At 34.6% G+C, this 72,089-nt stretch overlaps 4 protein-coding genes and 1 non-coding gene across 9 annotated transcripts in view; 3 read left to right on the forward strand and 2 right to left on the reverse strand.

Annotated features, from left to right (window-relative positions):
- Positions 1-1,205: 1,205 nt before the first annotated feature.
- Positions 1,206-31,493, forward strand: LOC142351923 (paired box protein Pax-3-like). The gene is made up of 3 exons (XM_075404179.1): positions 1,206-1,450; positions 27,969-28,110; positions 31,063-31,493. Exons 1-3 carry the CDS (start codon positions 1,274-1,276, stop codon positions 31,239-31,241), a joined length of 498 nt encoding a protein of 165 aa, XP_075260294.1. The 5' UTR covers positions 1,206-1,273; the 3' UTR covers positions 31,242-31,493.
- Positions 24,467-24,538, forward strand: Trnai-gau (transfer RNA isoleucine (anticodon GAU)). The gene has a single exon. It is a non-coding gene; the product is annotated as a tRNA-Ile (tRNA).
- A 6,291-nt stretch (positions 31,494-37,784) lies between the features above and the next one.
- On the reverse strand, positions 37,785-45,634 carry LOC142352252 (uncharacterized). The gene is made up of 4 exons (XM_075404728.1): positions 45,494-45,634; positions 44,046-45,271; positions 38,844-40,655; positions 37,785-38,078 (listed from the first exon to the last, which is right to left on the reverse strand). The coding sequence occupies exons 2-4, from the start codon at positions 45,152-45,154 to the stop codon at positions 38,021-38,023; spliced, it is 2,979 nt and encodes a 992-aa protein (XP_075260843.1). The 5' UTR covers positions 45,155-45,271; positions 45,494-45,634; the 3' UTR covers positions 37,785-38,020.
- Positions 45,635-56,758: 11,124 nt separating this feature from the next.
- LOC142351570 (transcription initiation factor TFIID subunit 10b-like) lies at positions 56,759-58,218 on the reverse strand. The gene is made up of 2 exons (XM_075403662.1): positions 57,875-58,218; positions 56,759-57,007 (listed from the first exon to the last, which is right to left on the reverse strand). Exons 1-2 carry the CDS (start codon positions 58,212-58,214, stop codon positions 56,826-56,828), a joined length of 522 nt encoding a protein of 173 aa, XP_075259777.1. The 5' UTR covers positions 58,215-58,218; the 3' UTR covers positions 56,759-56,825.
- A 5,200-nt stretch (positions 58,219-63,418) lies between these two features.
- The window catches only part of LOC142352151 (uncharacterized), an 11,223-nt gene continuing 2,552 nt past the window's right edge, over positions 63,419-72,089 (forward strand). Inside the window, exons 1-10 of one of the 5 annotated variants that reach the window (XM_075404545.1) lie at positions 63,419-63,725; positions 64,301-64,440; positions 67,086-67,335; positions 67,797-67,969; positions 68,397-68,504; positions 68,860-69,003; positions 69,296-69,463; positions 70,876-71,070; positions 71,552-71,647; positions 71,968-72,089. The exon at positions 71,968-72,089 is cut by the window's right edge and continues 130 nt beyond it. In XM_075404545.1, coding sequence (XP_075260660.1) covers positions 64,327-64,440; positions 67,086-67,335; positions 67,797-67,969; positions 68,397-68,504; positions 68,860-69,003; positions 69,296-69,463; positions 70,876-71,070; positions 71,552-71,647; positions 71,968-72,089 — 1,370 coding nt within the window. In that variant the 5' untranslated portion in view covers positions 63,419-63,725; positions 64,301-64,326. The remainder of the gene's footprint in view (positions 63,726-64,300; positions 64,441-67,085; positions 67,336-67,796; positions 67,970-68,396; positions 68,505-68,859; positions 69,004-69,295; positions 69,464-70,875; positions 71,071-71,551; positions 71,648-71,967) is intronic. The other 4 variants (XM_075404548.1, XM_075404549.1, XM_075404543.1 and 1 more) reach the window with 4 other exon arrangements.

Consider the following 72,089-nt stretch of genomic DNA (forward strand, 5'->3'; position numbering starts at 1 on the left):
AATTCAAAGCGCATAGTTGAAACTGTTTTAATAGATGCTGTTTTAACATTTGCGGTTTCCAATTTTTTCAAAACTCTCCGATGTAAAAATTAATTGATCTCTATTCCATTTTTGAGCGAAATTTTTTATTGATTTGGCTTGCATATGTTGTAGAAGCTCGTGCACTCTATCTACTGGTCAGAATTGTGTAAAAGTCATGAGGATGTTGTGCATTTTCAAATTCTAAAAAATCAATGAAACTGGGGGAAGACGGTGATCACACAACATTGCGTTAATTTTTTGACTCGGGAAGAATCTATTTCACCAAGAAAAACTTTGGCAACCAATTACATGAGCTCCTCAAGTGCGTCAGTTGTGTCCTCTTTAATCCAATATGATCGAGGAAATATTCTTAACTGCAACCTCCAAAAAAGGGCATTTGGTTTTTGTTCTACCCGTTATATAAACCATTATCCGATCACTATAAAACACTGAATAACATGTAAGAGTGGGTGGTTAATACACCTGTAAAATTAAAATACGCTGCCAGGAACTTTACACAAGTCTGTAAATACTCAGGTTTCTTTTTTTAAATTATCTTTTACCCCATCACTCTTACATCATTTTACCCCCCTCGGTAGCCCATTGCAGCCCAAAAAGATGTAAGAGTTTCTTTTAGGTTGTTTTCCTAAAAATCCTCCCATAATTTCTTTGATTTAATTCACCTAAGCTAGATGTGTTCTTTTTACGCGTTAAGTATGAAATAATTCGAGTAGTTCCAAAAAGAGTTATAGCTGCTGGCTATCTTTCTGTCAATCAAGAGTCATTTGATAGACCTAAATCAATTGAATGTCGCCAGCAGGGTAACTTAAAGCCGGTGATATAACAACTTCTGTTCATTTTGCGTCACTTTTAGCAGTAATTGTAAACCACTATGGTATTACGGATGTCATTATATTTATAACGACCTTATTGGAAGCAGGAAATAGTTATATCAATTTATATCAATTAGTAGAAATGGGCTTTCTTCGGAATTATTCTTTGTAAATTATGCTTTTTATTTGGGATATTTTGACGTAACTTTATAAATGTCATCAATTGAAGAAAAAAATTAAACCGGCAAATAAATTTTATTTTTGTGCAAAATTTTAGTTCAGCTATAATTTTTCAAAAATTTTATTTGAGAAAACAACTAAACTTTCGAGTGTTTTTTTTCAACTAAACAACTAAATTTTCAAGTTTTTAACAGTTAAAACAGCTCTAAATTAATCTTCAATTGTCTCCCAAAAAAACAATGGATTCTTCTCCAAAGCGGAAGCGAACACAATTTAGTCTGGGTCAGATCCAGATGCTAGAGGAATTGTTTGAGGAGAGCCACTACCCGGACTCTTTCGCCCGGAGAGAGGTGGGCCAGAGGGTACACTTGACTGAGGCCAAAATACAAGTCTGGTTCCAGAACAGACGAGCCAAGGTTTGTTCCAAAATCCAGTTTAGGTAAAATTGTAAAACCTGCTTTGGCTGAGATTATTCACCGTGTTAAATCAGAAATCAGATACCATTTGAGAGCAACTTTTCGAAGCTAAATGCAACAGAAATCGTTTTGAACTCAATTCTGTTTAAACCAGCAACTATTATTAAAACAGATTTGAACGAAAAACATTTTCAGTAGGCACAAAACTTTGACGAATAAAAAATTTGATTATATTTCAATCAGAATTCTCAATTGCAGCTCACGGAATAATAGCGATAACTTATCAATATGTTTACCCTCCCAGTAAGGAATTACTGCACATTTATTGAGTTTCATTGTTTACTTTGTGTTCACATTGACCTTAAATGAAATGTTCTCCGGAAAATTGAATTTCTCGTTTATTATTCAAAAGCTGTATCTTTGGTTTAATCACCTTTAACCCATAATTCCAGAAAAAAGTTTTCCCGTCCAGAACATAAATCGAGCTCCGAGCAGTGAAAATCGATATCATACGATGACGTTTTAGCCGATGTCAAAGAACCTAAGACAATTAAAAAAGACATAGCAAGACAAGTCCTGACGAACAATTTAAAGAATTTTCATTGACTAAACAAAAACTAGACCTAAAACCGACTATGAGTGAATTGGGAAAACCATTTCCAAAAAAATTCAGATGAAAAAAATTTAATAAAAAAACTAAAAATCAATGTCAAAATGCCTCATTTGGACAAAAAAACCACTAGCGAGAAGAGAAATTTGGAACCTTTTAGAAAAAAATCCGATCCAAAAAACCGGAAAAACAGAAAAAAAAACAAAGTGAAATTGCCGCATGTGAACAACAAACCAATAGCGAGAAAGCAAATTTTAGTTCAAACTCCGTTTTCTCACTCTACTTTGAAACTAGGGTGAAAAAATTTCAAGCCGAAAAACCACTCGCTTTTTCGCTCCAATTCTGTTTCGGTCTGACCAAAATCACTACTCGAATTTGGTTTCAAAAATCATGAAAATGTGTGAACAGATCTGAAGAAAGACAGCGCCCCAATACAATTCAAATTCTTTGAATTGTAAAAAAAATAGCTCTATATTCAATAGTAGTAATATAGTGAGCTACACTCCCCGGGGGGGTGAGGTCCCCCATGTATTAAGATAGGGTATAGCGTATTTTTCGGGATTTGGGTCCTCCCTAACTTATTAAGATAGGGAATGAATTAGCATGTATTAAGATTAGGCATAGCGGTCTTAATGTATTAAGATTAGGTATAGGTTGCATGTATTAAGATTAGGGTCCATGTATTAGGATTGGGTATAGCCGCCATGTATTAAGATTAGTTATAGCCGCCGACATGTATTAAGATTATGCGCCGACATGTATTAAGATTAGTAATAGCCGCCGACATGTATTGAGATTAGTTATAGCCGCGGACATGTATTGATTAGGTGCCGCCATGTATTAAGATAGGGTATAGGTTTTGTGTATGTATTTGTGCATGTACATTTTCTAGTAGTATAGTCGGTGCAAATGTGGGGGGTAGGTTCGGAGACGCTCCTGATAGGCTGAAATTTTGAGGGGAAAATATCAATGTTTGTGTAGTTATTACGTGTTTACTTGAGAACAATAGAATTGGCGTGGGTAATTAATTGCTGTAATTATGTGAGGGGTAATTATGTGACAGGTTGAATTTTGTTTACAAATTTTATGTTATTAAATTGTGAAATTAATTGGTGGGGGTTTTCAATTACCCTAGTTATCTGAGGGATATTTATGTGACATGTTGAATTTTTGTTTACAAATTTTAGGTCAATTGCAAAGATTGTTCCCCTAATTGTTTGAATCAATTGTGTAACAAATGTCTTTTGCGCGCTCATTAATTGGAAAAAAATCAATGATAGAAAAAAAATGAATTAAAATTGTATAAAATTACAGACACAGTATAAATGTAATAGAGAATACTAAAGAATTGTGCTATAGTAAAAGCATTTAAGTTATATGTTGAGTGGTGCTGTATGAATACCGTCAGACTGAACAATGCGCTTAGGGTAGAAATAGGACAGTCCCTTCTTTGTCTGCTCATACGTAGCAACACAATGGTTTATTGTTCTGAACCCTCTATTTGTTGAAGTAAGATTGATAATTTCATCCATCACACGTCGATATTTCTCCATCGGTCCATCTCCGTTCTCTTCTAGTGTTCTTTTATTGAGACCTTTACTGCTGAACTTGAATTTGTCAGACTGTGCATCGTAGCAACAATAAGTTTTGCTACAAAGACAAATCATTTCCGTACATCTGAATTCTTCCTTGAAAAGTCCTGGTTCCCGTTTATCATTCTTCTTATGCTTAGAACAACATGTTCTAGGGAAGAAATTTTGAATAGCATCTGCTTGGAAAGAGTCGTTACAGTCCTGCTTTCTCAATGCTTCCCATTCTTGTTTTTTAGCAGGTCGAATACAATCATACAAATTCTCATGAGCTAAGGCTAAATAGAGGGAATCTGTATCCATCTCTAACTCCTCGAATTTATCCACGTCGCAAAATCTGTCAAAGAAGTTATAGTAGAGCTCCAACATACGTAATTTAGCGTACTGAAGTATGAAGAATCCAACTATTATAGGTTCGCGGTGTTCAATTTTTGATTTTGCTAGCTCAACTTCGTAAAGCTCTTTTGAGACATTGTTCAACCGCTTAAACATTTTCCCATTGATTGCTTTGTGCGTCTTCTCATCGTTCAAATATTTGGTTTCTGTATGTTTGCTTCTGTCCATAATCTGATAACCGTAAGAGCCATTACCCAATAATTTCATAGTCTCAGCAACAACGCTGGAATCAGGATTTTCATCTCCACCTCTTCTAGCGTCTACCACTGACTGTACAAAGGTGTTGAAACATTTGCTCGGCGTGTACTGTACAAATCTATAAATTCTTGTACATTTCAGACCGAGGCTGATGTAGAAATTTAGTAGGGGAGTAATAATTGTTCCATTTTCCAGATTGAAACTTGAAATTAGCATTCGCTGAGGTTGCTTCAGTAAGTTGTTTTCGACAGCGTAATCTCTCATATAATCCCCAATATCAGCTCGACTAACGTTGAAATTTTTAAAAATAGGCGGGAAATTCGAAAACTTGTACTTCAAACCTGTGGGAACTTCCAAATCACACTGTACGTATCCAAACATCTCCCCATCTCTTATTTTAGCTAGTAAAGACTCTTGCTTCGAAAGTAATTTGAAAGGAAAGTTCTTTCTCACGTGATTTCTGACATTTTCTTCTTCTTTAACACTTTCCCACCATTTACACTCCCAGATTTCAACAATCTTATATCCTTTACTTTTTGAGTAATCTCTTCTCAATTCATCATGTTCTCTTTTTCTAATCCCTCTCTGTTTTTCCTCTTCCGAGAGACTTGCTTTAGCTTCCTGACAAAGACAGAAATGAAAGTAACAACCCATGGCTTCAAACACCGTATTACAATGTGTGCAAAATCCGTCTACGCTAAAACAATCAATCTTCTTCTGTTTTCCGGTTGTGTAGTAGCTCTCAATTTTACATTCGGAACGTTGTGATTGAAGATATAACATAACCATGTTCTCAAATGTTCGAGATCTGTTTGTTCGAGCCCTGAATTTTTGAGAATCTGTATCAAATTCCCATCGAGTGTAAAGTCCAGTGGGCATTTCTTGACACATTGAAAAAGGATAGAGTTGGCTAGCGTCAATACCTACGATAGACTTGCAAAGGTTTTCAGAGTTTCGTATGAAGATCTGATCAACTACTGCTTTTCTAGTAAAAACAATAGATGGACCACCAGTCATATCCTCACGTATTTTGTCATGTAAATCTTTGTCAGCTTCAACAAATGGAAAAAACTTGTGGTTTGTTGACTTGTGAAGACAGATATTAGCCAAGTTCGGAAGTGTACATCCGAGTTTTATCATATCGATACCCTTGTTGTGATAAAACTCCATCATTTTTTGCATTGCCTCCAGTGTTGGAACAACATCCTTGTTGTTGTACCACTTGACAAAATCTCTGAATGTAGCCATTTTTTCTTGCTCCCAGACCACTTTCAGGTAATTGTAATTGTCAATTCCAGATGGAGGAACATTTTTCAACCTCAACTTTTTTAATGACTCTTGTTGAGAAAATCCACTGTTAAGCAATTTAGTGAAATCAGTACATTCCTTCTCCAGTCGATTATAGTTTCTCAGTTTGCTAAAGAAATGGTCGTAAGGAGGGAGAAAAGTTGCATCGAGCTTTTCGGGAGAGTCAAACCACTCATAGGGGAAGAATTCTTTGGTCTCATTTGTCTTGTATGCTTTAAGGAAAGAATCAAGTGATGTAGCTCCACTGAGAAAGTTGAGGATATCGAGAAATTGTACATCACCAAACTTAAGAGAAACAAAGTGATTTGCTTTTTTAATAACAGTAGGTTGAATGTCGCGCTCATGAATGAGATAGGGTAGGAGATAGGACTTAATGAGATTTAAATCATATTTTCCACTATTGAATCCGAACACAGGTAAAGTGTTCACATAACGCTCAAAGTGCTGCTGTAAGTCCAAAAGCTGGTTCTTCTGCATTTGGAGAAATTGCGTAGACATATCAGCTTCATCATCTTCTTCGGTACGTTCATCTTCACACTCAAATGTTGAAGCGTTTTGATCCTTTTTTTAAATTAAATTTTGGCCAATTGCGTTAACTCGTGCTCTGATTACTGCTTCAATAGAGGAAAACTTTGTCCACATTTCAGTTTTACTTTTGTTTGCTAAGTCTTCAATAGCTTCAACAAAAGATATAATGAGAGCTTTCGGATCTTTATCGCATAGGAAGACAGGTTCATCAATTAAATTGGAGGAAATAGAGACAGAGATTGGTTCATGCTTTCCAATCCAAGTGGTTGTGTTTGTATCTTTTAATTGGTCGGAGGGTACACATATCGATTCAAAGTCAAAAATAGCCAAGTTCTTGAACAATTTTTGATCATCGTTGTAGGAAATTCCAAATCCGTCAAGCTTATCAAATAAGGTCTCGCGCAATGTATACACACTCTTTGGGTAAATATGCTGTACTCTATCTTTACACGTTTTAACATGGCGGTTGAAATTTCCCGCTTTCTGAATGAACGTATCGCAACTGGGACAACGGAATCGTTTAAAGAATGTGTTGATATCATCTACATAGCATATGTGGTTGTTGTAACGTAATAAATTAATATTTTTCTCATACATTTCAATACTTCTCCTCGCAAGTTCACCAACAAAATCTCCATCTACAATGTCAATATCGTAAATAAATATGTTGTGCTTTATCGCATTTTCAACAAATATATGATTGATCGATACCCCTCTGAAATTAATTGCGTCTTGTCCAGATTCGTGGAGGAATGCACTAAACAAATTTTTTGCATTGATCTCAAGCTCCGATGATCCATATAAGTGAACAGCTATAGCTCGGAATAAGCAAAGATAATCTTTGTAAGTCTCACCATAGCCATTCGATACGAGACAATTCACATCTGGTCGTCTGAGTAACTGTTCAGGAAGAACAGCATCGATACATCCCATTGGAATGGATTTTAGGAGAGCGCAAAATATTGTTACATTTGTAGTAAGAGCAAATCGCCATTTTGTATTCTCCCGCTCCTGAGCACACGTCTCTACTAAATCCATCTTTTCAATCCTGTCCTGAAGAGAGACTAAGTCTCCTTTGGAACAGAGTAGATGAGATTTCTCGAAGAAAGTGTTGTTCTCGTGAGCGTAGAAGTATCGATACTCCTCCGTATCCACATTTCTTAATATAAATCCTAGAGCTAAGTTGACTTTGGCTGCACAGTTGAGTTTTTCGAATACTTCTTTCAACTTTTTATTAATTTCACGAGGATCGAGCTTGGACAGCTTGAAGTTGAAGACTTGATGTCTTCAATTTTCCATCTCAGTATCGTCAAAAAAGTGCTGGCAAGCACTAAGTTCTTGTTGTAGCTGCTCGTTGTCCTTTTCCAGCTCCTCTGATTCTAGAACTTCTTTAAGCTTTTCACTCGATTTTGTTCCAACTTTTGTTGAAGTTCGATGCTTTCTCCTCTTGTGTTGTTGAAGAGAATAGAAACTCGGAAACTCCTCCAAGCATACAGTACACATAGTGCTTAGCTTTGTATCCTTAGGAGCGTGATGCTTAGCAATGTGGTAATTCATGTCTTCTTTCTTCTTTGTACTGAAATGTGGACATTTGGGACAAAATAGAGTCCCACTATCACAAGGCTGCTTGTGTCTTGCCATATTCTTCTTCACCACCATTTTGTTGCACTTTGTGCATTTCACTGGGAGATTTCTATCGAGAGAAGGCATTGTTTTGGTACAAGATGAAACAAATTCGGGTATTGTGACGAGCAACTAATTGTGACAATAACAAAGTGAGAATGAAAGAAATTATTTTTGTACATTTAGGGAACGCAGCTATGACGCATCACTCCATATATGGAAATTTATCATTTCCATTTTAAGAAGCTTGTTGTCATAACCAAACATTCTAGAACATAATGAATAAACCAATCAGATTCTTCCATTTACAAATACCTTTAATAATTAAGAACATTCTTTTTAAATGTGTGACTTCATTCCTTGGAGTAAACTCAAAAATAGCAAATCATTCTTATATATCTTCTTAATCATTTCTTTTACATTTTATATAAGTTTTCATATTTCATCCAGCCATAATCCAAAAACAGACTCACAACAAATTCAAACAAATTGTTCCAATCTTAACAAACTCTGTGATTCAAATTTGTGTCTATCCGCAATTGACAGAATTCGGTGCTTGCAAACAAATCTAGTCCTATTGAAAATTGAAATTAGCACATGAATGTTAAACAATCTTTACAACAATGTTAAAGATGTCGAAAACAAATATTCATCCATCCTTCACGAACAAATTTTTACTTTACAACTTAACGTTATTGTCTTGGAACCTCTCAACCAATCAAAATCCCGTGTTAAAGAAATTATTCTGAAGGTTAACGATTTTATTTTGTGTAATTGTTTCTTAATTTTAATTTTCTTTTACATAAACAGAGTATTGCGTGAAATTTTGCTCATTTGCGAAAAATATTAATCAAAAATCATTTACAGTTGTTGGAAAAAAAATATAAGAGGAAAGAAGGAATTGCCGATGCTTACAAAGTTGACGAGATTGATGTTGATTCCTATTTTTTCTACAATTTCTTGGACATTTGCGTTCAGAATGACAGAATAATCCGATTTAGTAAAGGATTCGAATATGCAACAATTTCCATTAAAAAATTCAAATATGATGATTATATAACGAAACAATCTTGTGATTTATCGTCAGAGCTACACATTAACAAGTACGAAATTTTAATTATTTTGAATTCTGTTCCCGAAATTTTAGAACAGTACAGAAATCTAGCACAAGCGAACTGTATTCCAATTCCTGACCCAATAGCAATCACTTCATCTGTACAAAGCGCGTTGTTTTTTCATTATTATACAGATTACAATTCTGAAGGAGTAAAAATTCGATTTGGAATTCGGCTCCCAAATATATATATAAAAAGTTCTGTTCCAAAAATGGAATACTTTCCGAGATTGATTTAAAATTTAACGAAGTTGAACAAATTTATCAGAGCTTAACATTTTTGGTAAATTATGTCACTTCGTTCCCAATGAGCTATCCTTATTTAGTAAACAAGTAGTCATATCATGTGATACATGTATTATTCAAAAACCACATTTGGTTTCTATTCACGCATTGATGTTCCTGCTTTGTATACGAGCATCATTTTATAACAAATTCTTCCATATTTGGATACATTAAATGATTTCCATTTCCTGTTTCGGTTACTAACGTCAGTTTTTCTACAAAATATTTCCTTCTTTGGTTATTTTGTTCTTATTGGACGGAATTCACTATAAATAGGAGCGACAAAGTTAGACTTCATCATTCTCTTTCATTTCCTCAAAATTAATTTCACCTCTGTTCCTCATCGTCCTGCTAACAATTCTTCAAAACTTTATACAATTGAGTTCCTACATTCACATTCTTCTTATCTACAGATCTTACTTCAGTTGTAACGTTTATCTGTTTCTAACTTAGATATTCTTTTTGTCCTACTATAAAGTGAAATTTGTTGTTTTCTAACTTACTCTCTACTTGACGGTTTTCAATACGTTCATTTACAAACTGCTTTTGTTTCTAGAAAATCCACTTCTATCAACTCATCTGAACAAAATGGAGTTTACTGTGCAAAACAACAGTCTTGTGTACTCATCTTCCTTCACTGAGGAGACTGCTCGGATAAGTATTAAAGACTTATCAAACGGTTTATATGAGTCTGTAATGACTTTACCCATCACTGTGTGGCATATTATTGAACACCAGCGACAACAGTTCGACACCTATCATCAGGGTCAGGTTCCAATTACGGAGAATCAGCTTGGAACTCAAGCGATGGGACATGAAGTTGCTGTTATTAGTGGGCACCACTATTCCCACGTTGCTGGGACAGAATTTCCACCTACCTACGTCGCTGGCAACATTCAATATACTTTCCCTTGGGAAGAAGGGCAAATTCCCAACTCTTGGTTGTCTAGCCCGGATGTAAATCAAGTTTTGAGTTCAGTGGAGGAGTCAGGGAATTTGCTTCAAACTGTGTCAAGCTTTGATGGGAGCGAGCTAAGTGTTGATACTAGCACTTGGACAGCAAATGAACAGCAGAACTTTGATCCGGCACAGTACTATGGTTCTACTGATATGTCGACTACTCCATCAATGACAACACCTTCCATAGAGGATGGAACGGCGCACAATCCAATTTTGCTGACTGATGAAATTTCAACAACTTCAATCAGCGTTCAACCAACTGATCCTCCAGTAATATTTGAACGTTCTAGACCTTTTGGGAATGAGATTCAAAACTTACCAGAGTATGTTGTGAGAACTCTGTTTGAATAAGTTCGAGTTGGTACAATTTTGCAGCTTCATTTGTAATCGATCTTAACGGAAAAGTTGTATGTTGATTTATACATTTTCCTGGTGATGTATTTAAACATTCTTTATAATATAATTTTTCTCATGTGAGCTTTCTTTTCTAAACCAGTTCACAAGGATATAATCAAACAAAATTTTGAATTTTGAAACTTCGTTACAAAACTTGATATTTAACGGAAATAGCATTATCAAAACTCGACATTTAACAAAAATTTTTGATCAAAAATTTGATATTTAGGAAAAAAAACTGAGCAGAAATTTGATTTCTAAGAAAAAAACCTGTATGAAAACTCGATTTTTAAGTTGTTATAGAAAAAGAAAACTTGTCATTTTACAAATTAAAAAAACTGTTCCTTATTTGCGTTAAATTATACCGTAAACTGGTGAAAATCAAGAAAAAATTTGCGCTTTATTGTATCCAATTGGAAACTGTTTTTTGATATTTAAACAAAAAGATTGAATGAAAACTCGACATTTAACAAAAATTTCGTTGAAAAAACTCGACTTTTATTAAAATAAATTGTTCCAAAACCCAACAGTTAACAAAAATTTTTGTGAGAAAACTCGACTTTTAAAAGAATAATTTGTTACAAAACTTGACATTTAACAGATTAGAGGTATCAAATTAAACATTTAAGAAAAAGATTGTATAAAATGAGAAATTGAATTTTATTAATTTTTAAACAAAATATAAAACTGATACTATGTAAATAATTGTGATGCATTTACAAATTTATTACTTTCTAATTTCAAGATATAACAGAGAATTATCAAATAAGCCATGGCCGTCTAACAAACAGTCAACAATTTTTATCAATTCACCCTCATATTTTGAGTTTCTAAGAGATTGAATTCTGTTCAGAAAAGAAGATCACATTGTTTGTGTGCTTACATTTCTTTGTTCAGCGCGCAGTAGATGTCTCTTGAACTTCTTTCTACTCAATCTTTTTTTAGACACACTAGGTAACTTCTCAACATATTTGTTCTCATAATTGTGTTGTACTGCTCTGTCTAACTGAGTAAAGACAAGTCCCGATTCTTCCAAAATATTGCCAAAAAATTGATGTTTATATAATGTATATAAACAATCAACTGTCTGATATAAATAGGAGAGATCTTCCAGTTTTTGAAGCAAGTCTCCGATGGAGAAAGAAATGAGAACAATGTGATATCGACAGGTTTTCAGGGGACAGAAACTGTTGTGTGAAGCAACAACATATTCACTTGTAAGAATATATGGTCTATAATCTTTGACAGATACAGATATAAACAACGCCTTTTCACACAATTTTTTGTAAAAGTGTGGTAAAACCTGACACATAACTGCTGCCATTCTGTAATATTATTTAGTTCTAAAGAAATTGATTTCCTTATTTGAACTTAAATTCCAAATAAGGAAACTAACTTATTTATTATAAATAAAACCAAATTCCAAATAAGGAAATCAACTTATAAATCATAAAAGTATTCAAATTCCAAATTAGGAAACCAATGAAATTGTTATGTGCAATTTAAAATCTCATTTGAACTATGAATTAATTCAAGAAACAGCGGATTAAGAAATTTCGATGTTTTACTTGTTCAAAATATTTTCGTCACTACTTCTCTCTAATGCAACACAGACGTGCTAAACACAAAGACTCTTTTTCTATAATGATTCAAAAGTTTTCTTTATTGAAAATTTCTGATTAGAAATCCTTTTAAGGAAGAATTCTAAATAGACACATTTTTCTCTTCCTTTTTAGGAAATTGTGCGAAAACAATGATGTCATTAGCATAAAAGGAAATTCAGCGTCGTAGAGGCCCTTAATTTTTTAAGCAAATCATTTAATCAACTTCTCGCAGCTTACTCAAGTTACGTAAATGTCTCTCTCCAAAGTATCTCCTTGTTACTCGAGCGCTCCATCAATGTTTACAGATTCACAACCTAAATTGGTACTGATTCCGTCCCATTTTATATTGACTTTGGTTCTCATCCAAACAGATTTAGGAGATTTACTGTGTCCCAAATATTTAGAAATGGACAAAATTACTCGGAACCAACTTTTCAAGTCTTTAAAAAAGATATATGTGGAACATTTGAAAAGTACCAACAACTGAGAATTGGAGATTACGAATTCAAGAAGTTTTGTCTTCTGAGGAACGATCTGCTGAATGGAGACTGGGAAATTCGAGAAAATCCAGCTCAATTTGAGAAGAACCCAAAAATGGAAGACGTGCTGCAACAATGTTACAAAGCAGGAGAGATCAGCATTGGAAAAAATCGAAGACTCTACGTTACCTTTATACAGTACGTTCAGGACAATCCAGCTTCAGTTTATGTCCAGATCCGACTATTTTGTCGCAAAGAGAGCAATGAGTTCAAGCAAGTGACTTACGTCAGCTATAAAATGGAAGAATTCAAGGAACTCATTGAAAATCTTAAAGACTTCTCTAATATTGAACAATGTACATTTCAATATCTACTGCTGCGCAATATTATGATGTGTTTTTTGTATTGAATGATGAATATTTGGTGATTATATGTATTTGACTTTCAGTAATCATTTTTTCATTTGAAAATTTTTTCTTCTTAGAATGAGTTGGGATATTGGATGCTCTAGAAACATTTTCTTAAGTCTCAGAGATAAATCAAAAGTTTTTCACGTCAGGTTACATCACGAGCTTAAAAGGTATTCACATACAGTTCTTGAAGCGCAAAATTTTCCCAATTTGGATAATTTAGACGTAGAGTCCCAAATTTCTGAATTCAAGTGGGTTATTCATAATGGGCTGCGCAGAACAACTCTAACATATCGTTCTGACAAACAAGAAATTTCCATTTCTCAACATCGCTGGAACGGATATCAGTGGAGTTTTCTTACAAAGATTGATTTGAAAAAAGAGGAGTATAAAAATCTAGTAGATCATCTACCAACACTTCTTTCCTATATAGAAAATTACCAAAAGACTTGCATTATTTTGGACGAAACAACTCAGAGTTAATGAATATTGTTACTCTGGTAAACATTTTCAATTGTTACGGAAGCATTTTTTCAATGTTCCCTACGAACGAAAAACGTAAAAACTGTTTTCTCGCAGCGTGTAAAATTTGGGACCGAAATGTCGATCTGGACGAAATTGATCAAAAGTTTCCTCACGGAGGAAGAATTGGATATGGAAACTCTCTTTTGGACTTTTTCTTAGCTAGATCAAAAATTTTTCGTCTACATGCAATTTTACATGATTCTGCTGGAGCTGTGAAAACAACAACAGACGAAGGACCAGGTTATTGTTACATGCTGCCGCAATTACCCAGCTCCTGTCTTCTAGGTCATATAACTGGATTATTCTTTTGTCTCTACATCAAAGTTTGTCATCCTCATATTTTTAAAATACTAGATTGTTAATCATTTGTCAATTATCTCAGCTAAAAAGAGGATGACTCTCGTTGTGTTTGATATTGAGTGCTTGGAGGGAACAGTTGTCAAGGAGCTGGGAATTTTCAAGGACGGAATTGTGTTAGGATATACATTCCTCCCACCGAATGACTACAAGCCAACATTTCAAGCAAAGTGGAACAAAAAGAATTTACATGGAATAAACTGGAATAATGGAATAGTTGATTACTCAGATCTTCCAACCATAATTCATCAACATTGTTCTCCTACAACCGAATACTTTGCCAAAGGATTGGAGAAATGTAAAATCCTATCCAATTATTTGTGTAAGGATGTGGAAAATTTGGACGATTTTGGATGTCCAAAAGCCTCTAAGTTGATTTCCAACGAAGATACAATCTGGGAAAGTAGTAACTACCCCTACCGACACAAGAAAACATTGCACTGTGCAGAGAAGAAAGCTTATGCTTATGGAACTTGGGTTCTTAATTTTTTTGACAAAATTTAATATTTGTAAAAATTTTTATATACTTTGATTGTAATGTATCATATTGCCTTTTAATTAATTTTTAAAATCATTTTTTTCGCCTACAAAACATAGAAAAGTTGCTTCAAAAATGAGAAAGTTGAACAAATTTTCTCCTAGCGTTACACAGTTATTCTTCATTTCAATTCTGTCGTTTTTCTTAATTTTGAATTTATTCTCCTTTTTTATGCTTTCTGTTATTAATTCCTGTGAAGAGACAGTGTTTTGGCTGTCGCTGTTGTTTGTTTCTTTTTTATGTTTAGAAGCTTATCTCATTTTTTTATTTATTTACATCACAATTCAGTTGAAACATTTTCTCTATCGTCTCAATGATTACGTTTAAATGACTGAGCATACAGATAAAGGATTAAATTTGGGTAATTTTGTCTTTGATGATAATAATCAGGAACGACAATCATGGAAATGTTTTGGACAGACTTTTAATAGGTCTCTAGTCGTTTTTCTGTCCCAATTTTTTGTTATACTCGTAATTCTGGTCTGTTGTACAGTACGAATAACATTGGCTACAACGTGTAAAGAAACAACAGTTTGGATTGCAATCCTTTCTAGTACAGTTGGTTATATTTTACCTTCACCTAAATTATGAACAAGATAATTTCCACAAAAGAATGAATTTTTATTTCATTGGTTGGTCCAAGCGGGTCTGGGAAATCTCATCTTATACATGAATGGTTAACAATTGGAACTTTTCAACCAGAGTTCGACAAAATTTACTACTTCTATCAACATTATCAATCTCTTTATGGTTTAATGTCTAAAGATGTTAAAAATATTGAGTTCATAGAAGGAGTTGACTTTGAGTTTATTCAAAATCTCCCAAATAACGGAACAAAGTATCTGTTAATTTTTGACGACTCTTGTGAGGAGATTTCCAGCTCTAAAGATTTCGTTAAAATTGCAACAGCTGGAAGACATAAAGGACTCAGCACAATATACATCAAACACAATTTATTTCATCAGAGTAGATTAGGAAGATATAGAGTTACAAAATACTCATATCGTCTTGTTCAAATCTCCTAGAGATGTACTGCAAATAAACACTCTGAGCCAACAGTTGGGATTAGGTTCACAATTAAAAGATTGGTATACCAAAGCAACTTCTATTCCTTATGGTCATTTACTTATTGATTAAACTCCCAAAACAGTCGACTCTCTTCGATTTTGTACAAATAGTGGATCGATTCCTTCAATTTTTTTCCTTCCACAACATAAACAGCAGACCACATTTTTGAGTGATGAGCACACAACATCTCTCTACTCTGACAACGTTCCAAAGTTATTCCCGGAACTTCAAAAGAACTTACCTAAAAAATTGTCTGAAAGAATTTATTCAGTTCCTAAACGAGTGCATCGTAAACATGCTCAGAGGAGAACTGCAAGATATTCAAAAACGAGACGTAAAAAAGTATCAAGACGAAATTCATCAGCTTATTCTAAAAAGAACTGGAATAAATAAAAGAAGAGCAGTTTTAAGTTCAAGGAAAGGAATAGAACTTATATCAATTCTAACTCCGTCTATCATTAACCGTCTTTCTTGAAATGGAACAGTTTGTTCGGATTCCTCGACAGCTTTACGAACAAAAATTCAAATTACATGTGCATAAATTGGACGAGAGTGAGGAAAAAGTTAACTTCGTTCCACAAAATTTAGATTCTCTTCACAAGGACATCAACACTAACACAAAATCATTCAAAAACGAGTCAGTTGTAGATCAAATACTCAAAAGTCCTCAAATCAAGCTGTCCCTCAGTGACTCCATTTTACTGGATGGAAGAGATACAAATGTAGCATTTACCGATTTTATTTACGCATTGAAGAGGAAAAATATTGCATTTCCTGATATATATTACACAATACTTGATGCTACAGGGATAAGTCCGAGCAAAATTGTAAACAAGGATGCCAAAAGCAAAGACAGAGGGAGTTGGATCCCTTTCAAAATCTGAAAAAGCGAAACTTCAACGATTATACAAAGAAGGAAAAGCTGCATTTGGATCGGTTAGAAATCTTCAAAAAGCGAGCGGTTTATCAAGAGGCAAGGTTATTTCCTTTCTCCACACTAAAAATTCCTATACAAAATACCGTCAAGCAAATCGACATTTTAGACGATTACCTGCATTTGCAAAGCGGATAAATGAAATTTGGTGTCTTGATTTAGCTTTTATGGACAAATTGTCAGAGTTTAATAACGGAGTAAAGTATTTATTAATCTGCGTTGATGTATTTTCTCGTTTTGTCCGTGTTCAACCAATGAAATCAAAGTATTCTACAGATGCTGTAGCAGCTTTCAAAAAATGCTACGAAAAAACAACATCCCACAAAAACGTCAGGTTACATCACGAGCTTAAAAGGTATTCACATACAGTTCTTGAAGCGCAAAATTTTCCCAATTTGGATAATTTAGACGTAGAGTCCCAAATTTCTGAATTCAAGTGGGTTATTCATAATGGGCTGCGCAGAACAACTCTAACATATCGTTCTGACAAACAAGAAATTTCCATTTCTCAACATCGCTGGAACGGATATCAGTGGAGTGTTCTTACAAAGATTGATTTGAAAAAAGAGGAGTATAAAAATCTAGTAGATCATCTACCAACACCTCTTTCCTATATAGAAAATTACAAAAAGACTTGCATTATTTTGGACGAAACAACTCAGAGTTAATGAATATTGTTACTCTGGTAAACATTTTCAATTGTTACGGAAGCATTTTTTCAATGTTCCCTACGAACGAAAAACGTAAAAACTGTTTTCTCGCAGCGTGTAAAATTTGGGACCGAAATGTCGATCTGGACGAAATTGATCAAAAGTTTCCTCACGGAGGAAGAATTGGATATGGAAACTCTCTTTTGGACTTTTTCTTAGCTAGATCAAAAATTTTTCGTCTACATGCAATTTTACATGATTCTGCTGGAGCTGTGAAAACAACAACAGACGAAGGACCAGGTTATTGTTACATGCTGCCGCAATTACCCAGCTCCTGTCTTCTAGGTCATATAACTGGATTATTCTTTTGTCTCTACATCAAAGTTTGTCATCCTCATATTTTTAAAATACTAGATTGTTAATCATTTGTCAATTATCTCAGCTAAAAAGAGGATGACTCTCGTTGTGTTTGATATTGAGTGCTTGGAGGGAACAGTTGTCAAGGAGCTGGGAATTTTCAAGGACGGAATTGTGTTAGGATATACATTCCTCCCACCGAATGACTACAAGCCAACATTTCAAGCAAAGTGGAACAAAAAGAATTTACATGGAATAAACTGGAATAATGGAAAAGTTGATTACTCAGATCTTCCAACCATAATTCATCAACATTGTTCTCCTACAACCGAATACTTTGCCAAAGGATTGGAGAAATGTAAAATCCTATCCAATTATTTGTGTAAGGATGTGGAAAATTTGGACGATTTTGGATGTCCAAAAGCCTCTAAGTTGATTTCCAACGAAGATACAATCTGGGAAAGTAGTAACTACCCCTACCGACACAAGAAAACATTGCACTGTGCAGAGAAGAAAGCTTATGCTTATGGAACTTGGGTTCTTAATTTTTTTGACAAAATTTAATATTTGTAAAAATTTTTATATACTTTGATTGTAATGTATCATATTGTCTTTTAATTAATTTTTAAAATCATTTTTTTCGCCTACAAAACATAGAAAAGTTGCTTCAAAAATGAGAAAGTTGAACAAATTTTGTCCTATCGTTACACAGTTATTCTTCATTTCAATTCTGTCGTTTTTCTTAATTTTGAATTTATTCTCCTTTTTTATGCTTTCTGTTATTAATTCCTGTGAAGAGACAGTGTTTTGGCTGTCGCTGTTGTTTGTTTCTTTTTTATGTTTAGAAGCTTATCTCATTTTTTTTATTTATTTACATCACAATTCAGTTGAAACATTTTCTCTATCGTCTCAATGATTACGTTTAAATGACTGAGCATACAGATAAAGGATTAAATTTGGGTAATTTTGTCTTTGATGATAATAATCAGGAACGACAATCATGGAAATGTTTTGAACAGACTTGTAATAGGTCTCTAGTCGTTTTTCTGTCCCAATTTTTTGTTATACTCGTAATTCTGGTCTGTTGTACAGTACGAATAACATTGGCTACAACGTGTGAAGAAACAACAGTTTGGATTGCAATCCTTTCTAGTACAGTTGGTTGTATTTTACCTTCACCTAAATTATGAACAAGATAATTTCCACAAAAGAATGAATTTTTATTTCATTGGTTGGTCCAAGCGGATCTGGGAAATCTCATCTTATACATGAATAGTTAACAATTGGAACTTTTCAACCAGAGTTCGACAAAATTTACTACTTCTATCAACATTATCAATCTCTTTATGGTTTAATGTCTAAAGATGTTAAAAATATTGAGTTCATAGAAGGAGTTGACATTGAGTTTATTCAAAACCTCCCAAATAACGGAACAAAGTATCTGTTAATTTTTGACGACTCTTGTGAGGAGATTTACAGCTCTAAAGATTTCGTTAAAATTGCAACAGCTGGAAGACATAAAGGACTCAGCACAATATACATCAAACACAATTTATTTCATCAGAGTAGATTAGGAAGATATAGAGTTACAAAATACTCATATCGTCTTGTTCAAATCTCCTAGAGATGTACTGCAAATAAACACTCTGAGCCAACAGTTGGGATTAGGTTCACAATTAAAAGATTGGTATACCAAAGCAACTTCTATTCCTTATGGTCATTTACTTATTGATTAAACTCCCAAAACAGTCGACTCTCTTCGATTTTGTACAAATAGTGGATCGATTCCTTCAATTTTTTTCCTTCCACAACATAAACAGCAGACCACATTTTTTAGTGATGAGCACACAACATCTCTCTACTCTGACAACGTTCCAAAGTTATTCCCGGAACTTCAAAAGAACTTACCTAAAAAATTGTCTGAAAGAATTTATTCAGTTCCTAAACGAGTGCATCGTAAACATGCTCAGAGGAGAACTGCAAGATAATCAAAAACGAGACGTAAAAAAGTATCAAGACGAAATTCATCAGCTTATTCTAAAAAGAACTGGAATAAATAAAAGAAGAGCAGTTTTAAGTTCAAGGAAAGGAATAGAACTTATATCAATTCTAACTCCGTCTATCATTAACCGTCTTTCTTGAAATGGAACAGTTTGTTCTGATTCCTCGACAGCTTTACGAAAAAAAATTCAAATTACATAAGTATAAATTGGACGAGAGTGAGGAAAAAGTTAACTTCGTTCCACAAAATTTAGATTCTCTTCACAAGGACATCAACACTAACACAAAATCATTCAAAAACGAGTCAGTTGTAGATCAAATACTCAAAAGTCCTCAAATCAAGCTGTCCCTCAGTGACTCCATTTTACTGGATGGAAGAGATACAAATGTAGCATTTACCGATTTTATTTACGCATTGAAGAGGAAAAATATTGCATGTCCTGATATATATTACACAATACTTGATGCTACAGGGATAAGTCCGAGCAAAATTGTAAACAAGGATGCCAAAAGCAAAGACAGAGGGAGTTGGATCCCTTTCAAAATCTGAAAAAGCGAAACTTCAACGATTATACAAAGAAGGAAAAGCTGCATTTGGATCGGTTAGAAATCTTCAAAAAGCGAGCGGTTTATCAAGAGGCAAGGTTATTTCCTTTCTCCACACTAAAAATTCCTATACAAAATACCGTCAAGCAAATCGACATTTTAGACGATTACCTGCATTTGCAAAGCGGATAAATGAAATTTGGTATCTTGATTTAGCTTTTATGGACAAATTGTCAGAGTTTAATAACGGAGTAAAGTATTTATTAATCTGCGTTGATGTATTTTCTCGTTTTGTCCGTGTTCAACCAATGAAATCAAAGTATTCTACAGATGCTGTAGCAGCTTTCAAAAAAATGCTACGAAAAAACAACATCCCACAAAAAGTATGGGTTGATCAAGGAACAGAGTTTGGTGGCGAATTTCGGAAATTTTGTGGAGAAAAGAAAATTAAAATTTATTCAACGAGAAGTGAAACAAAAGCTGCCGTAGCTGAGAGAGCTATCAGATCTTTGAAAAACATTATTTATCGCTTCATGGAAGAAAACGGGCATAAGTACCTTGTAAAAATGGGATCTTTCCTAAATACAATGAATAGTAGAGTAAATAGATCTACAGGTAAAGCTCCAAAGGAAGTAAAAAACAAAGACTTTTTATCAATTTTTTACAAAAATCCGATCAGACAATACAAAAAAACTCGGTTTAAAGTAGGGGATAAAGTACGAATTTCGAAATACGATATTCCTTTTAGAAAAGGATACAAGTCACAGTTCACGAGTGAAATCTTTGAAATTGTTAAGATTGCTACGTACAAACCTCCAACATACAACCTCAAGGGAGAGCAGGGTGATGAAATACTAGGAAAATTTTATGAACAAGAGCTCTCAAAGTGTATCATTTAGTGATGAACTCTTTTACGGTAGAGCTGGTTTCCAACGCATCCTTTGATTGTTATCCAAATAATACATTGAGTTCTTTTACCAATTTCCTTCCCGAACAGATTAACCTTGAAGGAGAATGGGAGGTGGCAATAACCGAACTATCATATCTATCTTTGTACCAGAATATTACAGATGGAAAATTTTTCCATCTAGATGCTGCAACTCCAGATACAAAACCTTCCGATTATTATACAATTGATGCAGGACTATATCCATCAATATCTGATATTGTGAACGAAATGAACAAACAAATTCAGGAAAGAGAAAAGTATGAGAAAACCCCAATCAAATTAAATGTCAACAGAATTACACAGAGAATATCCCTAAGCCTTCCTAAAGAAAACTCGTTACTAGTCACCTTCAGTACTGATCTCTGTCACGTATTTGGGTGTGAGGAAGCTGTTTACGGAATGTGTGTTTTTATGAGTGGTGCTGGACCAGATTTTCCTAAATTTCCCTATGATATTGTTCGAATTCATACTCTCATGATATACAGTGATATTGTTGAATACAATATTGTAGGTGATACAAAAACCGCGCTTTTGAGATGTATTCCGTTTATTTCTAAAATTAAGAAGGGAGACACAATATCTACTGGACAATATATGAATTATCAAAACTTCCCAAATCTACAAATTAAAAAAATTCTTAAAAATTCTTTCCACAGCATTAAACTTGAGCTCCGCGACTCATACGGTAAAAAAGTTCCCTTCAATTCAGTAGGTGTAACAAGAGCTGTATTGATGTTCAGAAGAGCTTCAGACAATCATTTTTAAAATTAAGTTTACAAAAAATGGTTGCAGACAGTGATTTATCGTATTTTCGTGGTTATTCAAGACAAAGGGGAAGAGGATTTGGAGCTTTAGCACAAACAATTGGGAGAACTGTAATTCCTTTTTTGAGACGATATGTTGTACCAGCAGCTAAAAGAGTTGGTGCTGACTTGATTGAATTAGCTGCGCCAGAAATCGGAAATGTATTAGCTGGAAGGAAAAAGTTCAAATCTGCAGCCACAGATGTTGGAAAGAAAACTTTACGTAAACAACTAGGAGGAGGAAAACCTAGAAAACGACGTATTATTCGAAAACGCTCGCCAAAAATCAGTCGACGTCATCGAACTAGGAGGGATATTTTTACCAAACTAAAATGAATACCAGATCAACAAATGACAGTGATTTCCGTTATGGACACTTTACAAATTCTTGCTCGGAGATTTTTGACAAAATTCCGGTTTTGGAACCAATTGAATCATCCCATATTCAAGAAGTTTATCCCAGCACTTCATTGGATGAAAGCAGCATTGAATTTGAATTTGAAACAGATAGAAGTATTTATCTCGATATGAGAGATTTTCATTTACAAATTAAAGTTGGATTACAAAAGGGAAGATTATTTGACGATTTCATGAAAAACGAGGAGCATGGAAAACCAGATATGGGTATGACTTTCACTGATGATGATTTGCAATATTTGACTCATGTCAACAACTTTATACACTCTCTTTTCTCCAACTGCGAAGTGTATTTAAACAATCAACAAGTGTACAACTCTAACGGACTCTATGGCCACAAAGCTCTGATATCCAATGAATTCAATGCTTCTACAATGAATAATGAAGGAACTTTGGCTTGTCATGGATACGAATTTGAGAAAGATCCTAGTGATTATGAAAAAAGTCCGTTCATAGATAGGGAAGAAGAGCTTTTGTTGAAAGATGGGGTTACCTTATATGGTAAACTTGCAATCGACTTATTTCAATGTGAAAAATTATTACTTCCAAATACAAAAATTAGACTCAAATTGATTCGAGCGAGACCATATTTTTACATGATTTCCTACAATCCACATGTTTCCCTTAGAGTTCTTGACTGTTCACTTTTTAAGAGACGTGTTGTCGTTAATGAGGTCTATCACCAGACAATCAAGTATCAACTAACACATCAACCAGCTTGCTATAATTTTATGGAGACAATTGCGCGAACATTTATTATTCCTTCTGGACAAAATCAATTTATTCAGGAAAATGTTTTCAATAATGCCCCCAATCAGACGAATTGCAATAGCAATGAACACTAATTCAGCATTCACCGGACATTTTCAAGAAAATCCTTTTCTTTATCGAAAGTTTGGACTGCGGGAGCTGAGAATTGTTCGAGGGGGGAGAGCTGTTGTCTCAATTGATACAACCAACAATTGTAGAGCTTATGTTACAACAATGAAGGCAATGAACTTCAACGAAGAAATTCCTGCGTTACCGAATGGTTTCTTCACAGATCATTATGTGCTTGTATTCGATCTCACATCACTCCAAGATGCTGGTGAAAATGTTCATTATCCTGAACTCAGTGGGGAAGTCTTCGTTTAGAAATGTTTTTTGAACGTCCGCTAACCAATGTTACCGAGTTAATTGTTCTCGGAGAACGAATCTCAACAGTTAAAATTGATCAGTTTGGAACAGTTGCTAAGAATGTCTGAAGAACTCTGCATTAATAAAGATTTTTTAATTTTCTTCTCAATTTTTTATGGTTTTTATATTATTGCCTTCTGCGTTGGAACATTTGTTGGATATGTACTTTCATCGCCCAGTTGCAACCCTTTTCACACTATAATACCAAGATAGGAAATGGATGAAAATTGGGGTAGACCTACTCCAAACTTATATGTATACCTTATTTGTGCAGTATTCCTGGGACTTTTAATCATCATAATTATCTTTCATCCCGATGTCACAGGTAATAGTGAAGACAGAGTAAGTAAATCTACAGGAGATCTGATACGTAAAATTCCCCAATCTAAAGATTGTTGCTTTATTGAAAAGAACGAATCATTTCAACTTGATTGTAATTTGAGAAATCCCTGTTCAAACGGAGCTTGCGAATTGAAACAGAAGATTATTTGTCATGGATAATCAATCTCTTCAACAAATTATTGAACGAATTCCTGAGCTAAAATTCAAATACATTGGATCGTTTCCAGCAGATTTCATTCCAAATTTACCCAAATTCAGCTTTGCAATCATTAACACTGCTTCGAGTAAAGAAGTCGGTGAACATTGGATATTGATTGCTCGACTCAACAGAAGTTACTATTATGCGGATTCTCTGGCTCGATCAGTAACACATTACAAATTTTTAGGTAAAAAGTACCAAAAAATAATACATCGACCACTTCAGAAGATGCAAAATTTGTGTGGATTCTACGCAATTTTTGCAGCATTTCAACTATTTAAGTTTTTCCAAACCAACTTGAACAATATTCATGATGTACATGTGTTAAATTTTATAAGTAACTATATGTAGCAGTGTTCATTTTGGTATTTAGTAAGCTGAAGTTAATAAAGTCGATAGTATATGTTTCTCGTAACTGTTTCTCGTGAGTTTTCTAAACTTTTTTTATCGAACTTTATTAACCACTCGGCTAAGTGTACCTTGATGTTCATTGAAATTTATACAATTTATTGTAAATAATTGAGTAATTTTGTATTTTGATGCTCATAATTTGTACTGTGTCTGTCATTTTATACTATTTTAATTCATTTTTTTCTTTTATTTAACATCTTTTTCAAATAATGTACAAAAAATAATGCATATATGCATGTAATTAGCAAGATGGCGCAGTGGGAGCGCGCTGGGCCGATAACCCAGAGGACGGTAGATCAAAACTACCTCTTGCTATCTTGACTTTTTCCAATTAATCAGCGCGCAAAAGACATTTGTTACACAATTGATTCAAACAATTAGGGGAACAATCTTTGCAATTGACCTAAAATTTGTAAACAAAAATTCAACATGTCACATAATTACCCCTCAGATAACTAGGGTAATTGAAAACCCCCACCAATTAATTTCACAATTTAATAACATAAAATTTGTAAACAAAATTCAACCTGTCACATAATTACCCCTCACATAATTACAGCAATTAATTACCCACGCCAATTCTCTTGTTCTCAAGTAAACACTTAATAACTACACAAACATTGATATTTTCCCCTCAAAATTTCAACCTATCAGGAGCGTCTCCGAACCTAACCCCCACATTTGCACCGACTATACTACTAGAAAATGTACATGCACAAATACATACACAAAACCTATACCCTATCTTAATACATGGCGGCACCTAATCAATACATGTCCGCGGCTATAACTAATCTCAATACATGTCGGCGGCTATTACTAATCTTAATACATGTCGGCGCATAATCTTAATACATGTCGGCGGCTATAACTAATCTTAATACATGGCGGCTATACCCAATTCTAATACATGGACCCTACTCTTAATACATGCAACCTATACCTAATCTTTATACATTAAGACCGCTATACCTAATCTTAATACATGCTAATTCATTCCCTATCTTAATAAGTTAGGGAGGACCCAAATCCCGAAAAATACGCTATACCCTATCTTAATACATGGGGGACCTCACCCCCCCCCCCGGGGAGTGTAGCTCACTATATTACTACTATCAATGCTGGTAGGGAAATAGGCCGACAAAGCGTTTGGCCAGGCGACAACCCGAAAATGATTAGGATAGTCGACAAGCTTTCTGATTGCTCAACGTTGAATTGAGTAAGGAATAAAAATTACATTTATCGGCAATTGAGTATCAGTAGTTTTCAACGACAATAGTTGCCTTCAAGTATGAGCACCTAAGGCTAAGGATTTTGGCATTTAATTGAATTTGCTGACGTTTCTACGAGGAAGCAGGCTCTCTTCTACTGTGTCAAAAAATTGCCAGTCTTGGACAGTTTTCTTTTTTCGATCGATAATTTTTGATAGCTGTCCAAAAATGTGGGTTTGATGTTTAAAGCTTGTTACCGCAGCCCAATGTCCGTTTTTTGCATTTGTTAGTCGTTTTTTAGTCGTTTTCAGGCTTATGGGTCGGTCAAATGCTTTTTACATTGCAATACTGATATTTTCAAATATACATAAATCTTACAAATACCAGAAAATTTAGCTTTCAATCTTCTGGCAAAAAAACCGCGTCAAATTTTTGGGCAATTTTTCTTTTAATCACACTTGACTCCTTCTGATTTGATATTGCTTTGGTGTGTATTAAAGGACTTGTAGTACTATTTTCGACGCTTTTCAGAACGGTTTTTTTCAAAAATTTTATACATATTTTGCTCAGTAGTGGGGGCTATTGTAGGGCGTCAATTATTTTAAATTTGGTTCTCGAATGGATTCATCAATAACGTCGGTTGGCAGTCTTTATTGCAGTCTCTTTTTGATTTCAAAACTACAATTTGTCAATTGTGGGATCTTGATCCGGATTTTTACCATCTATAAACTGAAATTCCATTTTTAATATGCATCAATTAGGTCAATAACTACACCTCTTTTTTGAACGCAATTGTTTTTCCCTGCCTAAAATTCATTTACATAATTTGGTGCTTCTAAATGGCATCTGCGTTTGCAGCATTCTTCAATAAATCAGATATTATTTGTCGGCTAAATTATTTTGGTGTCGCCAAACTTCCTGTCGATCAACACGGCGTCCACTATATTCAGAAGGCCATTGACTAAATAGCGGTTGACATTACAGCCTTGTTTCAGCAGTAAACACTTTACCTAATAGCATAACTGTAAAGTAATCAAATAAAGATTTAGCTGACAATAATGAGAAAATTTTTCAGTGAATAAAAAATAACCATTTCAAAATGCGCAGATTAATTGTTGAAACTATTTAATTGAAAAAATATGGAACATCCGGAAGGCAAGATTTTTTCCGTAATTTTTTTTTACTTAACTCATCGTAGAGAGAAGACTACAGTTCTCAGAGTAGTTTTATTTCATACAAAGTACTATTTTTCAACTATTTGAAAAAGGAAACATAATAAAGTTATAAAAGAAAAATTGATACAAAAACTCGATAAGGAAATTAGGATTTATGGGCCCAGTAGATCTTTTTCTAAAACTTTTTAAAGTTCTATCTTCCTCAAAAGTGCATATACGTTTTTGTCAATTTATAATACAAAACTTTTGGGTTCAGAAGGATAATCTTCAGCAAATTTGCTATTTGATGTCAAATAGAAGTTCTGTTGAGAAACCTCAGAAGTATGATGGAACATTGTGTTTTTCGCACAGACTCGCGCAAGCCGTTTTTTGATCTCGTAATTGGTTGTGTCGTAATCTGACATTAATTTCTACAAATCCATGGGGCATAACTCAGTCGATTGCAGTTAAAAATTATAAATAACCACGCATGGTTGACTATGGTAACACTTCCTGGTAAACAAAGAGAGAAATACGTAAATCAGGAATAATTTTTGGCTTTTGCACATTGAGTATTTTCGCAAAACATAAAGGATGGAGTTGCTCTGGTTTTTTCCTTGAGTAATGATGATAGAGTTTTCGTTTACTATCACATACGTTGTTTGTGCATCTCTTAATAATAACTGACATGGTACTCTGTAAAATACTGGAAAAGGCCTCAATAAACATCCTCAAAAAACCCCGAGAAGCAGCCAAAAGTATAGATCAGACTTTATTCTCTTTCTGAGACCCAGCAGTGGAAAAGACCAAGTTAACTTTCCAGAGCTGGTCTGAGTTTATATTACTGCAACCAGTTAAAACTTGCTGAAACAAATTTTGCTTGCCTTCTTACGCGCTTTTTTTAAAAAAAAAATGCGGTTAAGCATTTTTTCTATTTTCATTTTCCTCTGATATCTTACCTTAAAGCTTGTCTATCAGTAATGATGTTAGTATTCCAAATTGTGTAAAGTCCGAAAAGACATCGATGACGTGTGTTTGACTTTAGTTTCTCGGCAAACAATTATTAAGAGACATTCAAGAAACAAATCAACAAGAAAAAATTAGTGAACAAACAGATCTTTCCTTTTATTTGCACAAATCAAAACGAAAAAAAAATCCGATGAATAAACGAACAAAAGACTGCACAATGCTTTTCTTCCCCAGTCTAGTGAAAGATAAGTACGGGGTAAGGGGCGCATTAATATCTACGTCATTAGTTTGTTGAACAATTTTTTTAAATAAAAAATGGAACAGTTGGCAGAAAATAAAATATCAACAAAACGCTCAAAAATGCAGCACAGAACAATTCATAACAGTTTATTATATGAATCTCTATCTTAGGCTCGCAAAGAGAAACAAATGGGGTTTCTGGACTCACTGCAGAGAAGAACAGACATCGGCTTCAGAACAATTTACTGCAACGAGAACAAAATCAGGCCAAAAACTGTGCCAAAAGCGGACCACACTCAAGTTACAGATGCAGGTTTGTTAAACCAATTCTTTATTCCACCGCATAATTTTGTATTCTTCCCATTGCGAATACGCTCCCCTTGATACTGGGGCTACTCCGATCAATGCCATTAAATGTTATAATGCATTGTTTTCCAAAAAATATTTGCTTTGTTTTTGAGTTCTTGAGTATAAATGTTAGTTCCAAACGAAGAAACATAAACCAACTAACGCCGGAAAAATTGCTCTCAAATGACAGGCGGGGGTAAATTTTTCTTTATAGGTGCAAAAAGATCACGCGCAGGTAGGGTTCGACCCCCCGACCTACTGATTGCAATTCCTTCACTTCGACATAGGCATTACCCACTCGGCTATCAAGCCCTTGTCATGTCAACATTCGGTTTTGTTGGACAACAAACTTTATTTTTTTTGTTTTTTTTTGAAACATGTAAATTACTCAGACTATAACCCTAAGGTTAGATATCTACATGCTCTAAAATGTTAAATAAATTAATCAGCATTGTTATTAATATAGTAATCTTCAAATTGTGGCTGTTCGTTTTTATAGGTAAAAATAGGATTTGAAGGCTCCTATTTGTCTATTAACGGGTACTTTCCTGTGTTGATCGAGCAAAAACTCGGTTAAAACATTTTTAAAGCAAGTTTTACTGTTAAAAGTTCTTATTGAAGAGGGCAATTTGTTCCATTTTTGAACGCTTTTCAAGATTAAAGATTTGTTATTCCACTTCGTTTTCGTTTTCTTTTTTAAAATAATTTGATTTGTTCTGTTGTTCTGTCTGGCGTTATGGCGACTAGTAAACATTTTAAAATTTTCGGATGTTTCCCATTGTTTTATATCTGTTCGTAGCTTCATTAGGCTAAGTTTTGAGATAAACAATTCGGCTGATAGGATACGATCCTTAATGAGAAGATCAATGGAGTGTTCAAATTTTTGACGAAAATAACAAACTTTTATTCCCCCAGTTAATTTGCCTGTTTATGCGGTTTATGTTTTTCACTGTAAGAGTTTGGAGGAATACTCCACTGAAAGAAAGATGAGAGAGTACAACTGACTTGAAAACATCAATTCTTATTTTCAAAGGTATTTGATTTCTTACAAGATACAAAGAACGAATTGCATTAGCCATTTTGCTTAAAACTGAATTCAGGTGATTTTCAAAGGTTAAGTTTGAATCAATTTGTACTCCCAGATAACGACATGCATGAGCTGGTTTGATAACTTCGCCTTTAAAAGAAATTTCTGGATCCGAATTAGTATGATCTGTAAAGAATAACATCTCTGTTTTATCGGCATTTAATGTGAGTTGATTCTCTGTCAGGTATTTGTCTGTTTGTTCTAATATTTTTTCAATTTTTTGGGGAATATTTTCATTACGTTCGAATTTGCATATAATACTAGTGTCATCAGCAAATTGAACAACATCATTTTCACCTTCCAGCTTTTCAGAAAAATCGTTGACATATAACAGAAAAATAAGAGGTCCTAACACAGTTCCTTGTGGAACACCATGATTAATAGTTAATTTATCTGATAAGTCAATACCCAGTTTTACGCATTGTGTTCGATTTTCGAGAAAAGATTTGAGAAGTAAAATTGTTGATTGAGAGAGGTTGAAATTTTCAGCTTTCTTGAGAAAGATTTCATGTGAAATTGAATTGAAAGTTTTTGCAAGATCTAAGAACACAGCACCTGTGTCGTTATCTTGCATATTTCCTATTATTTTTTCAATAAAGTAAAGAGCAGCATCAGTAGACGACTTTCGAGATTGGAAACCGAATTGTTTTTTGTTCAAGAGCGCAAATTTTTCAAGATATTCTAATAACTGATTAAGTAAAAGCCTTTCAAAAACTTTTGCAAAAGTTGGTGTTACAGAAATTGGACGATAATTCGTTAAAACAGAAACATCTCCTTTTTTGAAAATTGGTGTGATGTGTGCATCCTTAAGAATTGTTGGAAAAACTTTCTCTTGAATACAATCGTTAAATATAATCTGAAGATGTGTCCCAATAGCATATTTTCCGGATTTCAATGCCCAAGCATTGATGTATCCCGGCCCTGGTGCTTTGTTGTTGTCTAGATTGTCTAGATTTCGGAGTGAGAGCGATTGAAATCACTCAAAAATCAAAATGAAGTGCTTGAAAAGTCTAAGGCAAAAACGGTCAAGCGAAAACTTTGCATAAAAAAAGACACACAAGTTTGCAATAATTGCCTCTCATTCGAGAGACTTTTAAATTTTTCAATTCAACAGCAATTACGAAAACTTAGAATTTCGCGTAGTTTTGATGGTCATCAGTTAAGTTCTCATAAAAAGAAACAGTCCCAATTATCTTTTTTTTTCGGGGGACTGGCCGTTTTCTCGGTTGCACGTCTTGGTTCTAAGCCGACTATCCAGACTTTCGAATGGTTTCTGATCAGACCGTACAGATTCTGGAAAGGGCTGTTCAGCCTATCCAGATTATATCCCGAAACTATCCAATCCAGACTCTAGACCACAATATAATCAGCGACCACTATGAGCCTGACTCTGAGCAGACTTTCCACCGCGCTGATCAGGCCATACGGGCTCTGAAAAGGGCTCTGTTCAGACTTTCTAGATCATCCCACAGAACTTTCCAGGCTCTAGTCCACATGATCAGACTGTAAAAATCTTCTAGTAACAAAATTAATCTACTGTTGTTTAGGCCATGCATGAAGAACTTTTTTTCTGACGAAAACTTTTTTCGAAATTAACCCAAAAGAACTCAGAACGTCGTTTTGGTGCTCTCTAGAATGATCATAATTTGTTAAATATTTGAAAAAATTGTTCATTATAGTGTCTATTTGGTCAATCAGAAAAAATATTATTATTACACACTAAAGCTTTCTTATCTGACATAAATCTAGCTAGTACACAGACGTTTTAGCCTGAAACTTCCATTATACAATACACTTTCTTTCTTGTAACGAGATTTATTTTCTGTTCAGAGCAGCGACCAATAAATGGGAGTATCACCAACCGCTCAAGTTTCCCTTCTCCCAATGCGAGTAGACGGCACCAAGTTCCTCCCATAGCACAACCACTTCCCTCAAATGTGAAGAAATCTTCAGGCGTACAACTACCAGCTTACACTCTCAATGGTTCCCACGATTACCATTCCCATTAGAGGATGAACAAGTCGCTCGAATAGAGCATGGAAGAATAAGGAAACTGTTTACCTTTCACATCGTGAACAAAAAAAAACTTTTCATTATGTGCTCTATTCCCAGCTCCGCTTATCTTATCAGATTGCAATGTACAAGCACGCTTGCAAAAAAAAACATTCTTATCTTATTGCTAAAAAAGACGTTTGAATGTCATCAAGAAGGGATTCAATTTGCAGAGGGTTGTTAAAAATATTCAGAGTTTTGAATACAGTTCTAGGGCCATTGATCTTTCTTCTCTATAAAAAAGGGGTCTTTCCCATTATAGCCCCCAGCTTAGTGGGCATGTAACCTATAGCCCCCCCCCAATCATAGTAATTATACCATAATGGGGGGGGCTATAATGGGAAAGACCCAAAAAAAGAATTCTCAAAAAATATGAGGTGACTTTGATGTGGTTAAATGCGGGTGGCCGATCCATGGCATATAAAAGACACACAAGTTTACAATAATTGCTATGAACTGCGTTCAAGAGCAATTAAAAAGAAAAGGTTTTAAAAAACAGATATCTACTTGAATGAAAACTAACTAATATTGAATATCATATTTTTGTATTGGAAACCATAACGGCCAAGCCATCAATTTTGGGGGACAAATCGAAAGCTACAGATCTAGGAATACAAATAGATAAAAACTTGACACTCAAAAATCATCTTAATATTATTTTGAGCAAAATGGCAATCGCAGTTTGCTGATGCTTTCTTTCTGGGGACAAAATACATTTTCAAATGAAATTACCAGCTTTAAAGTTATTTGTATTTTTGCATTATCTTTCAGCGGAATCTTTTTAGGATAGAAAACAAAACAAAAAATCCACAGAAATAAACCTCCCTTGACTGAAAAAGAGCAGCGCAATAGAGGACTTAGTAGCTCGTGGAACTTGACATGAAATCATCAGCACGGAACAAATTCTCCCGACCCATTCAAATAATAAATGGGGTTCTAATTCCGTGGGGTTTATTTCGTTTCTATAAATAGTTGATTTTTTCATGGGGTTTGTTTGTAGACCCCAAACTCTGGATCACAGCCTATATCTAATATTAAAGTATCAACTTAAATTTTTATCAGAAATTAGCCCCAAAATACTCAGGACTAAACTTTATTTGTGCACAACTGTCCTTCAATCAATTGTCCTCTTTTAAACTATTCAGTAGAAAAACTTGTTCAAAAAACAATAAGCAGGAGAAACATTGAAACACATTTCAAACGATGCCTAACAAAACTCAAACTATTTAATTGAACAGAATCAAATAAAACTTGTGATTTGTAAAAAATACGCGAAAGGAAAAACGCAGTGTGTTACACTTTTACAAAAATAAGATATTTTAAAAAGAAAAACACAACCATTAAGATTCTTACGCTATGTTCTGAACAAAAAACAAACGGTTAATGGAGTTGAGTTCCAACTATTAGAAACAGTATCACATAATTTTTGCTTTTTATGACGTAATAGATTACTAAGTATTAATTCACAAAAATTCAAATGCAAATTAAAACCAATAATAGCCCCAGTTATCGCTATGCAGTCATTAACCGTTATTGTTGAAGTTTAAAACGCTATCTTGGAGAAAGAGAATGGAACAACGACAGAAAAGAAACAAAACCACTAGAGTCTGAAAATGCAGTTTCAAACAACACGCTGGGGGTCAGATTCGGTCTAGCATAAACTTTGGGAGTTCTTTGGGATTATAGAGGCGAATAAATTGGTGAACGAGTTGTCCAAGCGTACCAAAAAGTAAAATCCCCTGTATTCAAAAAACGCTGTTCCTTCAGCGGCTTTGGAGATGTCATCGGGTTTAGAATTAACGCCATAGGGCTTGATCAGTATATCCATTTTAAAGGCGAAAAATCAAATCACTCAAGTGAGCGGAAGAATATTCTAGAGCAAGTTATCAGAACTGTGTAAAAAATTGTACAAACACACGCACACGAAAAGAATTGCTCTTAACTTTGCATGACATTGACTAAAAGCGCCAATGGTCTTCATAAACCCAATCCTCATAAAGCGGTGGTCAGCTGTTTACGTGACTGTCCGAGGAAAAATCAGGTGAAAAAAGTATTGAGCACAATTTGCCTTCATTCATGACAGAAATGACCTAATTCCACATAACCTTTTTCTATAAGCAAACTTTCTAAATTCAAAAATTTCAATAAAAGCAATAAAAGCATAAGTGGTTCCCAAACTACTAAGTTTAGCAAACATACTTACAACTATGGTGGCGTGATAGCCGAGAGGTAAGGTGTGTGGGTCAAACGCCACGGATTGAGAGTTCAATTCCTTGCTTCCGAAAAGATGTCTGTGTGAGGATGAGCTCTTACTTAACCATAGATTGAAATTGACAATAGCCTGATCAATTTTGGCTGCAATGATAGTATCACGTGAAAGTTTCAGACGCAAAAAAAAGTGGCTATGGTCACCAAAAAGAGCAATGCTGCTCATATAAATATTAGTCCGAAATGTGGGTAATAATAAGAAAGAGGACAACTGAGAGCAGGCTACTGTAGGGCTGTCGCTGTTCCGCTGCGATTACGCAAGAACCACAGTTTCTATTAAAATTAAATATAGAAGCGCAATAGACTGGTGAGCCGTAGAATACAGATTGATACCAATCATGTTCCGATTATTCGCGATTCAAATCAAACACACTCAAAAAGCTTAAATCCCTTTCTTCTTGTTCCGATAACAGAAGCGGCAGTTTTCATTTCAGTCGCGCTGCCTTATTATTAAGATCTTCCATTAAGGAAAAGTTCTTTATTGACAGTGGAAGACTTCAAATAAATTGTACATGACCTTAATGCTAGCAAAATTAAGAGTGGTTTGAATCATTTTTAATCAAAAATTGATTACGTAAGGCGTCTTAAAATTCAATTCCGCTGAGTGTAACAATTTCCAGGCACAAGAGAATTTGAAAAGGTGCACCAAATTTTCTGTTTTTAGTTTCCTGTGTGAAAAAAAAAATGCAACGAAAAGAGCGAGAGAAGACAAATATAAAAACCTAAGAGTATTGCAATATAGCATTGCTTAGCTTCCAGCTGAGCAGCTATGAAAATAACTTTAAAAAATATTATCAACTTTGGCATTTTTCTTAACACCAAATTACATTGAATTGTTCGTTCAGTCATGACACCGTGCTAAGTGAGAGCTCAAGTAACATAGCTTTAAAGAGAGCTTAAGTGTAGAAAGATTTTTTAAATGATCTCTCCACGAAGAAGTTTTCGATCTTTGTCGCTGCAAAATTGAATGTTTTGCAGAGCTGGTTGCTCGATTTCTGTCAAATATTTTTTTTATCTTCACGGGAAAAAGGTCTTTCTATAGACCAGAAAAACTGACAGGCCACACGAGCGACATCTGGTCGCAAAAAACAGCGTAGCTCAAGTTCAATTAGCAGCGCATAGTAGCTCGGTCTTCGCTTTTTATGATTCGAAGAGGGGTGTTGGTTTTCTTGAAGTTTTTTTAGCAGATGTACTATTCGTTCAGAAGGCGTTGTGACCTAAAAGCCAAAGTTATTAAAACTGCCGTGTGCAATTATTTTTCTGAGTGACTGAAGTTTTTTTATCATGCACTAAGTTCAATGAATGACTTTTTGCAGTCTCTTTGACAGAAAGCCGCATATAAACAAAATTTTAGGCGGTTTTGTTCATTAGGCCAAGTTTTTTATAATTTGGTTTTTGTATATTTTTAAAGGATGCTGTTTTGAAATGTAATCTCGAGAAAATGATATTACAGTATTTTTGAGAGAAGCATGCGTCTAAAATTCAAATTGGGCACAGTGTTATTTTTTATTTCGTTATTTTCGGCTTTTTCATTAATTTTTTTCATTTTCGGATCGGAAAAGGGACTTTTAGTTCAAAAATTAATGAAAAAAACATCTTTTTGATAACTTATGCTTCCATTTCTTCTTTATAACGTGAGTTGTTTTAGTTTTATAAAAATCTACATATGTTGAACCTAAGCTAATAAGATTTTAGCAATTTCTGTCAATTCTTCTGTTTTTGTTTGTATTTTGGTTTTGATTAAAGACAGCAGTCTTTTTGAGAACCATAAAGGATTTGAATTTAACTTTATTGATAGTTATATAATGGCGTTGACTCTTTGAAATTCATTTTAAAATATCTAGAGGTGCTATTTTAAAAAATTTGTGACATTTTTTTGCAAAACTATTCCATTTTCACATCTTCGAATTCTTCGTTTAAGTCAAATTTAAATATTATTAATCTATGCAGGAGGAAGACCGAAAATTTTCCCCAAGTAGCAAAAGTCATATAATGAAATGTATTTTTTTTTTCAATTTTGTTCTGTTTGATTTTTAACTTTCAAAAAGCAAGTAGTTTTTTTTGTTTATGTTTCATTCAATGTGTCCGTATTCTCAAAACTTTAGCTTGTATGATTCTATCGTTCTCCTAACGCCCATTGTTTTATTGGATCTACTTTGTGCAGTTGTTAAAAAATAAAGTTATATTGCCTATTACTTTGGAGATTAATTTTTGTCATTTCTTTGGTTTGCAAATGGTGCCATTTAATTAAATTCAGCACTGAGAGCTCGCCGGAATTCATTTTCCAAAAAAATTGGCTGATTAATACTTCTTGCTAAGCTCTGTGGTCTCGGTTTTGTTTTACCGTTAAATTTTTTTGGAATACAATTCGTTTATTTTTTCCGTTGCAATTTCTGCCGTTGTATATTTTGCCAATGCAACTTTTTGCCGTTGAACATAATTTTGCTGTTTGCAATTTTTCGCCTTGAAACAATATGCTGTTTCTTTTTTCTTTTCAGTGATTAGCTAACTTTTGCAACAGTAACAATTCTTTTTGTGTATCATATCTTCACCAAGACAGAACTAGATATCATCTTTGTCAAAATTGCATTGATTCCAAATCGATACATGTAGTGGTTTTCTGAATCCCGAATTTAAGTCTTTTCTTTTGAAAAATCCAGTTTCTAAGAAATTGTAAGAATTTTATCTGCCCAGTGATTTCAGATTTCACGATGCTTTTGGGTACGAGAATTGAGTGCGGAGTTACAGGCATCAAAAATTATTTAATGACAATTTTTAACCACGTCAGTTTTTCGAGCCTCGCAGTTATCCTAATATTATCGGTCACTTTTAACGTTAACAAATGTTTCTGGAAATTTGAAGTTTCGAGGTATTTCTCGTTGGGGAGGTAAAGAGTTAATGTTTGAGACAAAAGGTAATGCAGCTACATGTACGGTTTTTGTGTGAAGCTCTGATGCTTCGAGTCGCTTCCGGAATTCTGCAAGCTATGTGAGCGAGCAAAGAAACAGGAAGTTCACGTGGTGAATGAAATTTGAAATATTTATTCCAATCATCAAATTTGAAGAGCAAAGAGAAGAGAGTTGTTTCTTTGTAAACATCTTCTTCTGAAGGAGAGCAAAAACCAAAGGAGTGAAAACATTTCTGCTAAGCGAGTGATTTCGTTCAGGTGCTTCTTTTCACAGCTGTTTTTGTTTAGTTTAAGGTTTTTTATGTTGTCCAACAGGTTATTGTAGATAAAACTAATAGCATTCTGCTTGTTATGATACCTTTTAAGAGGTTTTTCTAAATTACGGGAATTTAACGCGAATTGGAAGGTTTTTAACTATTTCGCGGATTGTTAGCCTATTTTTGCAATTGTTGGCCCCTTTGTATCATATTTCGAAATAATTTGAAACTAATTTAAGCATCATGCTTGTGGGCTCTGTTTACTGCACGGATAAGTTTCTTTTGCCACAAATGTTTCTCTTTCTGATAAATTAATGTTTCTCTTTCAGGTAAATTTGACAATCAAATTCAGAAATTTTAAACTTTTTGCAATTTTCATTTTCTCTCATTTTCTTCAAAAACGGAGATGTTTGAGCTCATTTCCGCTTGGCTGATCTTTTGTTCTTAGAATACTAGTTTTCATTGCATGAAACGTTTCTTGTTTGTATATGTTGTACTTCTACTGTATGAAAAACTTAATTTTCCTAATTTTTCATGTAAATTTATTTTGGCAAAATATTCATTAGTTGATTGACATCAGATTGTTGTTTTCTCTGCATTGCTGCATTCTGCAAAGAGATTTTAATTGTTGTAAAAGCAGACTCTTTCGGGTGATATAACTTCGAGTCGTTTCCGGAATTCTCCCGGCTATATTTTGAGTTTCCTTTCCTTTCCGTCAAGTTCAAAGCACTTACCACTTGGAACGAACTCCAATGGTTTACCAATACCCTGTAACCAGCTTTTGCAACCAACTTTTTCAGATAGATATTCCATAACGAGACACTCCCCTACTTTTAAATAATATTGAGCTTACTTGTGCAATTTGGCGACAAAGGACAGACATATTATAAATATCAAATCGAATAATTATTCTTTTGGTGCCATTTCCGACTGCAAGGCACTCTTTGCATGTTTTAAAACACGTTTTGTGGAGTTCCAAAAAGTCCACTTTATTGTGGGATCGCTGGCTTTAAATGTCGAAAAAATTTGTTTTACAAATTAAATTTAAGGGTCAACACAAGACAGCATTACAATACAATTGTAAATTGCCACGATTAGATAATACAATTTTGCAATCAAATTGCAGTCCCATTTCATAAAATCCGAGAATAAAATTAAAAGAACAGAGTGAAATCAAGATTTTGAAAGATTGTACGAAAACAAAGAGCTTGGCAAAGACAAAGGTAAAGACAGTCTAATGAAACAGAAAATCTACAAAGTTTAGTTTGAGGAATTAAACACAAACTCTTCAACTACTAAATAATCAGTTTTGATTGGCTGGTTTTCGTCCTCTGCAACACAGCCGGCAGTACCAGTCCCCTCTGAAACAACAACCATTATTTATCGACCAGTCGTTTCAAGTTCCCAATTATGCCCTAAACTTCTGAATAAAAACAACGAATTAAGATGTTGCAAAGACAATCCACTGAACTGTTATAAGGTCAGAAATTTGCTGATTATCATAACTGCATGAATTTTCCAAAAAGCCAAAAGCCTATTCGGCAGAAAACTCTCACAATTCTGAGATCGAATCTTTTCTAACCATAACCCCCCCCCCCCCCCCCTCAATGGGCATATAACTTTTGATACTCCCCAAGCACACGTATTATTTTTGAATAGTATCGTGCTATTAGCTATTACTATATAACACATAAGTGGGGGTCATAAAAAACAATGGGTGCAGGGGGAATAATCCCAGAAAACAAACGACTGATTCCCTAAGTTCAACTGCAGTAAAAAAGCAGCAAACAATTTAGTGTAATTTCTCATTTGATTTGTTGCGTGCAAAATTCTCAGATGAAAATTAGCTTTACGTCAAAACAAACAAAAATTCTCGAACTAACAAAGACACTGATAAATTAAAGATCAAAAACCTATAATGTTTCCTATATAACCAAATCTAGAACCAAAAACAGAAAAAACGGATCTATTCTGTCCCCCCAGTGTTTTTTACGCCCCCCAGTAACAAACTTTATGTTGTTATATAGCACGTTACTATGTAAAAAAATAGCACGTGCGGCTGGGGGCGTAAAAAATATAAGCAAACAAAGCTTGGGGGGGGAGACAGAATAGATCCGAAAACGTACTCTGGTTTTGGAATGAGAGGCGGAATAAGGCAAGCACAGTGAAACACCCTTGGACACTTTGCACACTCCAGGTCTATGTTTCCATTGAAACAAAGGAAACAGCGCTGATCTCTCATCCACCATTTCTTGTCCACCAAAACACCCTCACTTGACACAGGAATGCTTCCCTTCACTCTGTTAGCACTACTTCCATGGATTGAATCACCATTGCCGCTTGTCACCTCGCTTGGCTTCCCAGTAGTCCGTGCTGCAGATTGATATGATGACAATGATGCTAAATTTTGTTTAATTCCATCCGTTGCATCAATACCCAAATCATGCGCGAAACCAAACCCGGTGCAATTAATGGGTAAATTATTCGATACTTTCATTTTGTCAGAATCGTCTTGAGAAGCCGCTCGTCCACTGCAAAATTGCAAATTGGAAACACTTTGTGGGGAAAAACCATCTTTTTTGATTGTTAGAATCTCAGCTTTATTAAGACCATCGCCAATTTGTAACTCATTAACGTTTTTCGACGTTTCTTCATTTTGCATTCCTTCATTCTCGTGATTATCCAGCGTTATAACATCGATTTCGTTTCTCAGATTTTTTCTTCGACTAAACCAATCGGTTTTTTCTGTTGAGGTGTCGTTGCTAATTTTAACAGATTTCAACACAATTAAATCATCGGTATCTTCTTTTGCGATCTCAGATTCACATTTCAAGTAATGACTGTGGATCGGAGTTCGTTTTAAACCCCTATCAGGATCTTCTGTATCTTGAGTACTATTTTCTTGGTCTAATTTCAGCTGCAATTGGTCGCCTAGCTGCTCCTCGGGCATCTCTAGCTCGTCGACGTTCTCATCTGTAACTGAATTGGTGGAAAATTCGATAACAGCAACTGTATTGATTTCGTGCGTCGACTCATCATCATCTCCTAATTGTATTGAATTTAGTGCAGACTTAGATTCAAGCATTGCTTCATCTTCGGCGATCTCAACAACCGAATCAGCAAGTTTTGTATTGTCTGATCGTTCGACACGAGAACCACTTTCATTTTGGTCAAAACCTGACGCCACATTGCTGCTGTTGGCTATTTCTAATGAATCTTGATCTCTACTGGCTACAATTGATGGCTCAGAATTGTTTGTGGCTACATTTAATAGATCAGAACTGCTATTGTCTACATTTGATGTATCTTGATAGCCATTGGTTACTGTTGATGGATCTTGATTGTTATTAGCTACATTTGAAGGATCTTGAATGCTATTGGCTACATTTGAAGGATCTTGATCGCTATTGGCTACATCTGAAGAATCTAGATTGCTATTGGCTACATTTGCTGGATCTCGATTGCCATTGGCTACATTTAACGGTTCCTGATTGCTTTCCACTACATTTGATGGCGATCGATCTGATAATGATGATGATGACGACGACATAATTGAAACCGAAGACGAACAAGAACTTGAAACTTCGTCCGAACAATTATCGACCTGTTCACAGTTTGAATTTGAAATTTCGTTTACTTTGCTATCTATAAACTTAACGAAGGCATCGTTGTCTTTTGCACCGCCCTTATCAGAACTGCCTTTCATATCTATATCCGAAACCAAGCTGGGCGTTTCCTCATCCGATATGGCCACGAATTCGATGTTCTTTCTGCGTTTTGTTTTTGATTTAGAAACAGAATCGTTTTTCTCATCTGATGAATTTGACACATTAGCAGTGGGGTTCAGTGCTTGGTCCTTTTCGTTTTTGTGTGGAATCGGCGTCGTAGAAGTGTTTGACTGCTTCCGTTTGCCTAGAGGACTCTCCATAAGAGTGAACCTAAAAGCATTCAGGCTGCGTTCCTTATACTTTATTAGCGTTTAACATCACGTGACAAGAAGTAAATTTTTAGGTGGAATTTCTATGGGGCAGCTTGGAACTTCAAGTGGAATCACTCCACCTGAAATTACTATCAAAATCAATGATCCTCCTTGTTTAACTTTTTTTGCTATTTGTGTTTGTAAATGATACCTGTCAGCTACGCTCGAATGATAGTTTCACCAAAATAAACCATAGCATTAAATTAATGTTGTTGCTTGAATTCTCAGCTATTGCTGAAGGGATTTTCTCCCGAGTTAAATCCTAAGACATTATCCCTTTATTTCTGCATGTTGGACAACCATTCCAGAGATCATTCCTGAACTTTATTGAATTATTCAACAGTTAGTGCGCGCTTTAAAGGCGTATTCAGTTTAACAAGAAAATCACTTCTGAACAATTTGAAGATGCATTTAGCTGTTTAATTTCACTGACTTCGAAAAAAGCTTCAATTCGAAAAACTTCTCAAGAATTAGAGGAGCTTTAGGATGCTACCACTTCTGCATCTCTTGAAAAAGGCAACGTTAGCCCAAAATCAGATTTCCGGACACTATAACAGCGAAAAGGGCTGTTGAGACCCGCTAGTCTAACACCAAAGAAAAAACAGCCATACAAAAAAATGATATTCAAATTTCAATAACTAAGGTCTTCCAAGTAGAAAAGCTTAAAATTAAATTGCTTCCGTTACTAATTTCAACTAATTTCAATGAAAATTTACATTCTCAATTTAGATTGAGAAAGTGACTGCATTATTCATATTATTGAGTGAGGAGTCATGAGTTCCTGAACATTTTTAACACGATTAACCTAAATACACATACAGAATGCAATGACAGATGACAAATCGGAGTCAAATTCCGCTGCAGAGAATAGAAGTCACAAAAAATTGATCTAACTTAGCTTGTGACCAAACGGTCTAACAAAAAAGAGGAAAACAAACAAAACAGCAGGACGAGTCCTGGAAAAACTTCAAAAGATTGTTCACTGGCCAAACGAAAACCAGACACGAAAAGTTGAGGAACAACCGCGAAAAGCATTTTAAAAACAATACAATAATAAAAAAGATTAAATACACGCTAAGTTGCCGCACGTGAAAAAAAGACAACTATTAGGAAAAAAATTGTCCAAAAATTAGAGTGACGAAGTTTCACGCCGAAATACCGCGCACTTTCGGTTTTGGCCTATTAAAAGTACCAATCAAATTTTACTTCAAATGAGGGAACAGAGACAAAAAACAGCGCCTAAAAAGAAAAGTTCCTAATTGCAAAAAACGCAATGAGACCCATTATTTTCTCGGTATCGCTTCACGGAAAATAAAAAATTTTGGTTTTTAATAATACCAAGGCTATTATGAATTGTAGTTGCTATTCCCATGAACTTCAGAGTTTGGAACCAGAAACAAAACATGGGCAAAGTGCATTAATCGAGCAGATGCTTTTGCCAATTGAGCGTCCTGTAACACCTTAAAATAACAATGAATTCAAGTTCACATAAATTGAAGCAGACAACTTTTTCTCAATGGAAAAAAATTGAAAAAACATCATCTGCATATAATTAATAATATTTACAAAAAATTCAAAAAACTTGAGCAAAATTTGTTTCAGATAAAGAACCAATCCTGGCCCCATCGTTTGATTTCTTTTCATTTATTGTTTTTTTAAGATTATCTTGACACATCAAATAATCACCGCAGATAAAAGTTAACTTATGCGCGTCGAATTATGTGTCAATTATATTAACAAAGTGTCGAATTATACAAAACTCATTAAACCATGTAATCTCACAAAATTGAAAACTTTGAAAATTACGCAAAAATAGCTAGTTAAAAAGTCCTCTCCACTTTAGAAAGCCGTGAAAGAAAAAGCTTCCAGCCATTTTCTCACACTGCTTTGAAATTGAAGTAGACACCTTTCACAATACGAAACCAGTAGCTTCTTTTCATCACTTCTTTTTTGGCTAAATCAAAATCATCACTTAACTTTATCTAAAATCATCAAATGAGTGAACCGATATGGTGGAAAAAAAGAGCGCCTTAAAAAAATAAATTGAAGTATTTCTATAGAAAAAAACCTAATGAGACTAATGTTAGCTCCCTGATTCTTCACGGCCATTCGAGAAAGAATCGACTATCTACCCTTAGTTCCTGACTCAAATAAAGGAGTTTGGAACCAAACAAAACCACAACGAAGGATATTAAACGATCTGATGCGAGTTCCCACCCAATACATCTAAAACTAACAAGAAAAGCTCATATAAATGGAAGCTTCAGCAAAAGTTTATCAATGAAAAACACTTATTGCACATTCAGTTGCTTGATAAAATCATCTTGAGATCGGCAAATGATCGTTAACATTTACAAATCTAAGCAATTAAATTTTTCACACTCAAAGCACAACCCTGGTCTCACCTTTTGATTCCAAATTATTTTAAACGGTGTTCAGGATTAGCCGGCACAGAGTCCATATTTCAATGAGTTATCTCGAGCCATCATAGATCGCTTCCAGAATAAGGACACGAAATATCAAAAATTGGACCAATTATCACGAAATATCAAAAATTGTATTTAACTATTTGCTAAAATCGACTTGATCATCAGTGGAGTGTCAAAACCGGATATTTGGAACTCATCCAAGGTATTGAATTATAAAAACTGCATTTTACAAACTCAACTAGAAAAACGGTTACCAGTCAATGAGAACACATGCACACTCAGCGACATATTAAGAATGGGATAAAATAATCTTTCGGCATCAATTTACTGATAAAAAGCAATTTTCTGATGATTTAAAACAGACTCCAATCTCCAGTTTTCGACGACAAAGATCTCAGCTAGTGAAATACCTAACCATTTAACGCAAACATTTTAGATAAAAGAATTTTAGATAAACAATGAATAAAAAATTGTCTACGGAATTTTCTCCATTCAATTGAAGCTATCAATAGATTCCTTATTCCAGAAAAAAAACGAAAAAAAACAGCACACAAAATACACTAAGCACTTTGAACAGATCTAAGTTGTAGGATTAAGTCAAAAGAAATTTGTTCCAAGAACAAGTAAAAAAAATCAAATTTGCATTTTCTCTAAAAACAACACACGTCAAAGATTTAAATCCATTGAAATTAATCTAAACTTAAGTACATTCAGTCAGTACTTAAGTTCAGTCATAACTCGACTTATAAAAAGAGTTGCTCAAAGCGCAATATTTCAAAACTTGAAGACCACATAGTTTTTTTTAAAACCTCACGTTGTGAAAGCTAAACTTATTCCGTGAAAGGAAACCCTTAAAATGAGAATATCAATTATTAGTTAATATTAGGTCGAAAAAAGAAAACAATTTTTGGATAAGTTACCTTCTGGGCGCTGTTATATTCCGTTTTGGTCTCTCTTTGGCAATGATAGACAGCACCTTTCCTGCGCTCGTTTTTCTATTCGACTTTTCACTACTCAAATCCGCTCGACTTTCTGATCCATCCGTTTTCGTTTTATTTTCACACAAGTTTTCTGATTTTGATTTTACAACAGGGGTTTTAAGGCAATTGTTATCATCAATTTTGTCGCAACCTGAGATTTTGTTTTCGACACTTTCTTCGTCTTGTGGAGAGATAAAATCATCCTTTAATCCTTCTGTTTTCCCATTTTTTCTATCTTTTGTCACTTGATACCACTTAAGCTTCTGCCTGTACGGAGAGAAAATTTTGCGCCGCTTACGTTTTCTTTTCGCTCCAGTTGACCAAGCAACACTTCCGTCCGAACATTCTATAACTTCGGTATCCGTCTCAACACACAGTTCCGAGCATGAAATCCTTTTCAAAGGTCGCAGAGTCATTGAGTCAATGGACTGTCGTCGATTTATAGAACTCCTGATGGTTGCCAAAGACTTGCTGTCTTCCTCAGGACTTCCTCCAAGGTCACTTTTTTTCGATTCGCTATCATCACTTGAGCTAGATTCCGTAGTAGTACTTACAGTTGATCTTAAGTAATCGTCCTTATTGATCTTGACCACTAAACGCGCATTGCTCTCAGTGAAATTGACGGAGTGCCGATTGTCCAAAGATTCGTCATTTTCAGTCCCATTATGTTCAATAACTTCAGTCGTATTCGCTTTGCTAGACGAAAAACTATCAGCAATGATTTCGCAGTTTTGGTCATCAGAAACATTAGAAACGTCACTTTTAGTCAGTGATAATCGGTCCGAAGATTCCGAATCAGCATTGCTACACGTTTCAGTCAACTTTTTGGATGCATTTTGAAACCCTAAATCTGTTCTAGTTTTGGGACTTGGAGCCGAGATACGTTCCTGGCAGCCTGAGATGTTTATTTGCCCAACACATTTTTCTAGCAGTTTCGTTACAAGGTAGAACTCCAATTCCGTGTCTGAATCCACCGAGTTATCTAAGATATGTTTGTCGATTCTGAGGTTGATACAATACTGGGCTGATGACTTATAAGAAGCTAGCATGTTTTACACAATTACGTAACAATAAACAAACACCCACAATTACGTAACAACTTTATCACGCGAAGCGCATTCTTCTAAGCACAAAGACTTCACCGCACACTTAATAACACAAAGCACCTGAAACAAACTTAGCTGTAGAACTCATGGATGATAAATAACAAAACACCAATTTCCATGGTATTGAACTGTTAACTTAAAAACAAACCCTGTTTTTCATCCAGCAGGAAATTACACCCTTTAATATCATACAGAAAAACCTTCATTGCTTGAAAGTTTAGGGAAATAGTGTAGCCGGAAGCATTATTTTCTAGTGCCATCGACTGAAAGACGGATGCGTACCTCAATTTACCTCAAAACAAGCTAACAATGAATTGTGGCAAAAGCTGATTTAATTGTTTTTGAGAATTAAATTTCAACGCAAAACAACAAAGCGAAAGAACAATGCAGATAATTAGGAATTGAGATTGATTCAAATACGATCTTCCAAAATCAACTTCTTTCGAAGTTCTTTTGAAAATGGCAATGACCAGACGGCCAATATACATTAAATGTCATTAAATACCACTTGAATTACTATTAATGTTGCACAGATCTTTGGTACTCTCACATTTAGCGCACCTCTTTTCAAAATCTTAACACTTCATCAATACAGGATAAACCGACAGATAAATTTGGTAATCAAAGTACATTACACGAAAAAAAAAAATGCAAGGTCAAGAAATCTTTTGATAAAATCGGACATTTTAACAGCAGATGATTTGCGATTCACTCAAATGAGCGTTTCGAAGATAAGATATTTTACATGAACTGCATTTCGTGCAGATAACTTTTTTCTGGGTGAGCAATGCCTTGATGAGAAAACTTGCAGAACAGAACAACTTAATAATTTAAAAGCATCAAAAGTTCTCTGAAACAGAAAAACCACACAGAATGGAATACACTATGGTACCAAAAAGCTACGTACAGCATGATTTATGCTTCTAAAGCATGATTCGTGCTTCATAAGCATGATCTGCGCTAAGGCGTGAAAAAAGGTGCGAAATTTAGAAGTTTTAAGAGAAATTTCATTTTCACTTTCTCCACTTAAACAAAAAAGATGGTTTTGTTCTTTTCTTAAACAAAAAAGATGGTTTTGTCCGTTTTGTTCTTTCACCGTTTGAAAAGTTGTTACGCTACGAAATGTCGGATTTTCATGGTCTAAATTACAAAAGCAACTTAATTTGAAATCAAGATCCAGTTCACAGTATGCATACAAACGTTACTTGAAAAATAACAGTTTCGAGGCCCAAAAATCGAGCGGAAGACCCCCAAAATTGTCAAAAAATCAGAGAAAAACTTAGTTATCAATGTTATTTTTACTGATGAAAGAGGGTGCGCATCTCCAGCGATGGAATTGTCAGAGTTATTCGAAGAAATGGAGCGATATTTCTTTGAAAAAATGAGTTCGGACAAACGATCACTTATGTTTTGGGGCGCAATACAATCAAATGGACGGAAATTGCTTGGAAACAAGCTAATAATCGCCATCAGTTATTAGAAACAATTTTTCAATAATTATTTGAAAAAACTTAATGTTTTTCTTGGACATTATTTTTCAACAAGAGAGCGCTCCTGTGCATCAATCAAAGATTATCGGCAAATTTTTCCAAAAAAAAAACGAGTGGAAGGTACTCGAATGGCCAGCATACAGTCCAGATCTGAATCCTATCGAAAATTTGTGGGCGATTTTGAAGCAACGATTACGAAAACAGACAGTTTTTTGGGAAAATTTAGAAAAGGCGTATGAAATTTGGAATGAAAGTGACGCAGATGTCGTAAAAAACCTGTATCAAAACTAAACAAACCGTCTACTAGACGTTTAAAAAGCTAAAGGTGTAATGACGCGTTGTTAGAGAACAAAATTTTACTCAAAAAGGTTATATTATTTGATGTTTGTATTGCTTTTCAAAAATCTTTAGGTGTACATAGCTTTTTGTTACCATAGTGTACCTCCTAAATACCAAAAATCTCAGACAAAAAGGATGTTAAAACAGCATCTGCTCCCGCAATTTAAAGTTGTATCACTCGAAAGAAACATTTATGTTTAGCAGAACCTTTAAATTTGATTTCAAATATTGTACAGGAGAAATAGAATGTATAAAAAATATCTGATTTGAAAATTTTAACCCTGGTTATGAATTCCGTAGAAATCATGAAGTATCCACTTAATATTACCCGGAACTAAGAAGGACTATACTGAACAAAATACAATTTAGGAACGAAGCGAACGAAGGGATGAAAATGAGCAACCAAATAGAAAACCTAATTTTCCGCAAGTCATGTTTTTGATTTCTCACAGAGTCGCAACGACAGGCAATTGCCCAACTCATAGACTGTCCACATCAAATAAATCAAAACAAAAAAATTAAATGATCAGTACCTACATATGGCAAAATTTTAGCAATTGAAAGTTTATTCCACCGATAAATAAAAATTCTTATTAATGAACCGTAACACCATTTTATTTACATTTGGATGTCAATCCATTATCATATGTACGGCTATTAATATCGCGCCTTTGGTTTTTAAAAATTTTCGGTCGATTTGCCTTTTCTGTTGAAAGATGAAAAAAAATATTAAATGAAACTTATTTGCAGTTCTGCAGGGAGAATTTTTATTTCAAGAATTACATCTTTTGCTGTGTAAATTTAGTATAAGCAAGCAAAAATCAATACCATAAATAGAAGAACAATAGTTTAGCTAAGGAGCTTTGAAGGCTAAGTGAGAATTAGAATTAAAAAGGAAACAGATTAACCGCGCTGCTCACAAGCCTGCTCATTCACATAAACTGCAGAACATTCACATCAACTGATTATAAATGCGGATGAGACTACAAAACAAATAATGCAAAACTCAATACGTCAAGTTAATTCAGTCAGACATTTGTGTAGAAAATTAAAAACGCAATAATTGCATCCAACATTGATTGAGAAAAACTAAAAAAAATGGCCATCCTTTCTGCAATAACTGTTAATGATTTCATTCATAGTATTTCCCCTATATATAAAGCACTTAAACCAGCTTTTACTTTCGGAAATAATCTCTACTGCTAAATACGAAGCTTTATATCACCGGGCTATTCTTTTACTAAATGAGCTGGATGAAATCAAAACTACATTTAAAAGGCATAATGGAGACCAGTTGAAGACCATTGAAAAAGATCATCAAGCCGCAAAATAGAATGTTGACAACTCTGGTTTAAAATGAAGAGCATAGCCAAAGTAAAAAAAGGCGATTCAATGAGATTCTCATTTCCAACACTCTAATTTCAAATCAAACTTTTGACATTTGGTATAACTAAGCAAACTTTAACGCCATCAATAGACTAAGGCAAAAGGTTTACTATAGGCTAACAAAGGAGCTTTAAAATAATATTATAAAGGTCAAATAAGATTTAGAATCAAAACGGATACAGATTAAACTTGCTGTTCATGTGGCTGCCCGTAGGAAACTGTGGAACATTCAGATCAACTGATTATAACTGCGGATGAGAGTACAAAATAAATAATGCAAAACTCAATACGTCAAGTTAATTCAGTCAGAGATTTGTGTAGAAAATTAAAAACGCAATAATTGCATCCAACATTGTTTGAGAAAAACTAAAAAAAAGTGTCCATTCTTTCTGCAATAACTGTTAATGATTTCATTCATAGTATTTCCCCTATAAATAAAGCACTTAAACCTGCTTTTACTTTCGGAAATAATCTCTACTGCTAAATACGAAGCTTTATATCACCGGGCTATTCTTTTACTAAATGCGAATACGAGCTGGATGAAATCAAAACTACCTTTAATAAGCATAATGGAGACCAGTTGAAGACCATTTAAAAAGATCATCAAGCCGCAAAATAGAATGTTGACAACTCTGGTTTAAAATGAAGAGCATAGCCAAAGTAAAAAAAAAGGCGATTCAATGAGATTCTCATTTCCAACAATCTAATTTCAAATCAAACTTTTGACATTTGGTATAAATAAGCAGTTTAATGCCATCAATAAACTAAGGCTAACAGGCAAAAGGTTTACTATAGGCTAACAAAGGAGCTTTAAAATAAAATTATAAGCCCAAATGAGATTTAGAATCAAAAAGGATACAGATTAAACTTGCTGCCCGCAGGAAACTGTGGAACATTCAGATCAACTGATTATAACTGCGGATGAGAGTACAAGTTAAAACATGAGGCTTGGAAATGCGCGTTCACACAAGGCTCCAATCCCGCTAAACCACATTTTCTTACTTAATTGTCTATCAAATGAGGAAGAAATCGAAATATTCAAATATTTTTCGAAATCATTAGTGCAACAATTTAAGAAATGCTTCAAGCTCAAGGCCGATGAAAAACATGAGACAAGAAAAAGAACCAAAATAAAGACAGAAACAGGCATTAGTTACAACAAAAAACGTGTTTTTTCCATTTTTCTATTTTAAAAAACCTATAAACTTCTGATGAAATAGCTTCAAATACAAATTAAACAAACAAATTGACTTGCGCTTCAACGTAAAAGCAGAAAAAACAAAAGGCCAAAGTTCAAAAAGACGCTCAAAACCCCTAGCTATCAACTGAAATCAATAAAGGGCTTCATACATACTTCCATAGGAAGCACTTGAAGCCTGTCAATATGCACATGATCATGCGACTTGACAAACACAGGCAAAAAATTCAATTAAATTTTGCCAGAAAACGGTATCGAAACCTTCAAAATCATTATCGACTCACAAAAAAAATCAATACAATCAACCGAACCTTCACTTACAGCGATTAATGTTAAATTGAGTTGTCATTGAAGTGATAATTGGACAAGACAGCAGAAAAATAAAAATGTCTCAAAAAAAGTTAGAAAAAATACTCGTATCAAATTCAAAAACCATTAATTAATTGATAACACAGCCAAGAACAGTACATTCTATTTCACTTGAAAAAAAATTCGACATCTTTTTGATGCGACCTCTACTAATCAAGAGAAAACAAAGTCAATTCTTTTAATAAGAAAAAGCTTATAAAAAAAAACTTTATAAAAAAAATTATGAAATGTGGATAATTATCGTGCTGTATTAACAAAAACCATTAGGTATCAACAAAAATTATTCGACAGTTTGTTTAATAGCTCCCAAAAGAACAATACAACCTTTCATTAATTCGACTCAGTCATAAGACCACAAAAAGAACAAAAAGGCTGGCAAAACTTTGTCGGAGCCTTAAAAACCACGAGTTTCACTCAGGATACATGATATCTGTTCATTGTGCCTCAATAACATTAATGGGACCTCTCATTGATTTAACATCCACATAGAAACAGAATTGTCTGTAATTGGGATGACAAAGGCAAAAAATAGTTTGAAGTCTTTAAAATACAATCCGAACTTCTTTCATTGCAAAAATCAAAGATAAGACCAAACTGGGTCTTTATGTTGCTCCACAACTGCTACAAAACGTCATTGATCCAAAAGATATTTTGGCGACTGAAAATCTTAATATATAAAAAACAATCATTTTTCATAAATATCAAATTATCAAAAGTCCGCAAATTTCTTAGTTCCAGAAAACTTCTCTAGGAACCGGAGGTTAAAAAGGGACTCATCTTAATGGACAAAGATTAAGTCAGCAAATTTGTGTCTGCAGAACCTGTCAATTTGGAAATAGTGTGCTAAAGAAGCATATTTAAAGTCATTTTTCATGATAAATGAAAAAACACTGAATGTCTAAAGCTTTACACATAATTTTAGCCAATAGAGTCGGTTCAAAAAATCAGCAGCTCTCTATTATCTTAAAAAGCAAAACCAATAAGGCTATCGCTAGAAATTTTAACATATCTTTAGCCAAATTGATCACAACTTTGGAAAAAATTACGAAAAATGTGAACAAAACAACGGAAGTTAGCCTTGCATTCACAAAACTTTAAACCTCCGTAACTATCAGAAAAATTTTAGAAAAAAAACTTTTAAATTGCTGACGAATTTTCTCGTTGCAGCACTCACAACTACGATGAATGCGTCGATCGGCGAAAATTGACTGCACAAAAAAAACCATTTGAGTACATAGCTCCTTCATAATAGACACTTGGAGCTCAGTTGGAAACCATTTAAAGAGAACATATAATAGCCGCAACATTTAACTGCTCAAAGCTCTCGTTAAAACAGCATATCCAGAGTAAAAAAGCCGATTCAATAAATGAGATTCTGATTTCAAACTCTATCTACTTTCAAATCAAATTTTAAAGGCTAAAGGCGTTGAAGAAGCAGCCGTATAATTAACTATCTCTATTGCATACCAATTAGTTTATATTCTAAAGTTTATTATTCTAAAGAGAATGGAGAAATCATTTTATTTGGAGAAGGCAAGTAGACATTTTAGTCAATGTGTTGTAAAATTGCAAATGAAGAATTGCACCTTTAGAGTTTAAAAAAACTACCAATTTAAAAGTTAAATTTCAAAGGCAGGGTAGAATGCATTTAGTATCAAAGAACACCATTATCAGTCACAAGTAACGTCATTCATCTGCGCGTTCGCATTACCACTACATATCACCTACCTTGAAACTAATTCAAAATACAGAAGAACATGTCACAAAAATTAAATTCATAAATGTGAAACTAAAGTGCTGAACAAATTTTTCTCAAAAACGGGTGTTTTCTCAGGTTGTACTTCTACGTTTAAGCTCAAAAAGACGGGTCTTTTAAACTTGGCACTCAATTTCTTGCACAGATTTTGATGAAATGGGTCCAGCAGATTGCCCATGAGGGTAGAACTGGTTATGGCATCCAGACTAGACCCACCACCCGATGTCATTTTTGCTGTATTTAAAGCCAGGGTTAGAGAATCGAGAGAGTTGGATGCGTCGCCGATCCAAATGAACATGCTGGAACTCAGGTCAAGCAGGTAACAATTGAAGTGGACATTTTCAGAAGCAAAACTGAACTGTTTTGTGTCAAATGAAGGTTTCAGTTGAACCATGGCTAAACTGAAAGATTTAGTTATTCCGTGATTGAAATTCGTACAAACTTTTACATTTAAAAACACATACATTTACATGTGCCGTTCAGTTTATTTATCAGGGAGCATGTATGAAAAATAATTCTTATTTGTCCACTGCTAATTGAAAATTCTTATTTCCTCATTACGCCGTGATGACTGTTCCCCTACATATATTTTTTCACAACATAAACAGTTCCTATTATATTGAAATGATTATATCGATAGAATTATTATATCGATTATGATTATAAAGTTAAGGCGTAAACATAACGGAGATGGTTCTACTTCTTTTTCAACTTGCTTCATTAAACCCCCATATTTTAATCATGACTTTTTACCCGTGCATCATTTCACACCTCAAAATTATTATCCCAAAACCTTTTCCCTGAAACCAACTTATCCTGAACTTTGATTATTAACCCCAAATTTTACCCGTACCCTAAGTATCTTTAATTTCGAAATCTAATTCAGCCAATTATATAAAGACTGAAAACTGGGGTGAACATTTGCCCACATACAGCAATCGGTTTCGTAATCGCCACGTAACTCTTTAATAAAGAAATTCAAGAAATCGCTAATCGAGAAATTGGAGAAAGCTTATTGAAGCTGTTGTCACCAGTGCCCCTAAAATCGGGTGAAATGATAGCGAGGTTAATTAATCTGTTTAATGATAGGGGTGGTGAAACTAAAAGGGGTGAAAAGCGGGACCCAACCGTCGCCATGATTTAACAATGACTTATCACCCACTTCAGACCTCAAAAAACTTTGAGTTTTAAAAAAAAAACAATGGTTAACTAAAACCAACACCAAGATCGAAAATCCAATGAAAATATTCAAAATTACTACTACTCAAAATTAAAACCAAGAGCCCGCAGTAGTATTCGTCCTTTGTTTCGATTTGACTTTGAGAATTCATTAAAAAATAATATTTAGAAATTGATATCCACCGAATTTTGGTTGCAGACCCTTAAGTCATTTGTTCAAAAACAAACTTGGCAACGAGGTTAACAAAGATTTTCAGAACGCAAGCTGACGAAGTCCAAATAAATATTAACCCAGACAAAAATTTGAATAATTTGTCAAGTAAAAACAAAAATGTCTCTTTAGAAATTTAGTTGTTCTTATTATTGCCCAAGAAAAACAGAATCTTATCAGATTTACAAGTATCAGATTAATAACGTTAGCCATAAATCAAAATTCCCAGAGTGAACGCAAAATAGTAGAACATATAAAGCCAAAATCTAAAAACGACGATGAAAGACTATTAAATGTCGGAACTATCGGTAACAAACAAATCGGAAGGCCGTTGGTTTGCACTTGCCACAAATAACAATACAACTAGGCAGCTGAGAGTTAGATGTTTAGAAAAAACAAAAGGTTTCCTCCCAATTTTTTTCTATTTACTACAATTCTAATGTTAGAATTTTAACAACTTAAAATAATTTTGAAGTAAGGCCATTTCTGGTCGTGTCTTCAAACATGTAGATAGATAAACAGATTTATTTAGCTTTTTCGTATAAATACAATAAAGCAAGAATGATCAACGGGGACATCAAGTTCCTCTTTTCCGATCAACCTCTCATAATGGTAGCACAAGACAATAGTACTTTGCAGAAGACAAGATAGTAAAACACATGGCAGAACCTGAAAAAAAATTATGGAAGATCTATTATTTGTAGTGGTTGCCATAAACATATTCAATTTCAGAAATATTCCAGATATAAGAATATTTCAATTTCTGACAAATATCAGAGAAGTTGTTCCTACTACAATTTCTAATTATCAGGTAACACTCCAATTAATCTAAGAATACTATACAGCTAATTATGTTTTCGAAACATAACATTACAAAACTTAATACATTGATGTCCATTTAGAGATTTGAGAACAAAATTGAGCAGTTCATATGAAAGCGATTCGTAAACAGAGAGCATTATATTGTATTGTTTATAAACAGGTCACTGCAACTGTACCGCTTTTTTCGGAAGTGTATTATTTTCAAAATTTTCTTTAATCGAAAAATGTGAAGAAAGAGTGAAGAAAATTTGCAACACCCGCAGAGAAGTATGCCATATTGAATTACACAATTTACATTTGTTTTGTAATAGTTTAATTATTTACTTCTGGGGATATAGTGTCTGAGTTTCAAAATAATTCCACACTGCTTGCTAAGCTTTTTTACGAATAGGAAATGTGAGTTTCAAAAGTTGAGTCAATTTTGAGTCCAAATGCATACCGAGATATTTAAATGAAAAATCAATTTTTACATATTGGTTATTTAAACCGACGCCTGGGTTCACATTATCCATCTTAATGTTCACTAGAATTGTTTTTCGAGATTTATAAAAAGCATGTTTCCAGTTAACCAATTATTTATGTTTTCAAGATCTGATGCTACGTCTTTAATAGAACAACCATTAGCTTCAATATTAGTATAATCTGCAAAAAAAACATCTTTAACATATGAGGGGGCAGGTCTCAAGACTTTTCCCAAGATACGATTCAAACCAACACGGACACGTTCCTCGTATACCGTATAATTCTCGATTAATTATTAAGTCACGATTTATTGTATCAAACGCTTTTTTGAGGTCTAGGAATAAACTTATGTTTTTCTTCTGATTTTGGCGTATTGTTTCTGTTAGTTGAACCAATTCAAAAATGGTGCAGTGTTCTGTTATAAAATCAAACTTGTTAATATACAGTAGATTAAAACATTCGATAAATGAATACAGTCGGTTGTACATGATTCTTCTGAAAATTTTGATCCGTACAATTATAACGATATTTGTCAAAAATTATTTTCATCATTTTTGGGAGCCTTCTTTATGGAGCGGGAAAACCTTGGCATTCGACAGTGCATCAGGAAAACGCGGGTACTGAATGGAAGATTTATTAAGTACTTTAAGTACTCTGCTGTTACCGAACCAGAAGTTTCAATAAAAACAACGCTGGGATTGTCATCCCCTGACAATGACTTGTTGTCTAAGCCTTAAAAAATTTTCAGAATTTCAGACGAATTTGTTTGATATAAAAACATGCAATACATGTTGCATTATCTACTTGACTGGGTTCCTCGACATATTTTTTTTGACAACTGAAAGAATAGGAGAAACCTCCGATGCATCTGTTTTTCCTTTGAGTACATTATAAAGTTTGTACGTATGTCTTGAATTGTAAGACAAAACTACTCGTTCGTTATCTTTCAAATAACGATTCAAGTCAACGAAATTTTTCCACTAGCTCCGTTACTCTCGTTGGATTGGCGCAAAAAAATTGAAAACCGTTAGCAGCGATGCTATTTAAATACGCATCTACCACAAGGTTTTTGCTCTCAACGTCACTGTTAAAGTCAACACAAATTATTAATAGGGTAATTGGATTGATTTCATTTTTTTAAGAAATTTATCAAGAGTTTCTATAAGGTCGCTTTGTGTCGTGGAAGGTTATATAAAGACATGAGTTTGAAGTTGAAATTTTGCCTTTTAAGTACAACGCTTCATTAAAAGAATTGGGAATTTCTTTCACAATGTTTAAGGTATTATTACATAGAATCATAACTCCAGCGCCTGTTTTTATTGCCCAGTTATTAAAGTCAGGTATAACATAATTTGACGACTTGTCATTTTCACTTAAATGTTTCACTCAGGCATAGAATATCTGGCTTAGATATAAAACTTGAAATTAAAGCTCCTAGTTCTGAGAAGACCGTACGATTCTTTGAAGAATATTAAAAATATGGTTAGAATCGAGGATTTTGAAAAAATTCATTGCAAAATAAAAAAGATTCTGGAATATTCTGGAGTTTGGAATATTCATTCCAAATATGCATTCATCTCAAAATAAAAGGATCTTGGAATATTCATGTTGGAGTTTTCATTCTCTCTTTATTTGATAAATACATTTTTCGTGATTTAAAAGACAAGTGTTTACCTAAAATTACTGAAGTTTTGTCTTTTTGGATTGAAAGGATAAAAAAAGTTCTGCTCGCTCATTTTCTTGTTTCAAAGGTTGTCAGCTAGATTTTCTTTGCAAAATACAGATCAAGGGAATCTGGTGGAACAAAGCAAGTCCCGAGCGGGAGCTAAACACAAATAGATGAATAATTTTTTTAGGATATCGCTCATGTATGTATGCATTGTATGTAACAAGAAAAAAATCCGAAATTGTATCTAGGATTCCTGATACAAATTCTCAGTATTTTAGAACTATAGTATACTTTATATCGTCCGTCACAGAGTGACAAAAAACCATAAGAAAAAGATGTGTTGGTAAATCAACGTAACATATTAAGTTAGAAATTTTTATATATCTCGTCAATTGAATCAGTAATCTCTTGGAAACATCGTTAGTTTGACTGGTATCATTGGCCCTGTTAGAGCAATTCTATGCAGATTTGTCGCTTCTATTTATTTCATTTTATGATAACTGGCCATATTTTTTCGCCATACGAACTCACACGAACCGTCTTGTTTCTTTCCTTTTGCAATCTGATTATTGCCTTGGGGGGTTCTGCAGATTTAACTCACGATTTTTATTATCTAGCGATTACAGCATTCCCTTAGCGAAATCATTCTGTTCTCACTAAATAAAACACTTGGAAACGTTTAAATTCTATCTAACAAAACAAAGAGTCAGTCAAAAATGTACAGAGTATATTTTCAATGATAGTATGGTGGTTTCTGCAAAACAATTCCATATTCAGCAAGAGCATTGTTCAAATCATCCATCGTTAGAGTCATCTCATTGGAGTTCTGCCTCGAAGCTCCCCCTCCTCCTCCACCACCAGCTGAACTTCCCCCACTTCTCATTTTACTGTAATTGAGCGCATCAGTTGCGATATCTGAGATGAAGGGTGTTTCCTTTCATCACGAGTAAAAAACACGTTTGACAAACATAGATTATCACAAACCAGCCAAGCTCAATAACTTAACTCAGTGTAATTACTAAATTTTGAAGAAACAATTATCAAAGACTGGTGCCAGCCAAATAAAAAAAATTGGGGTCTTTGCCTTTATAGTGACCTATCACGGTAATCATGCCATAATGGGGGGCCATATAATTTCGTGGAGTGGGGCACAATGGTAAAGACCCAAAAAATGTTTTGCAGATGAGTTCGATTTATAAAAACCCATGTTAAAATTGGAAAACGAGTTTTAAAACCTGGTTTTGCGTTTGGTATTTCATGCAAACCTCCCAATATTTTGGTTACAAATCGAACTCATCTGCTTGTTCTTCAGAGATTACAAAGATCCGAAAATAACACGAAGAACATCTTGACAGGCCACATACTTAACTAAACGTGGTTAATCTTGCCAAGATACTTGTTATTTCAAGTTCTTCGCAAGATATTAAAAGTTTTGCATGAGATGTCATCAATATCATGCATCAAGGTGTACCAAATTTTGATTCACTGGCAACTAACTATTTTGGGTTTTGCTTTGATAAAGATTTGTACAGCCTGATCAAAGGTAAAACTAGTTAATAAAATTAATGCGCAATTAAAATGGGGTGAAAATTGGCGCGATTGTTTATTTTTTTGTGATTTATTGTGTCTCTGTATTTTCTGTTTGTTTGTTTGATTGATTAGAGGGTAGACAGAAAAACAAATTTGCATTATATCATATCTGTTCGCTTAATTATATTGAATCAATATTGCAAAACACACCGTTGATTAAGAAAAAATTTTCTATTCGTGCAAAAAGGAAACACTTCCCTGAAATAAACTTCTGCGCTGCTAACGATACCAATTTCACCAATCGTGCGTCATCGCTCTGAAAACCCGCCTTCCGAAGATAGTAAAGCGCTATAGCATCAGGAATTACACAGTTGGCATTGTCTAGTTGCATTACGAAATCTAATAGTGGTTGCGTATTTTCCGGTAGTAATGGATCTGTCGAGGTCGGATTATCATCGGGTGTGACATTTGAATGTTGAAATTGAGCACCAGTGTTTGAAACATTGCTACTGTTGAAATCGCTGGATGTGTTGTTAAGACCACTGCCGCTACTGTTCCCAGATATTTGGGATGAATTGAAGCTGCTATCCATCACAAAATCTGAAATATTTTGAATTTTTAATCCGTACGCCATTGAAGGGTGAACAAACAAAACAGTCCCAAGAAGCAAATTATCAAAATATTCATATGATTGTACAAATGCATATAATTGTACACTATTAAACTAATATGGAGCCGAGTACAACACTTTTTTTTTGCTAATTTATGTATTTTTAGTCAAGTTTTCAGTTTGATCTTAATTCATATCAATTGAAAAAAATAAAGTCAAGTTCGGGAGCAAAACGAGTGCAGGCAACTACTATAATGCAAATTATATAATGTTCTTCACGTCTGGAACGAAATAACACGCAACTATGCCTATTAACTCAAATATGCATCTTCTCTTCACTTCAAACTGGAAATTTCCAAATATCTGCGAAAGCATGATTGTGTGCCCGACACCATCATTCAAGCATAACCGACTAACTTGCGACAAATTTCTCTTGAACCACTGGCGGAGGCTTCATTCCACAGTTACTTGCTTATGTCGTGTTGGGGTAGGACTGTAGATTTTAAGCGGCAAGTTTGCTAAAGGTCGTCATTAGAGGATATGATACACCACTTTGTTTGACTTTCAGTAGTAAATTGCGAGTTCAGCCGTTTAAAAATAAAAATGAGGGAACAATTTAGATCACTCAAAACTCATTCAAGGACGTTGAATTTAACGCAAGGACCTCAAGTTCACTACATTTTTCCACAATTCTTTGAGTAATTATTTCAAACTAATCTTGTTGATTGCCCAATTATCTGGGAAAAAATTTAGGTGATTCAAGAGCAACGCTATCCTCCATGGACATAACTGTTTTGGTCGTATGTCAGTTATCCGCACGTCAAATTGTATACATGTATTTTGTAAATTAATACATTAATTTGAAGTGCGGATAAGTGACACACGACCCAAACAGTTATGTCCTCAGAAGATGTCGTTGCTTTTGCCTCATAGTTTTTTACAACCAGATAATCGTGAGTAGTCAACAAGATTTTAAATTGAAAATTTTGAAATAATTATTCAACGAAGTGGGGGAAAATATACTGACGTGTCCTTACATTTTTGCTTGACCGTTTTTGACTTCTCAATATGTGAATATAAATTTTTCTTCAAATTCAAACATACCCGGCAGATTGCCGGAAAATAGCCGCCGTTGATTCCAATAAGCAAGATTGGGATTGAACGAATAGAATATATTGAAAAAAAAGATTTTTGTACAAAAATATTTTTTAAGACCGATTTATTTTGATGGCATTTCGTAGTTGAACATACTTCTGTTTCTTAGAGAGAGGCTACATGGGGCTACTATCAACACCAATAAGCATTAGAGGTGATAACTAAGACTTATAGGAACGACGTTCAAATAGCGGGCATCTAAAATTGGGCTTTATGGGTTTATCCCGTTTCTATTTCTGACTTCAATTTTTTATACCGACTCTGTTGATTTTGAATTGCTTTGCTTAGCAACTGATGTTCAAATTCACTTTTAGCAGAATGAGAGAAGAGAGAAACTAGCCTAGAGAAGTCAAAAAGATTTCACGCAAAATGTAGAAAAAGCGGCAAAATGGTAAAGCGAAAAAAAGTTTGACGAAGTAAAAAAAAATACGAGCGCAATAATAGCTGGCTGAGAAGATGAGGGCGGCTATTAATAAAAACAAACTCCGACAAACAGAGTTCTACTTTAACCACAAACAAACACATTACTAAGTTGAATGATTCACATTTCGTTTGCGATAAAATATCAAATGTTTCGTCCAGAAATCTTTTTGAACGCTTTCTAGACAACATCTATGCACCATTAAGGCACATACATCCCCTTTAGTATACTTTGTCGGAAAGTTGCCAGAAAAATGCAAAACAGAAAGTCGATTTATTGCGCGTGGGGAAAAAATGCTGTAAGAAAAACTTCTAGTAAAATCTGTCTTACTTTAAAAACCACAATGAAACCAAAATTAGCCTGATTATAAATTGGGTGCTACTAAGATACAAAAATATTCAAAGTAGTTGCATAATAGAGGGATAAAATCAACAAAATTAATTTATTTAAAGGAAACAAGTAGACAATAAGAGAAAAAAGCACAGTTAAGTAATAATTTTTTTATTTACCGGAAACAATTATTTTTAAATCCATGCAAGCCATTAGCTACAAAAAGAAATAACTAAATAGGTTCGTTAACTAGTCCAAAGAAAGTCGTTGAGACCTGTAATTGTCCACAATATGTCTTCCGTCCAGAAAAACGTCAGACAGACAAAAATCAAAAAAATTAATTTACTATTTATGCGAAAAACCCGTGTCCAAGTCAGTAAATTCAAAACAAATACTTTAAAAACCTTAAATTTTGTACACTTGCACTTTACCTTGAGGACAATTAAGCCAAATTTGACCTTTATTTAACAAGACTAGGAAACAAATGGCAAAAGATGAACAAAAATGCAAGTTGAAAAGTCTTTTTTTTCTGAAAACAAATGCTTTAAAAGTCATGAAGCCATCAGCTATCTACTCAAATCAGAATATTGGCTAATTTATTCGTCCATAAAAACCTAAGAAGGCCTGTCATTATCCAGGAAAGTTCGTATGATAAAAAAGCCAAAGTAAACACTGTAATTAAAGACAAATGTGAAAAATTCAATTAAGTTCTTCGAGAAAGGGGTGCCGAAGCCATTTCAACCATAACCTATGCCTTTAAAGACTTTAATATGTTCAATTGTGTCTTAATTTGAAGGTCAATGATGTAATATATCAGCTTTCAATAACATGATAATGTGATAAAACGAGAAAACAAACGTGAAAAAGGGGCCAAAACTTAATAACAAAAAAAAATTGAAAATTAGTAGCATCAAAGCCAAAAATCCAAAAATTAACAAGTACTACCGCAAAAAAGAATTCAAATTCATTTCAATAGAAAAAAGAGGAAGAAGAAGCATTCTTTCTTTGCTGACACTAAGCTACAAGTTGACCAAATTAGGAGAAAAATAGTGGCAAATTTCAAGACATTGTTCAGTTAAAACCAAACATTTTTAAAAGTCAAAACGACCATAATCTTTCGAGTAAATGAAAAAGATACATTAAACTGAAACTATTTAGGAAGCCATTTGGACCTATCAACAGTGAGCTTTGATGTGAATTGTTCTATTCTTCAATTAACATAAAAAAGCTCGATTTTATTTTTTAAAAAAAGACCGACTGATCACAATCCTAATTATTTTTTCGATCGTATCAGTCCAAGATTGCACCAAATCCAGTCCCGCTAATGCTGTGCGTCCATTTAGAACACTCAATTGTTTCGAATGGTTCAGATCTATGTAATTTGTTAATTAAAAGATCAAATATAAATGCTGCGTTCTTGATAATCATAGAGTAAAGTTAGCAAGAAAAACGGCAAAATTTTGATTCTAGACTACTCTCAATGTAGCTAACAAAGATTTTGTTTGTTGTTTTTTGGGTGTGTACTTCCGGCAAAGTTAATCAAACTGAACTAAAGAAGCTTATTTCGGGCAATTTTTGATGAAAAAGGCTGAAGTTTGAAATATTTCGCCAAAGTTTTTGCCAGAAAAATTCAATCAAAATAGTCAACAATACTTTTTTGTCTCTAAAAGTAAAATCAACAGTACTATTGTTAACAATTTTCACAATTTTTAGAAAAAAACTGACAAAATTGTAGGCGAAATTCCGGAAAATGTGAATAAAAACAACAGAATTCACACTATTCTTTCAAAAGTTTAAACCTCGATAACTTCCTGTAAAAAAAAACGAAATTCAAAAAATCTTTTAGTTCCATATTCTACACTGGACGGGCTTTTTAATGATTCCACTCACAAATCTCTACGATGAATAATATCGATCGGTCAAAATTGTCTGAACAAAAAAATCCAGCTGAGTATATAGTTCCTCCCCCTCAAGAGGAGTCGGAACAATTTACCAAGATTGTTTAATGAGACGTCTAAAGAATTTACTCGACTGACATCATTTGATAACAATCCTAGTAATGTTAACCACTTTAAATAATTTCCTCCAGCTAAGAGGTACCACCTTACCCTAAATAACAGGAAGATGTGTAGAGCCATTAAAAATTAAGAAACTCTAATCAGTCAAATCTATGCTCGCAATATTGGCGTAAGGAAAAGTGCAATTATTGGTAATATGACCTCCTTGAAACCAAAAGAGATTGACCATTTGGATCAAAATCTGAGTGATTTTTAGTTGTGATTTTTGATCAGTATAATCATTTCGAAGTGTTAGACAATCTCTTTGGGTCTGAAGGAAGTCATATTACCATTACTAATGTATTCCGACAGATCTGTTTACGGGTGAAAGCATTGCCTCACCATGTTACCGCCAAGCTAAAAAGTCATCTTATTTAATCTGTATTCAATTAAATTGGACAAATAATTACAAACAGTCAATCTTACAAAGAGGAACTAAAAGAGGGTCTTTCCCATTATAGCCCACCCCCCCCCACCTTAGTGTCAGACAGCCCCAATCATGGTAAAAAAATACCACAATTGGGGTATAATTTCATGGGGGGGCTATGATGGAAAAGACCCCTAAAATCTATGTCAAAGAAAATTTATAGTCTTCGATTAAACTTCACAGACGCCACGTCAACTATAATCTCCACCACAAACGGAAACGCGCTACAAAATCCGAAAATCCACCAGAACTCAGAACAAGCATAGGAGTCGATCAGATAATAAACAAGCGCCACCGAAGCCGCAAAGTGAGCCCCGACTGAAATCAAATTCTGGCTCTGAACAAACATTGATAGCCCAAACATGAAGGAAATTAACTCGAGCACACAGAATGCGAGGGCTAAGCTCAACCCGACAATGAACTCTACATCTTTGTCGTCGTACTCGCTGTCAGTGTAATCTAAAGGCAGGCACGCTTTGATAGTCGGATCGCGAGCCCATAACATTGTTGAGAGAATCGTAAGATGAGAAACAAGGACAAGAAACCTTGCCGGGATAAGTCCGTTTAACCTCATATTGTAAAATAAAATTCACTATAAAAGATCGGAACAAATTGAGAGACCCAAAATCGTATTTTGATGGTTTTCTTAAGACGAAGAATATATATACAGGTATTAATATACCAACGTTGAAAACAGAAAAATTAAATAAAGAAAACTGAAGCGTGTACAATATGAAAAACGCACGTGTATAGAATCGTCAATGTTGAGTATTAAACCTTTGAAAATACTGCACGATGCTATAACAATACAATTCCAACCATACAATTAGAATCAAAACGAAAAATTATCTTTCTATCAGACTGTTTTGGCCAGTAGCTTTTATATGTTTTTAAGCAATATCTTCTATATTTGAATCGATTGAGCAGAAGTTCAAATCACACAATTCCGAACGTGATTGAATCTTGATTTTGAATTAGTATTTTTGTTTAAAAAGCCTGTATGAACGAAAAAGGTACGCTTAACCAGGTGTTGAGCAGTTTATAACAAGTGTTAATTATTACTCTTGTTGGTTATTTTATTTCTCAACCTTACATGAGTGTTTGTTTACTTATTACTTTGATCTGTTTCCTTTCACCCAGTGAACAATATGATTAGTTCGTAAGTTTGTTAAGACTATGGCAAGGTTTTGCATAAAACAATGTAATAAAACAATTTTATCCAAATAAAAGGTGATGTACAAGCTATTTAGACTCCGGACTCCTCCCCCCCCCCCCAAAAAAAACGGAGGAAAACTTACTAAGGACAATATAATTTTCAGGCCCCAATAGCACGCGCTATATTATCATAACAAGGACACTTAAGTGCCATGAAGATTGTTGTATAAAGTATAATTTCATTTATAGATAATAACGGAGAAAGGACCTATACACCCCCTCCCCCGGTAAAATGTAACTAACGCAGAAGCAAGAAGGGAAAAGATAGGATTTAGAATGAATGAGTCTTTCCCCCCCTTTCTAGTCATAGCCCCCCCCCCCCCCCCCCCCCCCCTCGCGCTCATTGGTCGTTATATCGTCTAGTCCCCCAATTCCCGAAAAATATCATAACGGGTGAAAGATTTCAATATATCACATTATGTATAAAACATACAATGCATATAATAAACTGAGAAGGAAACAGGTCCAGATACTGCGAATCATTGAAACATGACAGAGACAGCTCTGGAACAACAAAGAGATTCCATCTCTAGAGACAAATCAGACTCCCAGGGACCCCCCAAGAGGACGCCGAGTGTCAGTGACAAAGTCCAGGAGAGAAAAGTAAACAACTCCAGTTCAATTTTATTTTACAATTACTTCTTGTAGGTTTTTTCCCCAATTGTAACCCTTTGATTGGTAATAAAATCTTTCTTGTGACATTCATGGGGAATGTGAGTTAAACCTGCTAAGTTTTTTCAAGTCTTTTCTATGTAACTTCATTTTTTTTCTTAAGAAATAAATTTTTCCCAAAACGTTAACCATACTTGATACAAAAAATATTAGAAAATCATGCAATCATTTATCAATAATCAATTCAACTAATGAATGTGCCTTTTCTTCTTAGAGGTAAAAATGACTTCTAAGTTGCTATTTAAAAAGATACGCTCTTGTTGAGAAACTAAAAACTCACGTTTTAAATACACGTACAATTCTTACTGACCGCAGACATTAGTATATTAAACATCTCCCCAGTACGTTATGCAACCCCCAGTTACAACGCACGTGCCATTCCATAGTAAATCATTATGTAAAAAATTGGCACGAGCTTCTGGGGGTGCAAATAATATGCACCCACTAAGCTGGGGGCAGAAACGGAAGATACCCATAACTTCTATCCAGCAGTTAATTTTTTATAAGCGAGTGTGATGCTTAACAATATGCGAGACTGCCTGATCCTATTTGACTACCTCATCAAGACCGAAGATTTAATGCCAAAAAGTAAACTACAGATGTAAAATCATATTCTAGGCTAGAGTGGTTGCGGCCTTCTTATTCAACGTCAAAAATGCAAAATCAGACATAGCTCTAATAAAATATTTTATCAAGGTAAACAAACAGGAAATCACCAAAGCCCGAACGCAGTAGTAAATTTTATCTGGTCTCTTGCTAGTCACCTTCAACACATCTCGAAAACTATTGGGCCTTGATAGGAGTTAAACCCATTCCCTCTTGCAACTTTTACTTAGCATAATACCGAAAAGAATTGCTTGAAAGCATGAGGCTCAAAACTTGCAAAATTAGGCACAAAACTTGCACGCCGAACCAATTTCAGATAAAAACAAACTTTTAGTTAGTCAAATCTGTGTCTGCGTACTGAGTATGGATCCTAGGAGCGGTTGTCCGCTCGTAGTCCTGCCGCGTAGAGGCGTCCCTACTTGAGAACCTTTAGTTAGTCAAACATTCGAGGCTCGCTATTGTCTTCAATGGTTAAGACACGAAAGGGTCTTTAACTTTTCTACTGTTATTTGAACAATTGTAATTGAGTAAACCATAATTTCACGTACTTAGACGTTTTTCTATGAATTAATGCATTCCTCAATAATAAGTGCCAATTAAAGCAGGCCATAGAGTGAAGCTAAGTAAGAAAGACTGTGTCGTGCAATAGTTAAGAAGTAATGAGTGAAAAATAGTTATTCGAATAACAAAACGCGTAAAAAGAAACCAAACCAAAAAATTTACAAACTTAAGTGAAACAATTTATATTCCCTAAGCATTTACTCAACTTATCTTTAAATGATAGGAATAAGTAACCAAAATTGCTGAAAAAGTTTTGCGTAAAAACGGAGACTGCTTTTACAGTTTAAGACGTTGCCTAAATTAAGAACTCAGAAAAAATCTAGCTAATAGGATAACTTCCTACTCTCTTCATCCATGTACAAAAAAATGAACACAAAAAGTTCAATTCACCGACAAACAATCTAAGAAAAACAATCATTGCCTATACCGAAGCAACTACTGAGCGCGCGCACCAAAAGCCTTATATGAGAGCACAATTTTGCCTTCTATCTTTAAAATTTGCCATTTCAAAATGAGCTGAACCAAAACCGGCATTACAAAAATTAAGCAAAATTTTCCCGCAATTAGAGTGGGATCATAATATAGTTACACCCCTTTACGCACTCAAAAGTGGGGAAAATTTCAGTAAGCACAACGCTAAAGGTGAGTTTTTAGAACTCACGAAGTGAGAAAATTTTCAACAAACGCAACAGTAAAGGATAGTTCTCAGACGTTTTTTTAATGTATCACAACTTTGCTCCTCATGGATGTACCAGAAATAGCTGTTCCAAGTCTTGAACCCATTGATAAAAAATTCAGTTCGTCCTCCGATGGCTGTCTTGTGTGTGGTCACACGCAGCAACTATTTTTTTCCTTTCAGGAGTTGAGACTCCTGAAATTGAATATTATAATCTAAATACTTTGTATGGAACTGAATTTTAAAGAAGATTAGGCTGAATTCTGAATATTGAGCTGAAGATTGTGCTGAATTTTAAACAAACAAACAACGTAAACAATGACTTTAGGTAAATACTTTGGGTCTTCTAATTAATCAGTTTGACTTTTTATCCTTCAAACCGAGTAAGAAATTGTGAGAATGAGCTGGGTCATTTGTGATAACAAACAATTATATACAACTAAAAACCAAGTCACTCACTGCGAGCAAAAAATTTGGAAAAAAAATTTGAATGGAACATTATTTCTCAACGGTTATGGACGAAAAGAGAAATAATCATTTTTTCGATAAAACCCACTAAAACGCAAATAATATTAATAGCTCTCCACAGCAAATCAAATCAAATATTAAAAAAAAAATACATTTAATACGAAAAGTTGAAAACTGGGAAAACAAATTAGTATCAACCTTTTATAAGATTAGTTCAGTATCTGGAGAATAATTCTGACCCACATTCATGATTGTGAAATTTCAGAATGTGAGTAGACCAACTTCGGGAGCCGAACGAGCCAGTCTATCCAGAGGAAGCCAAAAAAGCAAACGCCAGCACAGCGACAATCCAGAGAGCCCAGGTGAACATCCAGAAAACGATGAAGACGCCCATTTGAGTGGTGATCAAACCGGGGGTGAAGGGGATGGTGAGGAACGAAGCTTGAGTGGTATGCAACCCCATATTGAGCTTTTCGATCCAGACAAAGAATACGACACAGACCTCGAAGTTGAGGGTAAATTGCTCCTATTCATGTCAAACAAACAAGATCGGGTTTTTCCAGTTATAGACCTTTTATCTTCGTGGGCATAGAGCCTATAGCCCCCTTCACCATTTCCGTAACCTTACCCAAGTGAGGCAAACTTTGATTTCATAGGCCAAACAATCTGGCCAAATAAAGGGGTCTTTCCCATTATAGCCCCCCGCTTAAAGGTAAGATTACTATACCCCCAATCATGGTAATTATACCATAATGGGGGGCTACAATTTCATGGGGGGCTGTAATGGGAGACTCCAAATAAAGTACACCAGAAAATAGGATCTTGAGTGACCCCCGAATAAAGACCAGAAAATCGGCTGTGTTCACTGGAATATCGGATGAATGGTCGGGTTGCACTGCACTCAAAATCTCCGCAGCCACAACCTTTCCCCCTCCCTCCCTGAGAGCCGAGCCTAGTTTTTACTAGACTGTTTCAGAGAGCAAAGAAACCTTTGACCGTAACTGGGAGGAGATCTACATGGAGGCATGCAAGAGGTACACAGTAGTGCCTGCATCCTACTTCACTCGCAACATGAAGAGGGAGACCCTGATCATGAGGCATCACGGTCTCGGGGCCAAAGGAGCACAAGCGATTGCAGTTGCCCTCGTGGTACGCATTAATATAAATTGAAACATTTAAACGGTCCACGCAATTTTTGGAGGAACATACACTGTTCAATTTTTGTTGACATACTTTTGTAGGCTTGGCTTTAAAACGACTAACAGCGATTAGCAGCTGGTGGGGTTTTTTGAGCTCTGATATGCAAAGCAGCAGACTCTGAGCCTTTCAGTTCCTTTCAAAAGGTCACATGAATTTTGGGATATCTTCAGGTTAAACCTAACTGCTCTTTTCAAAACTTAAATTGTATTTAAACTTCAGTCATTATTCATTGCTAAGCTTTCGGCTCTTTTTTTGACTGGTTACTTAGCTATTGGAATACACATCATGCCTTGTTCATTTTCAGATCCATCTAAGAATCATCAATATCCGTTAGCTAAAAAAAACAACAAAAATGAATTGTTTGTTGTTATTTCAGACGAACACGCGTGTGACCAAGCTGGACTTGAGTGACAACCACATTGGGGAGGGAGGCACACTGGCCATTGCTGAAATGCTTAAGGAAAACTTCTACATCGCTGATTTGGTAACATAACATGGCAATACATTAAATAAATTTCACTAAAAACCTACATCAATTTAATAATGATCTTATTGATAAGAACAATTTTTCAGAAAATGACTAAAATGAACAAGAACTTAAAAAAACCGACGAAAATGGGATTTATATTAGGATAACCACAAAAACGACCATTTCGTTTTGAGTTCGCCATACTCGGTAAAAGCGATAATAGTTTCATAAGCAAAAACTACGAAGATAAGGTAGGAACAACAAAAAAAACAAAATTTCTAACAAAGTGTCCATTTTTATCAAGATACTTGATATTAATAATAGTTATGAATAGGAAATTAAAAATTCCAACTACTGAGTTGTGTTTCAGTCGCTGGCGGACAATGCAATAGGTGAGGTTGGGATGATGGCTATGAGTGAAATCATGAAGAGCAATCCCTCCCTCACTAATGTCACCCTCTCAGGCTGTGAACTGGATGATAGCATGTCACACATAATCGGAGACGCCATCGAGGCAAGTTCTAACAGCAAAAATGGACATTTTTCCATCCCACGGTTTAAAATAACCAGTTATTATTATAAGGGTTTGTTGATAGCTAGTACCTAATCTTATTAGGCCGTACATATCATTAACAGTGCAAAACACAAATTAGCTTACACAAAGGCTAATGGAAACAAACATTTTGCCAAAAAAATTCTCGGCAGACAAAGATTTGTATAGAAGATCTGATTTTGAAAAATAATTTCTTCAAATTTTCGAGCAGCCATATCGTGACTAAGACACCATAAGACGGCTTCTGTTTCAGAAAATGCAAAAGGTGGAGGTGCTGGACTTGAGTCATAACAAACTGGGCGACAAATCGGCGGAGGCCATTGCAAAGGGAATCAGTGAGTCCATGTCTCTCAGGACTCTTGACCTAAGCTGGAACAATTTCAGACCCAAGGGAATCGTCACCCTAGCAAAGGGAATCAAGGTATATTAACCTGAACTTTGAAGATCAAACTTTGACTAGTAAACAGCTGGCTAGAACACTCGATCTTTCATGAGAACATCATTCATCTTAATCTGTAAAATAAATTACCACCGATTCCTCTAGTGATAGGAGAGAGTATCATTAGCGCTATCTGTTTTCAAAAAAACTTTACTGTATACTATTGTAGACCACTTGTATACTATTTAGGTACGAAACTATTATGGCACCGGGTATAGTTGAAGAAAGGCAAACTAATGTGTGACACATTGGAAAAAGTTCTCTCAACTTTTAAGCCAGATCATACAAATAAAGAAACCGGCGTTACTTTTCAAGCAGCCCTGTTACGCAGTAATTTCTCAAGAACCAATTAAAGAGATTTGAAAGAACGAAAATTGTCTTTAAATGTAGTATAACCGAATTGATGAACGCAATAAGCAGAAAACAAAAATTCAAAACGTGCTCTTTCTTTTACACTAAAAACCAAATAATGCTTCAACATCTAGTGTACGCAAGAACTTGCCTTGATAATGAATCAATTTCAATGCGACTCGCAAGTATTGGCGTATAACGATTGCGAGTCAAAATTTGTTTCAATGCTCATTAGAGACCTATAGGTAAAAAACGCAGATGCTAATTGTTTAAATTTGTTTAAATCACTTCTCCATTTTAAAAAATGAAAACTGAAAGAAGAAAATTATACCGTAATCGAAAATCATGTTACCGAAGATAGCAATTCTGAAAAATGCAAACTAATTTAAGTACTGGCGAAAAAGATACGCATAAACCAAATAACGTTGGAAGAAATGCTCTCAAGCGACAGGTGGGGCAATGGAGGGGTTCGAATCTGCGCCTTCCAGGATAACTGTCTCGGACCTTTACAACTAAGCTATACGTGCTTTCCACTATCCTTGCTAAAAATCGCTTCAGCTTAGCAAAACAGATAGTTTCTGAACAAGAGCAATTTAGATCAAGCAAAAACTAAACCCAGCGTTTAAAAGTCACCCGAGAAGTGAATCCGAAAGAATGTCCGTCAAGCAAAACAGTGAGGAAAAAACTGCCAAGCATAAAAAAAGACACGTTTACAGCAATGCTTCACAATTTGTTCGAGAGCAATTAAAACTAACAGACTAATGTCGGACAAATTCTACCGAGGTGGGAGGTGAGGGGGCGGGTTGCTCAGAAACGTTATTAAAGGCAACTGCGGTCAGGTTTTCACGCATTTCTATTGAATTAATTAAAGCAACAAAATTTTGATTCATTTTGATGTTTTCGGTTCTAATTAACGCTATAAGACTGCAACTGACTTAGTTTACACTTTGAACAATATACCAAACTGTACTAAAGCTAAAGAGGAAAACCTAAAGCTTACACATGGCCTAAAATTCCAAAGAAAAACAATTTTCTGATTTCAGCAAGCGTACTCGATGACCAAGTGCAACCTTTCTTGGAACGGTGTTGAGAACGAGGGAGCTTTGGCAATCGCAGACGCCATCAAGAGTACTGACATCTTGAAAGAGATAGATGTTACAAATACACGAATCAACACAGAAGCAGCTGTCAACTTAGCAAAAGGACTCGCTGTCAATGAGACACTTATGATTCTCAAGGTAACAAACAATTCCTTTTCTTGGAATTTGGCACATTGCTCGTCTCGCATTAATGATTTGCATTTTAATACGAGCGACAATTTATTATTTGTATTAGGTAGTTACGCAGAGAACAAAAAAACAATCAGAAAATGAAATACAAAAATCTCCGCATAAATACTCGTGCACAATTTAACCGTAATTGTTATCCAAGTAGGTAGTGCGGTTCAATATTTTCGGATCTTGTTAGTCAAGAGATCGAGAGGGACAAAAATCACATCAAAATTGGATATTTGAGTCATCGTTTTGCAAAAAACTGAACTGCGAAATTGAAATAGAAAAAAGCTAAATTGTAAATATTCTTTCACACTGTAACTGTTGCCAGGCAAAGCACGTTTCTGTTGAATTCACTTATCGTGTGAGTAATTGGTATTTAATAATTGTTCAAGGCTTCCTTTGAATTTGACCGCAACTTAACCTCAACCCCTTTTGGGCATTTTAGATGGGTAAGAACCCAATGGAAAGTGCTGGGTGCTATGGAGTGATCACACAGGTGATGTTAAATGCCAACTCAAAACTACAGGAGATATACTTTGATGTGAGTTGAAATAACACAACTACTTCTCACTTCTCCATCTACTAGCCACGCAAAAAATCATTTTTCACTCACCTAATCCTCGGCCAAGTAAAAACATGTTATTTTATGCGAAAGATACGATTGTCAAAAACATTTTTTTGCTTCAAAACACTTTTCGTTTTTTGAAAAAATGAAAATTAATAATTTCAAATTAAAATTTCGCTAGCCGCGGAGATTTGACATCAATTAAGTTATCAAAGTTACTTTAGTGTATTTTGCCCGATTCTAATAAAAAATGTGACAGCTTGGAACGCACGATCATCATAAACTTTGGTTTTTAGGATATCTTGGTAAACAAGGACTTCGATGAACAGCTAGCCAAACTTCATGAGATCCACCCCAGCATCCAAGTATTCGCAGGTGGCCACGAGGAAGAGAGACGAAAGAAGGCCCCTGCGTATTT

This window comes from Convolutriloba macropyga, chromosome 13 (genome assembly GCF_964194025.1).
Source record: "Convolutriloba macropyga chromosome 13, txConMacr16.3, whole genome shotgun sequence".
In the NCBI taxonomy this organism is placed as follows: domain Eukaryota; kingdom Metazoa; phylum Xenacoelomorpha; order Acoela; family Convolutidae; genus Convolutriloba; species Convolutriloba macropyga.

Bases quoted from the DNA above. Each gene is read 5' to 3' on its own strand.
- LOC142351923 (XM_075404179.1), top strand. From the start codon at position 1,274: ATGGATTCTTCTCCAAAGCGGAAGCGAACACAATTTAGTCTGGGTCAG. The intron at 1,451-27,968 runs GTTTGTTCCAAA...TCTCTATCTTAG, and splicing joins TCCAGAACAGACGAGCCAAG to GCTCGCAAAGAGAAACAAAT. The intron at 28,111-31,062 runs GTTTGTTAAACC...TTTTCTGTTCAG, and splicing joins CACTCAAGTTACAGATGCAG to AGCAGCGACCAATAAATGGG.
- LOC142352252 (XM_075404728.1), bottom strand. From the start codon at position 45,154: ATGCTAGCTTCTTATAAGTCATCAGCCCAGTATTGTATCAACCTCAGA. The intron at 40,656-44,045 runs GTAACTTATCCA...GAATGCTTTTAG, and splicing joins AATATAACAGCGCCCAGAAG to GTTCACTCTTATGGAGAGTC. The intron at 38,079-38,843 runs GTACGTTTTCGG...TTGTTGTTTCAG, and splicing joins CCTCTCATTCCAAAACCAGA to AGGGGACTGGTACTGCCGGC.
- LOC142351570 (XM_075403662.1), bottom strand. From the start codon at position 58,214: ATGGATAGCAGCTTCAATTCATCCCAAATATCTGGGAACAGTAGCGGC. The intron at 57,008-57,874 runs GTTTCCTTTTTG...CCTTCATCTCAG, and splicing joins GAAGTTTATTTCAGGGAAGT to ATATCGCAACTGATGCGCTC.